Here is a 72089-nt window from a genome sequence, read left to right on the forward strand (position 1 = left end):
GTCTTCACTGAATGTTTTATAGATTGAGTTAAGTTGAAATTCACAAAAGCAACACAAAACTGTAAAATTTGGGTGTATGTTGAAATACCTAATGCAAAAATATTGCTTAATATGCAGGTAACCAATCTTTCAATAGAGTCGGTCAAAGGACCAAATCCACCCATTATTGCATGTTTTTATCCTAAAGGCTCCCTGAAAAACCTGATGCTCTCACACCTGTCCCAGAGGATAATGGCCCTCCATCGCTTACTGTGGTAAAGTGATCCTTTGTGAAATTCATTTTCTTATGAATGTTGTTAAAATGCAGCAGTAGTTTCCCTACCTCAGTTTTGTATGAAAATTTGGCCAGAGAAAAATATTTTGTTGGTGTGAACCATCACTTGATAACTTGTAAGTGAGCAATAAGTCCTTGTAGGTAGTGGTGACCCAATAAAGGAATGGACTAGAAAGACAGTGATAAGAAGACAAAGGTCAGTCCTCATGGATTAGATGTTTCATGTTTGACCAAGGATGTTGTGCAGAAATAAATACACCTTAGAGTGATTTTAAAACACGACTGTGGTAACACACCTGCATACATTTTAATGGGTCCAGTTGTTTCAGTGATCTAGGAATCGTCCAGGTGCTTTTACCTTTGGCATAAAGGCAGGTAGCTTCTATCTTCCCATGGACACTCCTACTTCAGGATCACATATGAGAGCCTCTCCTCTCTTTCTCTCTTTGCTTCTGTATTGACACTAGCAGGAAATAGTGCAAATTTAGCCACGTGTAATTGGCTCATCAAAACTTTTCATTATGAAGAGATTACAGCATGTTTTCTATTTGAATCCCTACGAGTATGTTGACAACTTCCCCTAGTTACATAATAGGAATCCTTGCCCCACTTACCAGCAGTTGTAGAAGGGAAGATTCAATTACCATATCGTACCACTTTAACTTCCGGATTTTTTGTTCTGTGTTTTAAAATAACATAACCTTACATTCTTTGTGCCACATGCAAACATTTAAAATACTGGAGGGTTGTAATTAGATACTTATCTATTCATATTAGAGCGACATCACCGTGAGCTGCTGGAGGTTAGGAAACCTGTTTGCTTGTACCAGGAGCACTAGAGTGAGGGTTTGTGTGAATCAGAAGTTGCATATTTATGGCTTTTGAATGTCAATCAATGGACAAAAGCAGTTTCATAGGTACTATGATATGGAAGACACTAATAATTACATCAGAGTTTATTTCTAAATGTAAAATAACATGTACTTTTGCCTTCCCACCATGATAGAGAAACACTGAGGGAAGAGGCCAAATTAAAATTAATAATCATGTCATATAAGATCAGAAACTCTAAAACCAAGGGAATTCAGTTTCATCTCAGCAACAGGGCAAGGCCAAGTTTCTCAGTTCATGATTTTCTCTTACTCTAGGCTAGCATAATTACGTTTTGGTGTTTGGTTTTTTTTTTTTTCTTTTTCTTCTTGGTTTTTCTGAGACAGGGTTTCTCTGTGTAGCTTATCACCTTTCCTGGAACTTACTTGGTAGCCCAGGCTGACCTGGAACTCACTTGGTAGCCCAGGCTGACCTCGACCTCACAGATATCGGACTGGCTCCGTCTCCCAATTGCTGGGATTAAAGGTGTGGGCCACCACTGCCCGGCTACCTTTTAGTTCTTGAAGAGGTTGTAGTAATTTGTAAAAACATGAGCATATTTGGAGATATTTCACTTTTAAGTGAGAGTTTCTACTTTCCATGTTTCAATTTTAGTACCTGCTAAGGAATAAAGTAGTTTCAAAATTGCGCACCCCAAAACAAAAGAATTAATTTCAGAACCATACCAAGAAAGTTAATCCTCTACCTTTCCATTGCAGAAAACAGAAAAACATCTTTCTGATGATAGCAAGACCTGGGCATTAAAAAAAAATTAAAACCGAAGTCAACCTCCTTTCTCTGGGAGAGGTAATAACTGATAGCTTCAATATAAAAAAAATACTTAGTGGTAATTCCCACTAATTTGAAAACTAACATATATACTTGTGAGAGGAATGATGCTTCTGTGTTCCTATGTCTACATTATTGCAAATAGTGTCAGAGAAGATGAACCCAGCCTGGAATATGTCCTTCACCTCCTTTATAACCTCACTTCTGAGAACACCCAACCTAATGACCTTCTAAGGCAGTAGTTCTCACCCTTCCTAATGCTGTGACCATTTGATGCAGTTCCTCATGTTGTGGTGACCCTCACCATAAAATTATTTTCATAGCTCCTTCATAACTGTAATTTTGCTAAGGTTATGTCTCATAAGGTCAATATCTGTATTTTCAGAAGGTCTTAGGTGACCTCTGTACATAAGAGTCCCATGATTACCAAATGGGTCATGACCCACAGGTTGAAAATCACTGTTTTAAGGGGTAAGTGATAGTAAATTAGACTATGGAGAAAAAAATCAAAAGTTGAGCAACTTGCAACACCGAGAGAAGATCTCATAGAAATGAAGAGTATAAATAATGGAGACTTGGGTAGCTCATGTCAACATGAATGTACCCCACATACCTGTATATTTTAAATTGATTTATTTTATGTGTTTAAAAGTTTTGCATGCATTCTCTCTGTGCACCTTGTGTGTGTGTGCTGCCCACAGACATCCAAGAGGGCATTTGATCCCCGGGAATTGCAGTTCTGCATGGTTGTCAGACAAGAAGTGGGTGCTGTGAATCAAACCTAGGCCCTCTGCAAGAGTAACAAGGGTTTTATAAGAATAAAACAAGAGCAATAAGTGTTTATACTACTGAGCCATCTTTCCAGACCCCAGAATGAATATGATTGTAATGCAGATGATGAGAGTGTAAGCCAAGATATCATAAGTTGTTATAAGTAGCCAGCATCAACATGTCTGCTACTCCCTAGACAACAGTCCTCATCAGCCTGCCAGTTTGACACATTGAAACCCAGAGAACATATAGGCAGGAAGAACATCAATAGCAGGCTGGGCATGGTGATGCCCACCTTTAATCCCTGCACTCATGAAGCAGAGGCAAGCTGGTCTTTGTCAATTCGAGGACACCCTGGTCCTGAGTTATTTGGTGGATGAGGGAAGGCAAGAAACCTGTGTGCCATAGCAGAAGTGTGGAGGTCAAAGGATAATTTATAGCAGTGAGTTCTCTCCTCTCACCATTTCAGTCTCAGGGATCAAATTCCAATTGTCAGTCATCCTGGCAAGTGCCTTTATCACCTTAGCCCTCTCACTGGCCCTCTGATTTATACATTCACTGTAAATATTTTAGTATTCACACACACACACACAAACACACAAACACACACACTCACACATACTCGAGTGTCAGCAGTGCATTCTCCTTGCAAGAATAGTGACCAGTGATCATCCCAGGAAACACAACAATTGACAGGAAACCGCTTGACTACAATGCAGATATTGAAGCCAAAACCAAGGTAAACAGCATTCAATGACATCCCCAGTATAAACCAGCAATGACACTAAGGTCCACCCATCACATACCAAAGATCAAGCAGTCTCATTGAATCTGTTCAGAGTGAAACATTTTTCTCCAAATATGTTTTTTATATTTTTATACATAGTTAAAAGTAGCACAGCACACAGCCTACTTGGTTTCAGAATTGGGCTTAATTTTAAAATTAAACTAAGGAAAAAGACCCACACACAATTCCCATACATACACAATAAAAATGAATTAGTTTTAAAGATAAATATCTGTAGAATAAACAGAAGTCTGTTGCAATTACGAAGTTACTGATGGGGCTTGATTCTCAGAGACAAGGCTGGAGTGGAAAATGAGAAAGGTCAGCTGGCACACAGGCAAGTTTGGAAATTGATCATTGTAGAAGACAAACCAAGAAGACATTTTTTATTTAATTTGTTCAAATTTTCTATGTGTATAGGAAATGCTGTTCAGGTTGGGAGATAATAATTCACAGTTTAGGGAAGACATAGTTTGGAAAAATAGGTTAACAAACTGCTCCAGAGAGGCCACTTGAACTCTCCTATTGAACAAAGGCACACCAAACCTAGATGCCACATAATGGGGTTGGGGCAATGGAGTCACATCTCCATGGAGCTAAGAAGCTTGGAACCAGTGAGTGTTTGTGGAGAGTTCTGTTGAGGAGGGGTGCTCACAGGCAATGTTTGACAGGGCAATGGTGTGTCCAAAGGAAGGGTCCAGCTGTGTGTGTGTGAACTTGCAGCAAGGGATGAAGGAAAATCTGTCCTTTATGACTGATTCTTTACAGAACCTCCGATAAATTTTCAGTTGAGAAGCATGTTGATTTATAAAGTGTAATTTTTTTCTTTACAGTGTGGGTTGACAGCAATTAAAATGGCTTCTTCTAAAGGAAAACAAGAGATGGCCCAGTTTTCAATGGAGGACCAGGTTGAGTCAAATAGGTAATGTGTCCTGTTTTTTACAATCTTAGTCCTGTTCTTGAGAGTGACAATTCTTTAAGTAAGGAATACTAAAGTGACAGGAGGAAGATTGGCTTCAACTCAGAGGCACATAGCCTGAGCTGGGAAAGGGACTGTTCCAGCCAAGACAAAACAAAACAAAACAAAACAAAACAAAACAAAACAAAACAAAACAAAACAAAACAAAACAAAACAAAACAAAACAAAACAAGAGAACAGTGTGCGTAGGGCTCAGCTCCCATTTAAAAACAACAGTTCATCATTCGAAATCTGATTTGATTGGTGATTTTCTACTAGTTAGGGAAACAACATTAATGTTGTTTACTTTGAAAAATTTCAACTTAATTTATCACAGTGAAATTTGTGATCATTTTAGTATTTTTTAGTGAAGGTTAAATGCTATTACCAGACAGTATTCCTTTTTTTTTTCGCTACTTCTTTTCTTTTTTTTTGGGGGGGGTTGTGGATTCTGTCTGAAATGTCTCAATGCTGTGTTGGTCAGATGTGAATCTGTGCACCCACACTCCTGAAACAGCAGTCATGGTTAGGAACAGTTATCCACAATGAGTATAAAGAACTAAGACTCAAGGTTTTTGGCTCTGCTGGGGATCCCATCAGCAGTAGCCTTCAGACATGGTTCTGTAGAGAAGGTTCACTCAACTGGGTGAAGCCCAACATGGAAGCAAGAAAAATACAGCTATTGAATCAGAGTTCTCCAACTACAAACCCCAGGCACCTAGAGCTTAGACATAGCCAGGAAGGACAGGAGACAGAGAGACTGTGCTCCCCTCCCATGAGTTTTGAAACAGGCTGAGACTTCACATTAAACGGCAACATTTGGTGATGGTCTGGCATCTACTAGCAAACAGGTAACAACAACAACAAATACAAGGCCACCTATAACCTGTCAACCATATGTTGGCTTGTGAGAGTAAAGGCAAGAGTTGCTCTCCTGTTCCACCAAATCTATCTCTTAGAGAACAGAGAAGGGACTTTGTGCTATAGGCTCAGGACAGGAGGGATGAACCAGGAGTAATAAAGGAACTGTTCATGTACATATACAACTATAAAATATACCTACTGCAGCAAATAGAACAAAGGATGTAGAAGAACCCCACTTCCTTGTCCCGGTGTGCCTGCCTGTGTGGGGGTGGGGATGGTGGAAAAAGCAGCTTCAAAGCACCAAAAAAGGAGTGACTTCTGAGATTGTTGGCAGCTTGTTGCTTAGAGATAGAGCGTATTTCATTTTCTACCAAACTATGCTGGGAGAGATGATGAGAATCAATGAAATGCCTAAAAGTTTCTTGACAGAAAAGAGGCCTTGGTACTTTAGAGAAGAATGAAAAGGGAGCATTCAGTGCTAGAGCACACAACCACAAAGCCATCAGTTAGTTACTGCAACCATCAGAACAAAGTCTGTGCAAAAACCACCATCCTGTCTCTAGTGTGCATAGATGTGTGTTGCCTGGTTTGCCTATGTCTGTGTGCGACATGAAGAGAAGAGGAGGATATTGGTTTCTTGTGTCATTCTCTCACTTACCCACTTGACATAAGGTCTCTGACTGAACCTGGAGCAGCTCTAGCAGCCAACAAGCCCAAATGATACCCTGTCTCTTCCACCCAAAGACTGGGTTACAAGTGCATGTGTCCATGCCCAGCTTTTTATGTGGTTGATGATCATTCAATCTCAGTTTGTTGTGTGTGGGCATCAAGCACTCTTATTGACTGAGGCCTCTACCAGGCCACTGACTGTTTTGATTTTGATTTTTAAATAGAACTAAGAGTGAGTCTTCACTGAATGTTTTATAGATTGAGTTAAGTTGAAATTCACAAAAGCAACACAAAACTGTAAAATTTGGGTGTATGTTGAAATACCTAATGCAAAAATGCTGCTTAATATGCAGGTAACCAATCTTTCAATAGAGTCGGTCAAAGGACCAAATCCACCCATTATTGCATGTTTTTTTTCCTAAAGGCTCCCTGAAAAACCTGATGCTCTCACACCTGTCTCAGAGGATAATGGCCCTCCATCGCTTCCTGTGGTAAAGTGATCCTTTGTGAAATTCATTTTCTTATGAATGTTGTTAAAATGCAGCAGTAGTCTACCTACCTCAGTTTTGTATGAAAATTTGGCCAGAGAAAAATATTTTGTTGGTGTGAACCATCACTTGATAACTTGTAAGTGAGCAATAAGTCCTTGTAGGTAGTGGTGACCCAATAAAGGAATGGACTGGAAAGACAGTGATAACTAGAGCTGAGGAGCTTCTTCCCTCAGAGCAACGAGGAGATTAAGGATGTTGTCCTCACTCATGATGTTCTGTGAAGATCTTTGTCCATCTTCTGTTTCTTTCTGTGAGGTTTCATTATGATACAAAGGACAGTAGCTAACATCTAGACCCAGTGGTAGGAATTTGTATCCTAACGTGAACAATTCCAACTAAAAAGCTGAACAAGATACTTTGTTTTCCCGAAGAAAAAGTATGTATAGGCTCTTGGTTTTTTTTTCCTTTTTGGCTCTCTATTTTGTTTGTTGTTTTATTTTTGAGACACAGTCTCACTGTTACATTCTGGCTGTCCTGGAAGTCATAAGGATCCACCTGCCTTTGCCTCTCCAATGCTGGGATTAAAGTTGGGTGCCACCACACCCAGTCTAGACATTTTTTCTTGTATCATCAGCCCAAAGTCAAACAAGAACCCCAAGAAGCTATTTTGTGACACTGTCAATTGGTGATACTTTTACTGGTAAGGATGCTGCTACCCATCAGTCTGAGAGAGCTCATTAATATCATCACAGTTGTGTATGGGTGTTTATTTTAGGCATTTTGCTTGATGAATATATGTCTTCTTTGATGTGAAATATACAGAATATGGAAGAATTCTAACTGAAGTAACTGCCTACAGATGAATATTTTCTCTAGAATAATCTCTAGATTGGTCTTGAAGAAATTGATGCTAACAATGAGTCTAATCATTTTTATAGGCTATATTTTTCTAGATTTGTAATGTAATGCATTTTGTTTTTATTTTTAGAAATACATTACAGTACTGACCCAAGGCCTCTCTGCAGGTAAGGTTTAACAATACCCTAATCCTAGGGAAATTCAAAAATAACTAATTTATTTCTTGGAGGTATTCTCAGATAGACACAATTTTTTTTTTTTTTTTCGAGACAGGGTTTCTCTGTATAGCTTTGCGCCTTTCCTGGAACTCACTTGGTAGCCCAGGCTGGCCTCGGACTCACAGAGATCCGCCTACCTCTGCCTCCCGAGTGCTGGGATTAAAGGCATGCGCCACCATCTCCTGGCACACAATTTTATATACTGAATTTTTGCTTTATGTTACAGTACCCACAGTATTATCACTATATTTTAGACTAAAAAGTTGTTCTTTTTAGTTCATATGGACATGAGGTTTATACTCAACCAGCATTTCCCAAGTAGCAACTCTGTGTATTAGAAAATGAGGCTCCTTGTGTTAACCATACACACTGATGTCCATTTGACTCGCCTTACCTTTTCAAAACTCTTCTGAAATCAGCTTTTGAACTATACCTTCATTAGGAGTTCTAGTTTGAGATGTTTATCTTTTCTGAGAGCTTACAGAATTGGGGATCATTCTGAGTTTTCAGAAAGTATTACAGGGAGCCCACAAATTACTTTCCTCTTTGGAGGAAATGGCATGTATGTACCTGAAATCACACATACATACAAATACACTGCACATGCCATGCCATGCACATATGTGTAACAATATTAGTTGGCAGGACATTAACTTGGTTCACTGTTACATTTGGGTGAGCTGTCTGCTGGAGAGAGTGTGAGTAAATGGGCAAGGTTCAAGACTCTCCCAGGCTTTGCTGAAGATCGCCTCAGAGTGGGCTTATGGATATGCTTCTGTACAGAAGGTTAATAGTTCCCTCAATGAGTTCCACAACTGAGGTGAAGCCCCAGGAAGGTGGCAGGTAGGAAAACAAAGTGTTTGGCCCAGAACTTATAAACCATAAGCGCTGAAATATGGAGATCTTCAGTGTAGTTTGGATGGAGTAGAGCTGAGGGGACATTGTTACTCTCAACTGCCTCATAAAGACTAAGCAATAAAGAAACACCTGTAGAGTATAAAAATAGTCCTGTGACAGTTTCATCATATGCTTGTGAACAGACTATCAAAAAGCAATTCAAAGCACTAAAAAAGTGGTGACTTCTGAACTGGTTGTCCGCTTGATGCTTCAAGATAGAGTATACTTCACATTCTACCAAACCAATTTCTTGGGAGAGAGCATGACACACAATGATATGCTTAAAATGCCTATAAAGTTTCTTGACAGAGAAGGGGCCATGGTGCTTTAGGAGTAGAGGAAGAAGAATGAAATAAGAGCTTTAAGTGCTTTGAGCAACAACAAGAAAGTCATCAGTTACTGTAACCATCAGAAAAAAGTGTGTGGAAAAACCACCATCCTCCCTCTAGTGTTTCTAGATGTGTGTGTGTGTGTGTGTGTGTGTGTGTGTGTGTGTGTTTGTGTGTGTTTGTGTATTGTATGTTGTACATTTTGCATATGTCTGTGTGCAGACATGAAGGGAAGAGGAGGATATTGGTTTCTTGTGTCATTCTCTCACTTACCCACTTGACATAAGGTCTCTGACTGAACCTGGAGCACCTCTAGCAGCCAACAAGGCCAAATGATACCCTGTCTCCACCCACAGACTGGGTTACAAGTGCATGTGTCCATGCCCAGCTTTTTATGTGGTTGATGATAATTCAAACTCAGTTTGTTGTGTGTGGGCATCAAGCACTCTTACTGACTGAGGCCTCTATCAAGCCACTGACTGGTCCCCTTGGAGCCCCCTTTCAAATGCTTGAAGCAATCTTAGGACCTGGTCAGCCTTGTCCTACACTTGTCTCCGAGAAGCAGCAGCTAAATGTTGTTATCAATGACACCTGGTTAGGATATGGGATGTGTGGAACATTTCCAGTGGAACTGGGGAAAGACAGCATGGTGGCTCAGGGTATAATACAGCTGTAAATGAGTTGTCAGGTTAAGGGAGGGAAAGTGCTTGATAGATTTTTATTTTTAAATAGAACTAAGAGTGAGTATTCACTGAATGTTTTATAGATTGAGTTAAGTTGAAACTCACAAAAGCAACACAAAATTGTAAAATTCAGGTTTATGTTGAACTACTTAATGCAAAAATGCTGCTTAATATACAGGTAACCAATCTTTCAATAGAGTCAGTCAAAGGACCAAATCCACCCATTATTGCATGTTTTTATCCTAAAGGCTCTCTGAAAAACCTGTTGCTTGCACACCGTCCCAGAGGGTAATGGCACTCCATCTGTTCCTATGGTAAAGTGATCCTTTGTGAAATTCATTTTCTTATGAATGTTGTTAAAATGCAGCAGTAGTCTACCTACCTCAGTTTTGTATGAAAATTTGGCCAGAGAAAAATATTTTGTTGGTGTGAACCATTACTTCTATAAATTGTAAATGAGCAATAAGTCCTTGTAGGTAGTGGTGGCCCAATACAAGAAAGGACTGGAAAGACAGTGGTAAGAAGACAAAGGCTGACCTCCACAGCTCAGGGCAACTGAAAACCCAGGTACTGGATTTCATTACAGTTTATGCTTCTGAGGCCTCTGAGACCTCAGGCTGGAAGGCAATGGTGGGCGCATATCCCTATTTAGTGGCTGAAGCATACCATTCCTTGGCTTCTGCTCATCTCCCTTTCTTGGAGCCCCCTTTCAAATGCTTGAAGCAATCTTAGGACCTGGTCAGCCTTGTCCTACACTTGTCTCCGAGAAGCAGCAGCTAAATGTTGTTATCAATGACACCTGGTTAGGATATGGGATGTGTGGAACATTTCCAGTGGAACTGGGGAAAGACAGCATGGTGGCTCAGGGTATAATACAGCTGTAAATGAGTTGTCAGGTTAAGGGAGGGGAAGTGCTGAACTATGTTGTGCACTATGCTGTTACTGTCCTGGCTTGATTTTTGTCAATGAGTTGGAAACTGGAATTCATTTTAGTTGCTGACCCCAAGCACATTACAACAGCATTTCTTTGGAGAAACCTGTCTGGATTGGACTGAGCAGAACTTATGGTCAAGGACTCTGGAAAGGAGAAAATAAACATGAATGTTTGCTTACAAGAGAAGTGGAAGAGAATGAAGACATTTTTTCTCCTAACTCAGTGTGTGGGACTAAAGAGATGAGTAAGTTGCAAAAGCAATTTTTGCTCTTGCAGAGGACCCTTGTTCAGTCCTCCTCTTGTCTCCATGGTCACATCCATCTCTGTAAACAATATCTACCCAAATAAAATACCAAATGAATAAAAATGTTAAAATCAGTTTGTGGATTCCAGTGTTGTTTTTGTTTGAAGAATCCCATATTAGTCCATCCAGCTCTGTTCATCTGTGGAAGTTTATGCAGGGTCTTACTGCCACACTCATAAAAAAAAACTATGAGACAATACCTACAGAAAGACTGTTTCACTCAGAGATTGGGTCTAGTCCAATGGACATCAGTTATGCTTTCTCTAGCAGCTGATGGTACCAGACACTGAGATCCACAACCAAACATTAGGCAGAGCTCAGGGAATCTCAAGGAACAGGGTAAGGCAGGATTATAGGAGGGTTCAAAGACACTAGGTGAATAGAGCACACAGATTCATCTGAATAGAGCTCATTTTGTCTCTGAGAGCCCGAAGAGGCAATCACACAGCCTGCATGGGTCTGTATTAAGTCCTCTGCATACAGTCTCTGGTTGTTTTGCTCATTGGTTAGTGGGACTCCTAAGAAGGGAAGTATGAGGAGTCTCTGACCTTTTTGTCTGATCTTGGGAATTTTTCTTCCTTGTAGGTTGGCTTCTCTAGCTTTGATATGAGGGTTTGTGACTACTATTGTTACATCTTAGTATGTTGTGTTCAGTTGATATCCCCAAGAAACCTGTGTTTTTCTGAAGGGAAATAGGGTAGTAGTACATCTCTGTGGAGGGAAGGAGGGGAGACTATGGAGAGATGGCATTGTATGAGAGAAGAAAACATAAAAACAAATAAGCAAATAAGGACAAATTAGAAAGACATTTGGGGGAGAAGTATTTGGACAGATCTGCAAAGAAGCAAAGAATGTGAAGATCCGTTGTCCTCTGTAAACTGCCATGAAAGGTGGTTTAGGCAGAGGAGCAGGTCAATAATTAATTAGACATGATAACCCATACCATGGACTGTCAGACTCTTTCCCAAGTCACTTTTGGTATTGCCCCATTGCCCATGATCATAGTAGCTGTTCTACCTGAGATGGGGGTTATGCTTGAGATCAACAACATAGATATCCACTCATCAAGACTGACCTGGGTACACCTGCTGCTGAATGTCAGATCTGCCAACAGGAAAGACCAACACAGAGACCCAGAGCAACATCATGACAGGATGACTACATTGGACCTCTTTCTCTGTGGAATGGACAATCCTTACTTGAGCAGATTCTTAGTCTAGATATAGATTTGCATTTCCCACCTGTAATGATTTTTACCAAAACTACCACACAGGAACTAACAGAATGTCTTTTTAACCATCATGTTATTCCACATGGTATAGCTTCTGACCAAGATTAAATCCACAGACACATAGGTGAACCTGTGGCCCACAGTCATGGAATCCACTGGTTGGTGCAGGTTCACCAAAACCCTGAACCAATGAAGTACCATCAACCAGGAGACCTGAAGTAGTATTCTCTGGGAGGCAGATTCCTCCTAGGTGTTAGAAAAGGGAATAGTACCACTCACTGTCACACCTAGTGACCTCTTGGGGGAAAAGTTTACTTTCTGTTTACATGACCTTAAGTTTTTTGCTTGGAAATTTTGATTCCAGTGTGATTGATGGTGTAGGGCAGTGCTCCTGATTGGAGCTACAACAAACAGATCATTGAACTGGAACCTCACACTTCTCCTAAGCCACTTTGAGCTTCGGATGTCCTTAATCCAACAGGCCAAGAAGGAAATAACAGTGTTAAGAGGGTTGAATGACCAAGATAAACATTAGGAAATTGCATGGCTTCTCCACAATGGAGGTAAGAAAGATTATGCCTTTCAGACAAGAAATCCTTTAGGGCTCCTCATGGTGCCACATTTTCCTATGATTAAATATGATGGGAGACTGTCACAACCTAATGCAGACAGATGACAAAAAGTACAAACACACCAGGGATGAGGAAATATAGCACAAATCCATAAAAGGGTTCAAGATGTGTAGTGATATTCCCACTGAAAGAAAGTAAACCACCAATCAATTTATTTTGAATCAAATTAAATAAGCTTTATTTTCTGCCATAATAGGTTTTCTCCCCAATCTCAGGTTTGAGAGGATAGCCAGGAATATAAGAGATGTAGGGTTTTTATACCCCCCCAAAAAATGCAGTAGTAAGAGTTTTCTAATGGTTGGGGGTCCCAAAGAAATTTTGGTGATGTAGGAAATTGGTTGAACTTTCTCACCAGGAACCAATGACAAATAGAAATGTTGTTTGAGAGGACCTGACCAGTGTGGTGGTATTGTGTTCCCCGAAATTCAGTGCACTCTAATAAACTTATCTGGGCTCAGAGAATAAGACAGCCACAATATTAAACATAGAGGATACAGAAGTGGTGGCACATGCCTTTAATCCTTGCATTCCAGAGGCAGAAATCCATCTGAGATCTCTGTGAGTTCAAGGCTACACTGGAACCAACCAGGCATGGTGACTCATGCCTTGAACCCCAGAGAGTGAGCCTTTAATCCCAGGGAGTGTTGGCAGAAGACAGAAAGATATATAAGACTTGAAGACCAGAAACTAGAAGCATTCAGCTGGTAAGCTTTTGTTTTTTGAGCAGCACAGTTCAGCTGAGAGGCATCCAGTCCAAGGGAAAAGAATCAGCTGAGGAACTAGCAAGGTGAGTTTGGCTGTGGCTTGTTCTGTGTCTCTGACCTTCCAGCACTCACCCCAATTACTGGCCTCAGGTTTGATTCATTAATAAGACTATTTAAGATTCATGCTACAGACCAGGTCCATGAAGAAAGCAAAGATTACTGGTCAGCTTATTTAGTGTTGTTCAGCTGTCCAAAGATCCAAGTTTGAACATTTACTCTGGCTTCAGTGGAGCCATTTTTATATTCAATAAGTATGGGGAGAACAGACAGCTTTGTCTTGTTCCTGATTTTAGTGGAATCGCTTTGAGTTTCTCTCCATTTTCTTTGATGTTGGCTGTTGCCTTGCTGTAAATTGCCTTTGTTATGTTTAGGTATGTTCCCTGTATTCTTGATCTCTCCAAGACCTTTTTCATGAGGGGTGTTGGATTTTGTCAAAGGCCTTTTCAGCATCTAGTGAGATGATCATGCGGTTTTTTTCTTTCAGTTTGTTTATATGGTGTTTCACATTGACAGACTTCCGTTAAGTTCAACCACCCTTGCATCTCTGGGATGAAGCCTACTTGAACATGGTGGATAAATGTTTTGATGTGTTCTTGGAGTCTGTTTGCCAATATTTTATTGAATATTTTTGCATCAATGTTCATGAGGGAGATTGGTCTGTAGTTCTCTTTGTTTGTAGTGAATGTTTGGTTGGCTTGGGAATCCGGGTAATTGTAACCTTATAGAAGGAGTTTGGTAACATTCCTTCTGTTTCTATTATGTGGAACAATTTAAAGAGTATCGGTATTATCTCTTCTTTGAAGATCTGTTAGCTACCAGATCTGGCTAGGAGAAGTCTTACCAATCCAAAGGTCTTAAGAAGCAAGCTGCTGTAGCTATCCTAATGTTCAGCAAAATAGATTTCAAACTAAAATCAATCAAAGATATCATTAAGGACATTACATACTTATCACAGGATAGATCCACCAAGATGAAGTTTCAGTTCTGAGCATTTTTGCCCCAAACACAAGGGCACCCATATATGTTTAAAAAAAAACATTACTAAAGTTTAAATTTCACATAAAAGCCCACACATTAATAGTGGGAGACTTCAACACCCCACTCTCACCACTGGAAAGATCTGCCAAATTGAAACGTAGTAGAAATATAAGGGACTTAACCAATGTTATGACTCAAATGGCTTTTTGTATTTTCATATGAAGCTGAGAATGGTCTTTAAAAAACGTGTTGAAATTTTGAAGCAGATTGTTTTGAATCTGTAGATTGCTGTTTTAGAATGGCTGTTTTTAGATATTAATCCTACTGACCAATGAGCATGGGAAATTTTTCCATTTTCTAATATCTTCTTCACTTTCTTCCTCAAAGACTTGAAGTTTTGATTATACAAGTCTTTCACTTGCTTTGTTATTGGTACCCATAAGATATTTTATACTATTTGAGGCTACTTTGAAATTTTTTTTCTGTGTTTCTTTCTTTGTCTGATTTCTTTCTGTTTCCTTTTAAGAAGTTTTGGTGGTGGCTAGCTAGTAATATCAGTGACTATTCTCTATATGGGTTTGGGGTCAGAGTTTCAGATACTGCTTCCCTCAAACTCTCTGGTCCTGGGATTTTTTTTTGGTGGGGAGCCTTTAAGTGATTATACTCTTTTATTGGGGTTTAATGATGTTTAAATTACATGTGTGATCCTGATTTCATTTTGGTCAGTGGGACCTATTCTTTCTGATGTGTTTATCTTAGTGTCCATAAAATGATCTGGAAGAGTGTTTCCAAGTAGGATTATCTGAGATGCAGGGAAAGACCACCACTAAAGTTTGTTGAAGTCATCCTGGAACTGTGGGTCTGGATGCAATCAAAAGCAGGGAAGAAGAGAGCCACTTTCAGAGGCTCCTGGTTCTGCTTCCCATTCAGCATGTATGAGCTCTTCACCTGCCATCCATCTTGTGAAAACTAAGACCTCTGACAAGTTAAGTAAAACACCCCTTCCTTGATGGTGTTTATAGCAGCAAGTATTGTAACAACATACAAGAGTAAATAGTAGCTGTGAAAATGTTGACATGATCCCTCTTTGATGGAAGACTAACCATAAGAAATAAAACACACTTGTGATGGCTAAACTTGGTTCTCAACTTGACTCTATCTGGAATTTACAAAACTACAAAATGGAGAGCACAACTGCGAGAAATCTACTTCAAATGGGGACTTTTGAGGAAGGAAGAAACACACCTTTATTCTAGACCTATAGGCTGAGGGGGGTGCACCTTTATTTGGGCCACTTAATTTTATTAATCATGATATATCATTCATCACTTATATATTCTCCTTAATGAAGATGTGTCTGCTCAACTTTTGTGTTAAAAATGATGGTCTTTTTTGGTTTTCTTTTGTTTTTTTTTTCATTTTATTTTTGTTTGGATTTAAAAATTAAATGAAAGAATAAAAACCACAAAAGTTGAGCATAATTTTTAAGAAAGGAGTGTTTTCCTTAACTTGTCAATGGACTTAGTTTTCACAAGATGGATGGCAGGTGAAGAGCTCCTACATGGTGAGCAGCTGGAAGCAGAGCAAGGAACTCCGAAATGTGGCCATCTTCTTTCCTGTCTTTTATTCCATCCAGACCCACAGTCCCAGATGATTCCAACAAATTTTACTGGAGATCTTCCCCTGCCCCTCAGATAATCCTACTTGGAAACAGTGTTTCAGGTCCATCTTAGGGTGTGGTTTATAAATATTCTAAATCCTTTGCAAGTCAGGATCTTAGATTGTCCAGGTTCAGCTTCTCATTAGCTCATATTCTTCTTCCTCCTTTGGTAGGTTCTGTTTTCTTCAACCTTAGAATTGTCATTATTATTCAGCTGGTTCTTAAAAGTGAGAGATTATTCTTGTTTCCATGAAATGTAGAATATATTCGGCCCAAAGCTAGAGGGAGTGGCCCTGGGATGAATCTCCCTTCATAGCATAATGATCAAAATGCTGGAACCAAAATGTCTAGGTCAACAGAACTTAAAGTCATGGGCATCTGTCTTCAGCCCACAGGCCTCGAGTCTCCCAGTTATTTTTCTCTGTGTCCTATAGAATGACTGGCAGTTTCCTCTGTGAAGCAGGAACATGAAGGACCATTTTCCCAAGCAAATATATATATAATAACCAAATTAGGTTTAAACTTGTATCAATAAACTAAAATCAATAGCAATGTAAAACATTTCTGAACAAGTTGTTACTCTTTAAAAGTAGGTTCATTAATCTACCCTTTCATCCTATCATATCTAAACTATCCCCTTTTCTTCTTTAGAAAGAGATTGCATTTATAACTGGCCTGCTTTAAATAAAAATATCGGTTTTACTCTGTCCCACACCAGAGGGCTCTTCTGATTTGGGAGAAAAGAATCTCTCAACCTTATTTTTTAGCAGTATGTTTGGGTTAGAGAAGGAATGAGCCAATTTCATCTCCAAAGCCAGCTTAGTATATTTGGGAATTTCATTGTAGCTTCTCTTGCTACTTCCTGCTAGAGAGGGGCACTGTATCTTACGCAGACACAAAAAAAATTTTAAGATTATGGAGTAGTCTGTGAGAGTGTATTATCTGAGCCAGTTTCCTTGAAACTATTCTGGATGTTGAATCATCTGGGCCATGGTGTCACTGGAGATGTTTCATGGGGTCTTGGCTGGTCAAACTTGATTTATCTTAATCTGGAACAAATCCATAGCCTCTTACTTTCTGTGGAAACAAAAGCAGAGCCTCCTTTCCAAAGCAACATATTCTATTCTTACATCCAAATTTTGAAGTCAAGGTACCTTTAAAAAGCACATAGTGGTTTAACTCAACATCTTTTACTATCAAGTGTTTTTCTGCATTTAAAAAATCGTGAAGACAACACAATCCAGATTCTCTGTGTAATATCCATGTTTACGTGACTTATTTTTTATACTACCTTTACTGTCTCTTTAAAAACTTTATTTTTAAAAACTATTTCTTTATCTAACTGTATATACCCTTTTTCTTTCTCTTTCAACCCTACATACATTTTTACACACCTTGTAAAGCATTTAAAGTCTTGTTTCATCTGAATCTGTCTTATTGTGAATCTATTGTTTTAAACTGCAGCATTACTAGGACTGAAATGGTAGCTTTGGCTGGAGGCTCTACCCACCTTAGCTTCCCAACATGGCGGTGGTATGTTTACCGCCATGTCTGGGAGCCATCAACTCTTAGAAACAGTGGTTCTATGCTTCTATCAAAGCACTGTGTTGTAGCTGAAGAGCTTTTCTCTCAGGGTCCCACCAAGTCCCGCCAGTCCCGGAGCTCACTTATAAAATAAGCACACAGATGCTTACATTATTGAAACTGCTTGGCCATTAGCTCAGGCCTATCATTGTCTAGCTCTTACTCTAATATTTAGCCCATTTCTATTAATCTATATTTTGCCACATGGCTCGTGGCTTACTGGTACCTTATATCTTGCTTGTCCTGGCTGGGGCTCCAGGCAGTCTCCCTCTCTGCCTTTCTGTTCCCTCAATTCTCCTCTCTGTTAGTCCCGCCTATACTTCCTGTCTGGCTACTGACCAATTAGTGTTTATTTATACAGAGCAATATCCACAGCACTGTGTAGCCCAGAAAGCTCTTTTTTTAACTAACAAAAACTATATCCAACACACAGCATAGTGCACAGCTTGGAGACACCGCTGTGTAACATAGCATAGGTCAAGCCTGCATGCCACGAACCCACCATAGAGAAGCTCAAACCCACAGGTTGCCACTAACTTGAGAGAGACCACTAGGAGGCTATTTTTAGCTCCATTTTAGAATCTTTTTTCTCAGGTTTTAGGTGGAAACTCTTGCCAACCTGTTGAGTACCATTATGTTCTAGGCCAGCCAGCCTCCCTGGCAGAACACTAGCATAAAGCAATCCTGATAAACAACATCTGCAGGCTCCAAATGTCCTTCTGATAAATGCTGTTGGAAAATTCCTCTGGACCCCAACCAGAGAGTTCAATGGTTATACACCCTCACCCAGGCCTATGACACAAAGTCTTTTACCACCGTGCTTGCAATATTTCCCTTTAAAAATCCCCATTCTGAGAGCTCATGGATGTCCTCCTTCTAGCCCCTGTGTCAGAGATTTGGACACAGACCAAGCCCAGGCTGCTTGTTAATTCATAAACCCCTGTGTGTTTCACATTGGATATAGGTTCTGTGGTTGTCTTGCTCTGGGGTCTCCAGATTCAGGCACAACACCTACATCTCATCTCTCTCCAGTTAGTCCTGTCTTCTGGAGACTCATTAAGCCTAGACAACACAATTAAGTACAGATTCAATCAGCTCAGCCATTCTCAGTCTGGCTTTCCTGTAGTCTGGCTCCAACACTACTTCACTGTCAATACAGGAAAAAAAATCAATCAATTTTTTTGGTCCCTTGATTTTGATTCATCTGGTAGACCCTGTGCCAATGGCTACATTGTAGCATGGGTGAGTCTTTATTAGGCAAGTTCAGGGTCAGGGTATTAGGTACCCCTCCCTCAAATCTGTCATTTGAAGGGTTTGTATGTGACCACTTCAACACCCATTGTTTCCAAAAATGGTGCTCTATATTGTGAGTGCTAGGCTCCAATGAGCATGCTCCTCCAGGGCAATTGTGACGTCACAGAGGAACTGACAACCCCTGGGGCAGTAAGCATAGTCTTGGCTCATAAAGTTTCCCATTAATGGAGAGGCACAGGTGGAGCTTTTACGTTTCCCATTGGTGGAAGCTTCATGAGGTGACCTGATTTAGACAAGAGTATTTTGTGGTGATATTGTGTTCCCCAAAAATATTGTGCACACTAATAAACTTATCTGGGGTCAGATCAGACAACAGCCACAATATTAAACACAGAGGATAGAATAAGCATAGTGGTAGCACACCCCTTTAATTCTAGCTTTCCAGAGGCAGAAATCCCTCTAGATCTCTGTGAGTTCAAGGCCACAGTGGAAACACCCTGGTATGGTGACTCATACCTTTAATCCCAAAAATGAGCCTTTAATCCCTGGGAGTGATGGCAGAAAGCAGAAAGATATTTAAGTCGTGAGGGCCAGAAACTAGAAGCATTTGGCTGGTTAAGCTTTCAGGCTTGGAGCAGCTCAATTCAGGTGGGATTCTTTCTGGATGAGGACTCAGAGGCTTCCAGTCTGAGGCAAAAGGATCAGCTGAGGAATAGCTGTCATTGTTTAGGATGGTTGGTTATAAGGTGTTATTGTTAATGGTCAGGAAAGAGGCTAAACAAAGTGGATTAGATTTTAGGTTCTTATTTTAAAAAAAAGAAAAATGAGGATATAAATAAGAGGTACATTATTGAATCTACTCTGAAAAAAATATAGAAATGATAGAATAAATGGTAGATTATTGAATCTACTCTGAAAAGAAAAAAAAGAGATGATATAGATATGATATAGACAAAAAGGTATATTATTGAATCTACTTTTAAAAGACAACTACTAGGTTAAATACATTACATTGGATTGGATTTTATATTATATAGTTAGTTAGTTAGTTAGAAAATGCTGTACATATAGTTCTAATCTTGTCATGATATTGTAGCTATACAGTTCATTTAACAATATAATGCAGTTTTCTAATCCTTGCATGTTATTATTACCAACTATTAGGATATAAAGAAATGAAAGTTAGTACTTAGACATTATAATCAAACTTGTATTCATATTAGGTATGCTTTCAAGGTCAAGCAGTGATAAATTTTAGATAGACAGGTCATCTTCAAACCCTTTGGACATCTACAGAATATGGCATTTAAAATATTTTAGTAACACAGATTTTATTTCTTTTATAATGACTCTGAGACATTTCTGCTCCTGGCAGCACCAGTCTACTTCAGAGAAGGTATGGCCATTGAAGAAAATGCATACAGAGTTAACTTTCATTGTTGCAAAAGTTAGCCACAGTGCAGGAAAGTGCTCTTGCATTGACTGCTGACAGTATGCTATCCAAAATGGACAAAAAGTAAACAAAACAAAGGATTACCAATCCTTGACAAGACAAGAATGGTTGCAGATTTGGCACTAGGTGTCCCCTGAGGCCAGGAAAATATGGCACCATCACTGAAGTGGCTTTGCAATCTGGAAAAGGTACAGTGCCCCTTTCTTTGAAGGCATCTGAACAGGCAGTGGACCGATGGCTTCTGGTGTGTAGTGGAGCAGTACCTGAAACATTTATTCTTGAAAGAGGAACTAGGCTGATGGAGTCTAACCTCTCAATGGTAGACTGGCATGTAATAAAGGAGATGAAGTCACCCACAAGTCAAGAAGAATGGGAAGCTGAATTCCAAATACACCAGCAATTTCCTGAATTTAAAATTCTAAATCATGACAGGACACTGGTGGAATTCAGGTTTATCTGTTACACGGAATTCTCACACCAAATGTGGGTCAAGCTTTAGACCTTGTGTACATCCCACTTCACAAAAGCATCTGTCAAATATGTTAAACCTATAGGCCAAAGATGATGCCCCAAGGTGCAGAGAAACCTTGGGCGACTGTCCAGGCAGTTGGTTGTTTTTGTCATAACTCATTTTTTAAAAGTCGCTTGTTTGCACTTCCTATTTTACTAGTTAATATTATTTCCTTCTTGGGTCTCTGAGGGAGTTGAAGATGAGATAGTTATGGTTACAGTTTTCCTTGTTAAGAAATTTCAGCGGGCGTTGGTGGCGCACGCCTTTAATCCTAGCACTCGGGAGGCAGAGCCAGGCGGATCTCTGTGAGTTCGAGGCCAGCCTGAGCTACCAAGTGAGCTCCAGGAAAGGTGCAAAGCTACGCAGAGAAACCCTGTCTCGAAAAACCAAAAAAAAAAAAAAAAAAAGACTAGCATTTCTTCTGGGCTGGAGAGATGGCTCAGAGGTTAAGAGCACCGACTGCACTTCCAGAGGTCCTGAGTTCAATTCCCAGCAACCACATGGTGGCTCACAACCATCTGTAATGAGATCTGGCGCCCTCTTCTGTATACATAATAAATAAATAAATCTTTAAAAAAAAAAAAAAGAAATTTCAGAAAAGAATTTCACTAAGGAGGTGTAAGTTTATAGATTTCAAAGACACCATAAAATACTTTTCTGTTGGTAATACAAGATAGGATGGAAAGTGAATTAGGTACATTTTGGACTCAACAAAATAAGATAGATAAAGAAGCCATTTCTATGTATTTGTCGAATGCAGATGGACTAGACATTGTTGATGTATATTTTGCTTGTATATATTATATATAGTTATTGTACTAATGTATATAGTCTTTCTCATATTAGTTATAATTTTTTTAGACAAAAAAGGGGAAATGGGGTGACATTTTATTTATGCTTTAATAAAGTTTGCCTGGAGATCAGAGGAAAGCCGGCCACTATAGTAAACACAAAAGTCAGAGAGTGCACATCCTTAATCCTATCACTTCTCAGGCAGGGTCTCTGTGTGTTCAAGGTAGGGAACAGAGCCAAGCATGGTGAAACATGCCTTTATTCCCAGTACCAACCAGAGAAGCCTGGAGGTCTGTACAGACAGACAGAAAGTGACTGAGCTGTGTAGGTATTGGAGGTGAGGTAGCTGGGCTAAGAGAGCCAAGGAAAGGGCAGAAAAGCAACACAATAAAGGCATGGGCAGACAGGAAGTAACTCGCATTTGGAATCTGCAGAGTTGGTAAGGTATGGTTGCCTGGTGGCTTTTCCTGATATAAAGCTTTCACCCCTATATTTGGCTGGGTGGTTTCATATAATAAAACCATTTTTGAAATTCATCTACACAGACACATAGGGAGAGACAGAGAAAGATATGGAGAGACAGTGGGACTGAGGAAGAATGAGAATGAGAGACAGAGACTGAGCAAAACTGAGAGACACAGAGAGGGAGACACTATAAAGTGAACCAGAGGTGGTTACCACACATTCACACACCAGAACAGTCAAAGGGAATGAGACTCTCTCTGAATGTGTGTGTGTGTGTGTGTGTGTGTGTGTGTGTGTGTGTGTGTGTGATTAATAGAATGACGCACAGCCTGTAGTCCTGCTAATACAACAATGGGTGGCTATCAAAAGAAATTCCATAAATCTAAAAGATGCTCAGTCCATGAGGCTGGATGACTCACCTGGTCTTTAGTAGATGGGGAATCGAAAGGAGTAGGCTCTAATGCCAGTGAAGGCGAACGAGCAGGCAAACATGCTAGGAAGTCAAGAGCAAGAAGGCAAAGCACAAAGCACTGCACTTTATCTGCAGTGTCTCTTTACAGGCTTTCAGCAGAAAGTATGGCCCAATTGAAAGTGTGTCTTCCTGCCTCAACACCCAGAATAAAGGAGTGAGTCTTCTTGCCTCAAGAACCAGATTAGAAGTGATTCTTCCTACTTAAAATTAATTAAAAACAATCCCTAACTGGTATGCATTTCATTTTCAGATTTTCGTTCATCTCAAATATAGTCAAGTTGATAACCAAGAACAGCCTTTATGAGTCTACCTCTTGTCAACCTGTCACTCAAGCATATATCCTTATGCGGTGATTAATTTCTAAATGAAAACAATAACTAGCTTATAACTAAACATAATTTATTTATCACACATGTAATTGCAAATGAAATATATATTTAACCAGGTTACAATTTTACCAAACATGCTAAAACTGTCCCCATAAAGCCACAAAGTCATTACTAATTTAGAAGAGGTAGCAAGATTCCTTGAGAGATATTCTTTCAGTATCTCAAACTGAAATATAATAATCATTAGTATTCTCTTGATTGATGTTACATCCTATGATAAAGAAATAAGAAGAAAACACAAATATCTGTATGAGCACATTCTTAAAAAAATACAACAGAATAACTCATGTCAACTCTAATCCACCTTTCTGAAATTGTTCACATGCCTTAGTTAGTATTTGTAATTACCTTCTCCTATGATTGATGGACCAGCCTGACTCCATCTTAATATCAGAAACCATCTTTTCATGGTGTCAAAAGAAGTTTGTTTCTATTTACTGTAAAACTTAAGATTCTGGAACTGAACATGTTCCATGCCCTAACCCTAGACCTCTACCCTCAGAAGCTAAGTTGTTCTACCAAGTACCTACATCATCAAAGTTCCTCTGGAACTCCTAAGCCCTGGAAAGCCTTTCCCCTATTTTGGGAGGATATAAAAACCCCATTGCCCCCTTTTTTCCTTGGTCTTTTCTCAAACCTGCTTTTAGGGAGGAACCTATTATGGCAGAAATTAAAACTTACATAATTTGACTAAATTTTGAATACATGGCTTTTACTCTCATTCAGTGAGAATGAAACTACACATCCTTGGCTCTTTTCATGGAGCTGTGACCTATATGTTCATTCTGGTGAGTCTGTGTCTTTTGTTATCTGCCTGTATTAACATGTTGCAGTCTCCCATTGTCTTTAATTATAAAACAAGGTGGAATCTAGAGTAGTCCTAAAGGATTTCCTGCCCAACAGCCATAACCTTTCTTACTTCCATTGTGGAGCACCAATCCAATTTCACCTTGGTAATCTTGATCAATCACCTCTCCTATCCTGTGGCATTGGTTGTGTCTGCACATAAGAAGGAGCCTCTATCCTGTCTATGTGTCTTTGTGACACAGAGACCCAGCTGAGCATCCGGTCTGCCCTGTGTCCTCAGTGCTCTGGGAAGGTAAGATTTACTCTCTGAAGGAAAAGGACAGTCTTTGAGGACTGCAAAGGGACTAGCTAAGTGATGACTAGGGATGAAGATAAATCCTGTATCACTAATGCCACCAGTCAATTGCCTGATCCAGGAGAATGTTCCAGGAGCCATGGTGTGAGGAGTTCCATGTACTCAGTGTTGGGGTAGAGGCGATCTGTGTGTTCTTGAAAAGTCTGTTAGCTCCTTCTATCTGTGGAGGGCTTCAAAGTAACCTTCAGCATTATGTGTTGGCTGAGCTGTGTGTTCAGTGAGCACATATCCCCCCGATCTTCCTGGGTCACCTTTGCCCTTTGCCTAGGTCATTCCCTGGTAGTAATCCTGTATTGCCCTATGAGAGATGCCAAGAGAGGCGACTTTAGTGTTCCCCATGTGTTCTCAGAAAAAAGGAAGGAGCCAGTAGGTCTGAACAGAATCTAGGGAGGAAGCTCTGGATTAGTGGAGACAAAAATAGAAATGAGTTGGCTAGGCAAGGTCATGGCTCAGGAAAACAATTTTCTGATTTTTAATGGTGTGTCCTGATATCACCCCATGGAGATCACTGGGAGAATGACAATCTCACGTCTAGGGCTACAGTAGGCATGGTCAACAAGTCAACAGTGAACTGCCCTGAGACCCTCAGCACAGGTGGGATGTAGGGCCTGTCATCAGGTTCACTGTGCTCTTCAGAACTCCTAATTCCTTCTAGTGTAGGTTGGATCTACACAAGGTTTCAGATTTTTCTAAGGAAGTCCATGACAAGAATTGAAATAGTGTACATCCAGAGGATAGGCACCTTCAGAAGGAGCCCTGTGCTTAGAAAATTTCAGAGGAAAGTCCAAGAACATTTCTCTTGAGAGTCTAATACAGGGGCTGCACATGCACTTTCTGGCCCATCATTGGTGTCTAAAGCCTTCCTTTTCTTTGTCCACAGGTTGTTGAAGGTCTGTTCTCTAGTACAAAGAACACTGATTCAAATTGACATGTCTTCTGCTCCTCCCAATACACTGTTGTATTCTTTTCTCCTGAGCATAGCAGTTTAGGAAAGAGTAAATGGTCCATTTCCTTCTGGGGCTGTATCATAGTGTAGCACTGAAGGAAGTCAAGGTAGAAAACATGCTGCTTGCTGGCTCATTCACAGGCTCACACTCTGGCTCATGTTTAGCTTTCTATCTCATACATTCAAGGACCATCTGCATATGGATGGTGCTGCCCAAAGAGGCTTGGTCCCTCCTGAGCCAATTAAGACACTCCATCAAGACATGTCCACAGCCTAACTTGATAAAGATTGGCCATAGACATGAAGTTGCAGTTACTCAGTTGGGACACTTTTTCCACCAATATGACTTTGGGCTGTGTCAAGGTGACTGTTAATGCTAACTAGTACACTGTTTCAAACTGTTAAGTTCTTCTCCTCCACAAGGATGCTACTTGGAAGTTCCCCATTATCCAAGTAAGTGTCTCTCTCAGTTCCCAACAGTCCTCACGTATGCTGATGTTCACAGAATCTCCAAACTGGACACTCAGAGCCAGGACACAGCTTAGGGTCATCTACCCCAGCTTTCACTTTTCCCACTTCCTGGATCCTCAGTCCAGAGATGCTCTAATATCCACTACAGACATTGTAAAGAGTTAATGAAACCTAAGTTCCATCCTGACTCAGAACAGGCCTCCTTTCATAGTCAACACCTGCCTCTGGAATCAGAGCAGAAGCCAATCACCAGGTGAGAAAGGACAGGAGCTGGGAGCATTGGGGGTAAAAGAACATGAGTATGGTTCAAAGCTCTGGATGTTCTTTCTGGGTCATGGTGATCAGGAAAGCAAATGGTGGGGGCATGAAGGCATGAGTTAGTGATAGGAAGAAAAATATACTTGGCCTAAAGTACAGTCTCTTTACATGGGAGAAAGCCCCAGCCACATCCTAGATATGGCTCTAGGAGCTAGGCCCTGAGATAGAACCAGTCCCTGGAAACCCTGAATCATCTCTACCCCAGTTGCCAGCCAGCAGCGAAGACTCCTGACAACAGGCTCCCTCACCTATACCCCCCATTCAACCTTGAATCAACAAGACCCATGCCCTACCTCAAAACCTATCCCCCTATGACCCTAGTGGCTTCCTCAGACACAGAATCCATCAGCTTTGATTGGACCAATAGGTGAATGACTCATCTCTCACCTAGAGGGTCCTGCCTCTAGGACCTAGGCCCTGGGACACATACAGTCTCTGGGAACCCCATACACATCACTGCCCCAGTTGCCGAGGAGCAGGGAAGACTCCTGTGGGCAAACTCATCCATCAAAGCCCCCCCTTTGGACCCTGCAATCTACAAGACATACACCCTATTGCAAACATACCCATTCCGCTGCTATCCCAGTGACTTCCTGAGACATAGAAACTGCCAGCTCTCATTGGACCAAGAACCCAGACAAGACCAAGAGCAGCTCCCTGGATACAGAAACTGGCAGCTCCAATGTAACTAAAGCTAAGATGGGACCCAGAGTGGCCTTCTGAGACATAGATACAGCAAGCACAAATTGGACCAATAGCAGCTCGCTCAGACACAGGCACCTTTTGTACCTATTGGAGGAAGAGATGGATAGATGCCAGTGCCTAAATACGTACAACGACATAAAAAGCAATATGGCCTGACAAGAACCTAGCCCTTCTACAAAAGCAAGACCTGAACATCACAATGTTGAAGAAACATAAGAAAGTGAAGTTAAAAATAACTTCATGAAGACACTAGTGGTCTTTAAAAAAGAAATGAATTTTTCTCTTAAAGAAATTGAGGACAAGACAAAAAGTTAGAAGAAATCAATAAATTTCTTAAAGAAAGCCAAGAAAACCATGAAAAGGCAATTAAACATGTGAAGGAAACAGCTCAAGATTTGAAAAGTGAAATAGAAACCATGAAGAAGACACAAACTGAGGGAATGCTGAAAATAGAAAATCTGAATAAATGAACAAAAATACAGGTGCAAGTATAATCGACAGAATACAAGAGATGGAAGAGACAGAGAGAATCTCCAGTGTAGGAGATACAATAGAGAATATAGATTCAACAGTCAAAGAAAACATACTGTCCAGGAAATCTGGGATACCATGAAAAGGCCAAAACTAAAAATAATAGGGATAGAAGGAGAGGAATACCAACTCAAAGGTACAGAAAATACATTCAACAAAATCATGGAAGAAAACTATCCCAACATAGAGAAGGAAATACCTATGAAGATACAAGAAGCTCACAGAATACCAAATAGACCAGACCCCCAAAAAAGTCCCCTCGCCACATAATAATTAAACCACTAAAAGTACAAAAAGAAGAAAAAATATTAACAGCAGCTAAGGAAAAAGGGCAAGTGACTTATAAAGGCAGACCCATCAGAATAACATCCCATTTCTCAATGGAGACTTTGAAAGCCAGAAAGACCTGGACAGATGTAATACAGACACTAAGAGATCATGGATGTCAGCCTCGACTAATATGCCCAACAAAATTTTCAGTCACTATAGATGGAGTGAACAAGACATTCCAAGACAAAATCTGAATTAAACAACACCTATCCAGCCCTACAGAAAGCACTGGAAGGAAAATTTCAACCTAAGGATTTCAGATAAACCCACAAAATACATGCAATAGATAACCCCACAGCAGTAAACCTGAAAGAAGAGAAGTACACACATGCTACCACCAAAAAATAACAGGAATCAACAATCACTGGTCATTAATATCCCTTAATATCAATGGATTTAATTCACCTATTAAAAGACAGAGTCTATCAGAATGGATATGAAAGCAGGATCCATCTTTCTGCTGCATACAAGAAATACACCTCAACTTCAAAGATAGACACTACGTCAGAGTAAAAGGCTGGGAAAAGTCTTTCCAATCAAATGGACTAAAGAAGAATGCTGGTGTAGCTGTCCTAATATCTAACAAAATAGACTTCAAAATAAAATCAATCAAAAGAGATCAAGAAGGATATTACATACTTATCACAGGAAAGATCCACCAAGATGAAGTTTCAATTCTGAACATTATGTCCCAAATAAAAGGGTACCCACATATGTAAAAGAAATATTACTAAAGCTTAAATCACATATAAAACCCCACATATTAATAGTGGGAGACTTCAACACCCCACTCTCACCACTGGACAGATCTGCCAGATCAAAATTTAACAGAGAAATAAGGGACCTAACTGATGTAATGACTTAAATGGATTTAATTAATATCTATAGAGCATTCCATCCTAACAAACAGGAATATACCTTCTTCTCAGCACCCCAAATGCAGATCTCAAGGCAGTAACTGAAGTAGAAAGCATGGAGTAATGATGATTTCTCCATTGACTGATCAGCTTGCTTTTTTATACAACCCAGGACCTCCTGACAACTCTTGGCAATGTTAAGTGGACAATTCTTCAGTTGCGGTCTCTTCTCTTCAGTTCACTCCAGTTTGTGTGAAGTTGTCAGAAACCAAAAGCACAGTCATAGACTAAAAGGATACCTCCAATTGTTAGCATGTTTTTAGAATAATTGCCTGATTTCATTATTTTTTCATGGTAAGACATGTCATAACAAGTGGGAGCAATGATTTCTCCCAAGTTACAATCTTACTGTTAAAGGGATTAGGTCACACATACTGGTGATGGTGTAGAGGAAGAGGAATCCCTTATACAGCTGCTAGTGCTATAGATTATTAAAATCATCACTAAGAACCATGCATGTTCATGACAGCTAGTCCACTTCTCTGGATATCAAAGGAAATGATATTGATATAATAGATTCTGTCTCCTGACCAGTAGAATACATACAACTGCCATTGAAACACAGCACTCTGGATAGACTAGCAATGTCTACATAGGAGGGACTGTGAAGACTGGAGGGGTAAACTTAGGCTGGAGAGTTGTGATGCAAGCACAATTTGAGTGAACAACAATATCTAAAGACCTGCATTGTACATCATCCACTTTATTACATATAGTGGATAACCAATACAGGTGAGGACCTCAAATCTCCAAACACAAAGCAATGATGTGGATGTTGACAAATCAACCAGACTTGAGCATTATATTTAAATCCTGCTTAGAAAATATCATATGTCATAAATATATACAACTGTGAAATAAATGAAGATTTTATTTTAAAAGGAAATATTTATTAAGTGCCATTATTTGATCATTGAATATTCCATAATCTGCTGGATTATCAACAGACATAACCAAAATAAAAATATCTTTCTCTGGGTATCCTGGAACTTGCTCTGTAGACCAGCCTGGCCTCAAACTCAAAGAAACTTGCTTACCTCTGGCTACAGAGTTCTGGGATTAAAGGCCGGTACCATCACCCCTGGCATATATTTTTATTTATTCTTCTCATACAATGCATCCTGATCACAGTTTCCCATCTGCTTACTCCTCCCAGCCCCCAGCCCCCCTCTCCACCAGATCCATTGCTCCTCTGATTTTCTTGAGAAAAGAGCCTCCCAGGGATATCACCTGAGCATGGCATGAAAACATTCAATAAGACTAGGCACAAACCCTCATAGCAAGGCTGGGTGAGATAACCCAGTGAAAGGAAAAAGATCCCAAGAGCAGACAATAGGGTCAAAGACATCCCCACTCCCAGTGTTAGGAGTCTCACAAAAAATACTAAGCTAACAAGCAAAACTAATATGCAGAGGACCTAATGAAGGGACATGCAGACCTCATTATTGCTGCTTCAGGCTCTCTGAGCCCCTATGAGTCATTCTTAGTTTTTTTTGGGCCAAGTTATCCTCCTAGTATTCTCGGCCCATCTGATTCCTACATTCCCTCCTCTCCCTATTCTTCAGGGTTCCCTGAGCTCCAACGGGAGGATCCCAATGGAGGTGTCCAGTTTAGGCTTTGCCTAATGTTTGGCTGTGGGGCTGGTGGACATGTGAGAGGAACATCAGGTGGCCATTAAGTTTCAAGAGATTAGACCACCAGGAAGGAAGGCACTGATGGGCGAATCTTACATAGGCAAGGCCCTGAGGGCTTTGGCTCTGGACTGTCTCTTGCTATTGCTGTGCCTTTACATGGTTGCTGCATTTCTCTGGTCTTACATTTTTCTCTGGTATCTGGCATGATGTAAATGGGGGTAGGGAGATCTCCACTGCCTTTAATGTAGTGGGATTGGAAATATTCTGCTCTACTTGGCATGTTTCCTATGGATTATTATGAAGATGATTTCCTCTTAAGGTGTACTCTTTAACTGAAGCAGTGATTTTATACTATAATAGTGTTAGTGTAAATGGGATTTGATGACTAAGAGTTTTTGATAAATATAGTGAGGGACTGTGACAGAGGTCATCTGAGTGGGAAATTAACATAGGTAAAGGTAGGATTAGTGTTGCCCAGCCTTGACAAAGCAGGGGCTGCAAAGGATAGAAAATAAGAACAAGGAAGAGTCACACAGCTAAGACTCATGAGTTTACCTTGAAGAGCTATATAGATTGTGGGTTTGGTTAGGGATTAAGAAAAACAATTGGGTCTCAGGAGCCAGGCTGGCTCAAGTTCATTTAATCTTGATGAATGTGTTCATGAGTTTCAGTGGGCATCATATCTGAAACAACAGTTTCAATAAGGACTTCATGTAACTACAAAACAAAGAATTGAGTGCCTAGTAAAGATAATTGCACAGGACTCTAAAAAATATGAAAAGTGAAACTAGTAACCTGTTTTCCTGGCAATCAAAAAAACCACTCCCTATGCAAACAGCCATGGATGAAAGGATCTTGGTTTTGTTTTGTTTTTTTATTTTTTCAAGACAGGGTTTCTCTGTATAATTTTGGTGCCTGTCCTGGATCTTGCTCTGTAGTCCAGGCTGGCCTGGAACTCACAGAGATCCTCCTGTCTCTGCCTCCCTAGTGCTGCGATTAAAGGCATGTGCTACCACTGCCCAGCAAGGATCTTGGTTTTGTGAGAAGTCTAAAAAATGAATGTTTAACTGAATGTGGGTTTCTCAGAAAGTACATAAATATGCGACTAAGAAATGTACTGAGATTGACTTGTTCCAGAAAAATATGGTTTTATGATGATCATATAGTAACTGTGTACCATTTGATTATGGGGAAAATCCTCCTATTTGTAATCAACTTGGTGTGGTGACTATAAACAGGGTGGCTAAAAATAAAGAGCAGATGAGAAGCACTTATTCCTCAGGAAAGTAGTCTGTGTGTTTTTTTCTCACTGACTCTGCATCTCATTGCCAATGTCTTTGATGTGCAAAAGGCGGGTCCCTCTGCAGTGGGTCTCTGCATCTGCTCCCATTAGCCACTGGAGGAAGCCTCTCTGATGATTTATATCAGCACCTTTCTTACTTGTCATTTGATGAGATGGGAATCTCTAGAAAGCCACTGCTATGTATTGACTGAACCCAAAACAGGGCTCCCACCTCTTCCTACCTGCAGATGGAGTCACAGATGCTGTAATTTGAGCCCAGCAATGTGCCTCTCTAGTGGGGCCAGTGCAGTCCTAAAATGAGAGGAAGAACAAGAATAAACCAACATTGTTTCTGACACCTAGTGCTTGTATACTCTAAGTGCTTACTCTGAGTGAGACAGCTATTAAAATCATAAACACTTATAAATTGTAATGGATGCTGGGAAGGGAAAAACTAGCAGGAGGGAGGACAATAAATTAGGTTGAAGATCCTTCTTTGGGTGTTCCAGGGAAGCTTCAGATTGGTGTCTCATCAACTAAGACATAGGATAAGCAAGGACTGAACAAAGCAATGGGGAAAAGAACTTACATCAGGTCACCAGATCTCTCCAGAGCTGGGTAAGTGGTTGAGGGAAGATGCAGCAGGTCATACAGATCTTTGAAGGTCAGAGTCACTGGTCCTAGATCACTGACCCAGGCAAACAGGGAAGGAGACACCATTGTTAGAAAACGGGGAACCTGACCTAAGAGGAAGCCCTTGGGCTTCAGATATTCACAAGTCTGGCCCACTAAGTGGCAATGGTGGTCACTGTGTCCAGAATGGTGAAGGCTGATGGCTGTGACCAAGCAGGCTGGTGAAGAGGGAGAGCATCACTAAAAGGGTTCCCTGTAGAAATCTGGCCTGGCCTATCTCCTAGCCATGTAAGAGAAGCTGTGCCAGACAAGCCAGGGAGGGAGGTGATGGAGGGAGTGGACAAGGCTAGAAGCCAGTGGGCCCATGGCTGCTCAAGCTGGGTAGTGGATGGAGCTGAGGGAACATGCATTTCTAGTCTTCCCCTATACCTGTGCTCAGGCAAGGACACCAGGTGCAGAGAGTTGGGGGGTGGGAGTGGTGCTCCAAGCTTCCAACTTGCCTGATACTGTTGGGAGCCAGTTTGAATGGGAATGTGGGCATCAGTAGTGCTGAGCAGATGCAGGATTGTGGAGCCCTTTAACTAGAAGTGGGGAAGCCTGTGGTCTGATCTGTCCTTGAAGCTCAGCTGGAGGGAACAGAGGCAATCTATGAGGCTCACTCCTAGAAAGGGACAAGCTTATGCTTGACCTGACCCAGACCCCTAAGAGTTTCTTTTTCTGTCCAGCTAGAGATTCTGCAGAGGGGCAAGGGAGGCCAATTAGACACTTCCGTGGTACAGTTGCCTCAGGAGGGCACAGGGGCTGAGGAACTGCAAACATAGTCACTGTTCTCATCACTCTAAATTTCTTTAGATTTTCAAGTAAGGGTTCAAGTGCAAAATGCTTTGTCAGTATCAGAGTACAGAGTAGAGCATTAGCGCCCCGGAGCAGAATCTTTTGCTCTAAAAGCTCCTCACCTGCAGTTTCTGTGCTCCTTGACGGTTGGGGCAGATTTCATTTTTCTGCTCTTTACTCCTGTCCAACTTGGAAGGGCCTCTCAACTCCTCTTATGGAATACTGTCCAATGCCTGTTAATACATATGCACAGCCACATTATTCCACTTGTCCAACAGTCCCTTCCATTTCAAACTTGTGACAGTTTTGGAGATCAACTGCTGAATTATCCCTCCAAATCACTCCCACTACATCTCATATTACACTTCTCCTATATAAAGTTTGAGAAACACAAAAGGATACCCACATCCTAAGTCTTAGAAGTCAACTCCCAAAGGAAAAAATTTCCCATTTGAATAGATACTATTGAAGATGAGGGACAGAGGCTGAGCAATTTCTGACTAAAAGGCAAAAGTCTCCACCTCCTCTTCTGTCAAATAAGAATGAAGGATCATGTATTACCATGATATTACCATGACCACAATGCCTTTGCATTTTAAAATCTGAAAGTGCATCTCTTACAATGAAGTCATATTTAGAGGTACAGTTCACACTGATTTGAAGATCCAAGTGAGAAGAACTACCATTAAAAAAAAAAAAAAAGACCTTGCAGCTACAGTAAGAAGAAAAATCAAGAGTGGAAAAATTCACAAAAGATGGTTTTTAAATAAATGGACAGTCAGAATTTCTGAACGATATATTAGAGTTCAGCTATGTGGGTTGGAAGCTGATACACCTTGGAAAAAATCCTGAATGAGATTTAAACAGATTAAGAACCCCCATGGGACCCCCTGGTTCACTTACAAATCAGAAATTCATTAATTAGAAATTTTTCTTTTGGGGCCAGCACTCCGGAGGCAGAGGCAGGCAGATCTTTGTGAGTTCGAGGCCAGCCTGGGCTACCAAGTGAGTTCCAGGAAAGGCGCAAAGCTACACAGAGAAACCCTGTCTCGAAAAACCAAAAAAAAAAAAAAAATTTCTTTTGGGTGAAGAACAAACTTTAACAGAAATAGCGTTTTTGTGTGCTGCTCCACGTGAACATCAGCCGTGTGAAAGAGTTTGCTCTTCCCTCCAGCAGGACACACCCAAGGGCACAGTAGTGCAGGTGTTCAAGGAGCAACTAAATCAGCACAAAGAGTCTATGAGGTAAAAGCTCCTCCATGATTGTTTCTTTGCGAACTTGCAGAGGCCTGAACACAAGTAAATGGTGGCCCCAGCCACCCTAGTCACTGCAGAGTATGCATGGGGAGCAGCCACACGGGGAGAGCACCCCACTCTACACCCTCCCACTGCTATGTGTCTGGGCAAAACAACCTGAGCTCTCTGGTGGGGAGGAGCCTATGAATCTTTCTGGGCCCACCCCTCTCAGTTTTTCCTCCTTTTCCACTGGGAGAGGCGGAGAAAAGATCTATAAAAGGAAAGCGAAGTGGGCTCAAGGAACCCTGCCAACCCATGGACAGCTCCACCAAACCAAGCTCCTTAGGAAAGGCTTCCAGGACAGATGGTAGGGCCAGACTCTCTGGCTGTACTGAGTCACCCACAAAGCAATCCGCCACCTTGCAGACACTTGGGACCCTGCAACAGTGTATGAAAGTCGAAGGTCAAAATGTCTACCTTCAGGGTTCGTGGCTCCCACATGTGGCTGCCAATCACCAGTCTAACCACTGCCTTGCTGGCTGCGGATCCAGACGGGGGCAGACTTGCAGCAGGTTCACTCCAAGGTCAGCCAGGAGTAGATCCTTCTGTTTTGTTATTTTTGTTTGTCGTTTTGTTTTTGTTCTTTTGTTTTTCAAGAAAGAGTTTCTCTGTGTAGTTTTGGTGCCTGTCCTGGATCTCACTCAGTAGACCAGGCTGGCCTCAAATTCACAGAGATCTGCCTGGGACCCTTCTGTTTTAAAGGAATGGGATCTCAGAGTTGCCACTGCCATGGCCCACCCCCTTGAGAAGGAGGCCTGCTGGGTTGGAGAAGGGGCCTGGACTGGCAGAATCTCTGGCCGTTTCAGGCTGAAAGAGAAGCCAATGCCATATTTCAATTTCTTCCAGCAGTTTCCCCATCAGGGCCTGGTGCCAAGGTAAGGAAGAAACCCGGTCTCAGTCTTTTTCTGCACAGGGATATGGGAGGACAGCCGGGAGCTAGGGGTGGTGCTGGCCAGTTTGGCAGTTTGTTCCAGGAACTGTGGACAGAGTTGTGGGGGAGGGGTGCGGAGGGGGAGGGAATAAACAGCGAAGAGGAAACTCCATTGCCAGTACTTGGAAATTAGAAAGGGGCTGGAGTGTAGCTCGGGTTAGCTTAGTGCTTGTTTAGCACTCACAGTGTCCTGGATTTGATCTCCAGATCCAGGACATGGAGGTGCATACCTGCAATACCAGCATGTGATAGGTGAAGATAACAAGAGCCGTTCAAGGTCATCTTTAGGGACATATGAAATGCGAGGTCACTGTGGGCTACATCTTGTCTTAAAAAAAAGTGAGCAAAAAAGAAAAAAATGGCCTTTCTAAATCAGAGCAACACTGGTTGTCTTGGCTCTAGGCCTGTCCTTTAACTTCAGCCCTTCTGAGGCCGAAGGGTTCCTTCTCCCTCTTATACCCAGGTCCACACTAGGGCCATGTTCAACCCCTAGACCCAGTCTGCCAGCCTCCTAGCCTGTCCAAGGGGTTAAGCATTGGGAGGTCACAGGGAGCTGGGGAGGGGGAAAAGTTTGTTTAATCAGAGAGCCTCCAAAGGCGTCTAGTTTCCGTCACAGAGAACAGGCATTCAAGAAGGAAGGGAGAAGGAACATCATCAGATCATATACACCAGTCAGGCCTGCCACCTCCACCCCCCCCACGCCCCCCACCCCCGGTCCTTGTGATAGGCAGAGAGACAGCTCTCTCTCAGCCTAGGAGCTTCTTGTGCTTGGCTTAAGCAGAGATCAGTCAGAGCTGTGCACCCTTGCCACTCTGACCCCCCATTGACAAGTCCATCTGCAGGGGCTCCCTCCCTGGGACCCAGATATCTGAGCCCAGCACAGACCGGAAGAATGCAGAAGTCAGCTAGAAAAGCAAACTTTTGGACCTCTGTTCATTGACCCCAGCAGAGAAGGCAATGAGCTGGAAGCAGGCAGACAGTACCGTCCTGTCGCCATATGGTCACAAAACTGCCCTTAATAAGAATATTGTTCCCCTAGCCAGGCCTAGAAACAGAAAGAAGGCCGTGATGACTCCCACCACCTGAGAGCTATTTTCTTTAAGAACTCCAAGTATAATTTGGCAAGCTCTCCTCTCTGTAGAAATATTGACAAGACCTGGTATCACTTGGGTGTTTGGATTTTTTTCCTGTGGTATGACATTGTCCATAACACACATAACACGGTTGTAGATTTGTAGGTTTGTGCTTTTTAAACGTTGATGTGAAATGTGAACAAGAGTTCTGGTCTTTGTTCCAGAGACAGAAACTCGGAGAAGATCAACAAGAAGAATGGCTGTGTCTCCTGTAAATGAGCAGCAGGTCAGTGTTGTGTCCGGATATTTCCTTGAAAATTATTTGATATTGAAGTCAGGAAGGCCTTTTGTACTCTGCCTTGGACAATTTCATCAGATGTGTTTATTTCCTGTGACTTTTTTTCTTTTTTCTTCACTGGTTATCAAAAATGTCCTTAAATCATGTGACCTTCATAGCACAGCCTTGTTCTATTTTATATTCTCCCCATTACTACTGTGAAGCAACTATTTTTCATAGACTTAAGACCTGCAGTTGTGAAAGAGAGTCCATTGTGAATGACGATCAATGACATATATTGCTGCCCTACAGTTCCTACTGAGGATGGATCTGTGTCCCTATATATTAGTGATGAAGGAAAGTCTGATGTGCTGCAAAGGTAACATTTCAGGGATGGTCAGGATTCCAGAACCAGGATTATGAATGTGGCCATGCAAATACATGAAACTATTTCCTTGTATCACAGAAAAGACTCACTGTCTAAATCCTAATACTAAATGTTTCAGCAGTGTAGAGTGGGCAGATGAGAGATGGAATGCTCTGCCTTGCTCTTGCCATGAAACTGATGTTTCTGTGAAGAGATGCAGATTGCAGTATACTGGTTTTTCTCATTGGCATTTGATATCATTCAGTGATGATGTGCCTCTAGGTGTTTGTTTGTTTTTCTTTTTCAGCCTTTTAATTCTGATTTATATTTTTCTCACATACAACACATCCCAACCAACTGTGGTTCCCCTCCTGCCGCTCCTCCCAGTTTCTTCCCACACTTCCCCACCTCCCACTCTGTACTCCTCTGGTTCCTTTCAGAAATGAACAGGCCTTGTGCTCTGAGGGGAGGGACCTCATGGGGATCTCCAATTTGGACTCTCTCTATGTAATGTTTGGCTGTGGATCTCTTTATGCTCCCATAAGCTGCCAGAAGAAGCTATTCTGATGACAATTAGGCTAGGCACTGATACATGAGTATAGCAGAATATCATTTGGATCATGTGGAACACATGTTTTGTTTTGTTTTGTTTTGTTTGTTTGTTTGTTTGTTTGTTTGTTTTCTATTACAGGTCTCTGGGCTTTCCAGCCTCTCCTTCCTGGTCTTCCTGGCAGTGTTGTGCGTGGACTCCTTTTGTACCATGGGCCTCAATTTAGACCAATCACTGGTTGTCCACTCCCAAAAGTTCTACACTTCCATTGTCCCTGCATATCTTGCAGTCAGGATAGATTGTAGGTTGAAGGTTTTGTGGCTGGGTTGGTGTCCCAGTCTCAACACTGGGAGGTGTCTGGTTAAAGAATATGGCCAGTTCAGACTCTATTTCCTCCATTACTAGGAGTCTTCCCTGTGGTTACTCTCATAGTATTGTGGAAGTTTCCACTGTACTAGGGTTCCATGTAGCCCTCCAAATGTTCTCCAATTCATTAGCCTCTCTCCCCCGTACTTTCTTTCTCCACCCCTCCCCTACCACTTGATCCCTCCTAATCCTTCTGGAAAATCAATTTCCCCTTCCAAGGGAGATCCATTAATCCAGCTTTGAGCCCAATTTGTTAGTTATCCTCTCTGGGTCTGTGGTTTGTAGCATACTTAACCTTTATTAACAGCTAACTTCTAAGTGAGTACATACCATGTTTGCTATAATGGGTTACCTCACTCAGGATAATTTCTTGTAGTTGCATCCATTTACCTGTAGATTTCATGATGTGATTATTTTCAACAGCTGAGTAATACTCTGCCCCGGCCATTGGGGTCTGATCAAGCTCCAAAATCTTACTTTCCTCTTAAGGCATATATAGGGAGGGGCAAAAGGGGATTCAAGCAGAGAGGGGACTTTAATTATGGGTTTTTCAGCCAGCAGGGAATGTTGCTATGGGGATTATCTATTCTTGCTTAACTGCCTAACTGTAACGTGGTCACCTGATTTCTGAGAAGAGGTTCTGATATTTATGAGAAGAGGTTCTGGTGCTATGGAGACTTAAGCAAGGCCTAGATCTAGGAAAAGAGGAGAGAAGCCTAAATGTGGTGGCATGTGTGTCAAGGATCACTTAGGCTTTTGGCTCCCGTCAACACTCCATTGTGTAAACACCCCACATTTCCTTTATACATTCTTTGACTGCAGGACATGAGTTACCAGTTTCTGGCTATTGTGAATAATGCAGCTATGAGCCTAGTTGGACAAGTGTCCTTGTGGTAGGATGGAGCATCCTTTGGGTATATACACAAAAGTATTAAAGCTGGGTCTTGAAGTAGATCATTTCTCAGTTACCACCTGCCCCTAGTCCACTGGCCAAAGCTATTCTATTTCCCCTTCCCAGGGCAATCCCTGCATGGGAATTCTTTCATCCATGTGTTGGAGACTCCTGGTGATGCTTGCATCTTTTGTTCCTGTTTACTTACCTCCTTTTTTTTTATTTCCAGAATTCCTTCAGTTGGTGTTTTCTTTATTGTTTCTATTTCCATTTTTAGGTTTGAAAAGTTTTATTCATTTCCTTTAACTGTTTATTCTTGTCTTTCTTTAAGAGATTTATTAATTTTCTCTGTTTTTGTTTGTGTTTTTCTTGATTTTTTTTAAGGGATTTATTTATGTCCTCTTTAAGGACATCTATCACCTCCATAAACCTGGTTTTAATTTCTTTATTTTTTTGTGCTTCAGTTGTTTTGGGATATTCAGGACTTGTTGTAGTAAGATAGCTAGGCTCTGGTGGTGATGTGGCCTTGGCTGTTGTTGATTGTGTTCTTGGGCTGGCATCTAGGCATCTGGGTTTGTGGTAGTTATAGTTACAGGTGTCAGTTTCTGACTTTATCTTTGTTGGAGGGGTGTTTATTGGTTTTTTTTTTTTTTTGGTTTTAGGTTTTCTTTTTTTTTTTTTTTTTTTGATTGGTTGGTTTCTGTATTATCTCTGGTCTCCAGGTTGATGTGGCCTGTGGTTGAGTATGTGTCTTTCATTCATGTTGAGGGCTGGATTTCTGGTGGCTGGGGAGACATCTGGTCAAGCAGGGTTTCGCATGAGTTGGAGGTTTGGACATAGTGATGAGGTGTTGTGGGTGAATTGAGAATGGAGAGTGCACTGAGTGTATGAGGGCAGTATTGTTGGCATGTGCCCTACTTGATCTTATGGTAAACAGCATGGCTTCTGATAAGCAGGGGGTCTCTGCCTGAGTCAGGAGCTGGGACAAAGTAATGAGGATGGTAAAGAATGTTGGGGGTAGGTTGGGCAGGCACTGAGAGAGTGGAGGTGGTCTGTGGTGGGTGAACTATCTAGATTTCTGGTGGCCAGCATAACATCTCGTCAAGTAGGTGGTCTCTGTCTGAGTTGTGGGCGTGGACATGACACCATGGTGAAGATGGGAGGGGCTTGAGAGTAGAGTGGTCAGGAAACTACAGAGTGAGTGAATGTCCTCTGGCAGATGGCATACCTGCAGTTTTGGTGGCCTGCATGGCCTCTGGTCAGGCAGGGGGTCTCTGTTTTGTTGGGGACTGGGAACACAGGATTTGAATACCTGAAATATATTTGTTTCAGGATATCTCTTGCTCTTATCATTCTCTCAATTCCAATGGTCAGTGGTACATTTTCAATAGATTAGTAATTTCTCTTTGTCCTTCATTTTGTTTTTCAGACATTGTACCACAGAGCATTTTATAAGCAAAGCAGGCCCCATATTGATATTGCATCAGGGGAAATATAAAGTAAGACTTTTCTAGAAACAGTTGTCTTGGAGCTGTGCATAAACCATCAATTTTCTAGCCTCAGTGAATGCCTCTGTTAATGATTTTGCTCTCTTTTCTTTTGGGGAGAGGAAAGCTCCCCCATCCTACGGTTTTGCTTCCCCAAAGTTACTGTATGACCTAGGTGGAGATTCTGAAGTGAGGCTGCAATGGACAGGTTTCCATTTCTTTCTTTTAAATACAATGTATTTACATATGTGAATGTTTTTAGCATGTTTTTATATGTACCGCATGCCTGCTGGTGAATATGGAGTCCTGAGGTTGGCACAAAACACTTGGCACTAGAATCTGTTACTGTAGTAAGCTCCCACACGTGTAGATAGATTTGAACTGGGTTTCCCTGCAAGAACAGCAAGTTCTTTTTACCACTGATGTCTTTCTCTAACCTTCAGCTTTACATTTCTCATGGACATTTTTCAAGGAGTGGGGATAATAACCTTGTGTCTTCTCTCTGAAATATGAAAGAACAATAATAAATGACAATTTTGCAAGCAATCTAAAATTCTCTTAGATGAGTGAGCTCAAATATTGAATTAAAGAACAGAGTTAGAATTACAAGATTCAAGTTTTAAATTGAGCTGATCTTATAGGCAGCAAAATACTTAATATTAATGAAGAATCAATATAATTCTGACAAACATTGTACATTCTTATTGATCACAGAAGATTTTTCTACTTCATCTGAATTCATTGTCATATAGGCTATTAATTTATCCAAATTTCTCTAACTATTCTGTACTAAAACCGTATATTGAATTTCTGAAATTGTTATTCATCTGTATTGGCTTGTGGGATAACAGTATCTAATACTGATTTTTCTATTTCATGGTAGTCAAAGTAGTGTCATAACTTAACATCACATATTATTTGACTTTTAGAGCATGGGATATATACACTCTTACTGATCTTCCTTATCGGAAAAAACAATAGACCTCACTAACTTTGAATTGATCCCTGAATTCTGCCTTCCACATTGTTCTACAGAGGGTGCAGCATGGAACCTGGGCTTCAGTATCCCAACTGAGCATTTTAGAACAGCATCTTGTGAGGACAAGATTCAGATTGAGCCAGCATCCATACGAGAGCAGGACGATAGGTGAAACATTTGGAAGCAGTTTTGCTTATCATAACTTTTCCATGTGAGATTAGACACGGTGATGATGTTTGATTTCAAAATGCCCCTCATAAAGGTGCATCTCGACATCTATACCTCATATAATTATTTCATATTCCCTAAAAGTTTAATTGCAAAATCTTTGTCATCCTGTTTTTACAGAGATTTTAAAAAAAGTATGAATATTCTAGAAAGTATCTTCAAAATTAACTTTCATTTTTCCTTTAAAATATCTGCATGACTGCTATCTACCTCCTGCCTGCAGAGATCAGAAGTGAGCATTGGATCCCATGGAACTGGAGTTAAACTCAGTTGTGTAGTAGGAATTGAATGTGAATCCTCTGAAAGAGCAGCTAAAAGTGCTTAAAATTGCTAACCTATCTCTGTACAACCTCTAGAAAACTTTAGTCTTTAATTATTGTCATGCCTCATCTGCATCACAAAAGTGGCTGTCATTCCTTATATTTCTTTTCATAGGAAAGTATTTTGCCCAAAGCATATGGTAAAGGGGTAATTTTCTATTACAGGGTCTGTTGGCATTCAGTGATTTGGATGAAGACTTCTCCCATGAGGAGTGGGAATGTCTGAATCCTGCTTGGAGGACTTTATATATTGATGTGATGTTGGAGAATTACAGAAATCTAGTTTTTGTAGGTAAGCATGTTCTTCTTGTAGAATTCCTGACTCATTGTTTATATTTACCTATTATTTGTGTATTATTTTTAAGTAAACTGCATGAACATTCTATGACTACCAGAAATGAGGGAAGTTCTGGTAATAAACATAATTTTACCTGGTGCTTCTTTTACATTTTTCTGCAAAAGCAACAAGTGTTATATATTGTGATCTCTCAAGGCCCCTTAACTAGTTTTTAACTGAAAACTTCAAAGAATATTGAATATTCAGAGCATGGAAATGTAGTGAAATACTGTTAGTTATTGGAATATTTTTTTTACTATTGAATTAAATGATTCACCTCTTTCTGATTTAAAAAATGGAGAAGTTTTAAAATAGAGAAAATACTATGGTAGCTATGTTGTTGTTTTTGTTTGTTTTATTAGTCAGTTTTTCAAATCTGGTCTGTATCTTTAGTCTTGGTGAACATGATTTTAATCCTAGCACTAGGGAGGCTGAACCAAGAGGAACTGGTGAGTTTCAGGCTAGCTTAAGTTACCTAGTGAGTTCCTAGTAAGCCAAGGCTGCACAGTATGACTATGTATAGAAATAATCCACATATGATGCTTTCTCAATCACCCATTTTTTTCCTGTCTCTTCAAAATATCCATTTCATGTGAGGATGGAAGCCCCTTCAGTGATCCTTGTGTTTAACGGAGACTAGAGTGTTTTTTATTACTGTTCAGTTAATGATAGTAAAACACAGAAGGCCTATGCTGAGAGCTCTGCTTTTAGTAAATGCTTGTTACCTTGAGGGAACTTCAAGTATTGAAGCTCTTACTCATTCAGCAGTTCCTATTAGCTGTGTTTGTTCTGACTTTCCAGAGAAACATCGCATATGTGGTAAATATGAAAACATCATGGATCAAGGATCAAATAGTACTATCAGCATGTGAATATCCAAAAGAAGTTTTATAAAGATAATGATCTTGGCAAAATGCTTTATGAATCATCTCGGTGTATACCTTATAACACCAGCAATACTACAGAAACCATCAGAGAATTCATACAGGAGAGGAGCCTTACAAATATGGTGAATGTGAAAAATCTTATGGATTTAGCTCAAATCTTGGAACACATCAGAAATCTCACAAAGGACAGAAACCTTACAAATGTAGTGAGTGTAAGAAGTCATTTACATGCAATTCAACTCTTAAAAATCATCAGAGGATTCATGCAGGAGGGAAATCTTACAAATGTAGTGAATTCAAGAAATCATTTACATATAGTTCTACTCTTAAATATCATCAGAAGATTCATACAGGAGAGAACCCTTACAAATGTAGTGAATGTGAGAAGCCATTTACAAATAGTTCAACCCTTACAAATCATCAAAGAATTCATACAGGAGAAAAACCTTACAAATGTAGGGAATGTGAGAAATCCTTTGCATGTGGCTCAACTCATATAAAACAGAGAACTCACACAGGTGAGAAACCTTACAAATGTACTGAATGTGTAAAGTCCTTTTGCATTTTAGCACAAATCTTGAGTCATATGAGAAAAGTCATAAGGAAAGAAACATTACAAATGTGGTGAATGTGAGAAATTATTTAACTAAAGATCAGGTCTTCGAAAACATGAGAGAATTCATACAGGAGAAAAACCTTACAAATGTTGGGAATGTGAGAACTCCTTTTCAAGTGCTTCAGAGCTTAGAATTCATCAGCAAGTTCATATAGGAGAGAAACCTTACAAATGTAGTAAATGTATGAAATCATGCATATGTGCCTCAACTCTTAAAAAAAAATCAGAGAGTTCATACAAGAGAGAATCCTTGTAGCTAATGCCACTACTGCTTTAGCTAGCAGACACAGCTAAGGATCCATCACAAAATTCATCCTGGGGAGAAAAGTTTCTGTTGTAAGTGATTTTGTACATGATTTTTCCAAGCTCTGTCCTTAAAGGACACTAGAAAATATGAACATTAGATAGCCTTTTGTAATGTTCCACTCTTAGAAACTATCTATAATTTTCACTAAGCAAACATTCTAAATGTAGAAAAAAATTCATTAAAACATTTTACTCTTAATCTCAAAGACTGCATAATTTATGCAAAGTGGTAAAAATAGGAAGGTACTGTTGATTAAATATTTTCTGGAGACTGTAACATTTTTTCATGAAGGGAAGGTAATAACACACAAAAAATAACCTCTTTATATATCATTGGCAAGTTTGCAAAACTGATAGGATTTCTTATACTTAAGTCTCCCGAAGAAACTCGGACCAGAAATCATGCTTAGAAAAAGCTCTGATGAAATGATACCCTCCAACATGTAGATAGGCCTACACATGTGCAGTGGGCTCAGGGTGTCCAATGTTCATAATTTGTATACCAAGGTGTTTCATGGTAGCAACTCTCTGAGCCCCTTTTAGTATTGTAAGCAACTCTTTTCACATATTCCTGTAACTGAGTAAAACTCACTCATTCAACAAAATGACTTCAGTGACATCCATACTTTATTCTTTTACAGTTCGTCTCTTTTTATAAGTAAATACATATGCATGTTTCATCTCTTGAATAAACATATTATAAAACATGTAATGAACCCACAATTTTTCCCTCAAAACTTTTGTGCACTAGAAAATTGGTATTAAGTAGAAAACACTTTGTTCACAGTTTTGTTAAATTAATGCCCCGTTATTAATGCACCCTATAAAGCCCATTCTAGAAAACCCCCAAAATGCATTGCATCTGTCAAAACTAATGCTAAAAGTATAGATCCATCTGAAAATTGATCCTAAAGGAACCCATACACACACCAATGCTAATACTCAATTATTATCCACCTTTAAAATACTGATTCGCCAGTGAAAACCTACAAATAGAAATAATTCAATATGCATGGTCATATACAACTAGAAAACCCCAAAAGTGTGAAGAAAATTAGTTTAGCAGTACTCAGTGCAGTAGGAAAAATACTAATCAAAATAATTACAAATCAATTATAGAAGATTCATATAGAAATACAAACACAGATTTGTAGACATTATACAAGCTAGCATAATCCAATTAAGAAATAAAAGGAACTTATGAACTTCTCATGCATTTTTTGGGTGAGAATTCTTGTTTCTGAATGACTTTGAAAATGTTTTTTGGAATCATTGTTACATTGCCAGCATTGGAGTTCCTACATGTCAACAGAGTTGCACACTTAACCTCCAGTATGATCCTGCTGACTTGATTACAAATTATTACAGGATAATGTTTATTTTCCTGCACCATGCTGATATACCCTGAAAATATTAGTAGAAAGGCATTTTCTGTCAGCTCCCTTTCATGCCAACCAAGCTCTAAACAAGTTTTCACAAAGGTTAAATACTACTACAGAAAGAGAATAAGATGATTCTATCTGAGCAAATAGACAAGCACCAATATGCCATGCATTTCTGCAGAGGATGCAGTCTTATTTCAAACTTCCCTTGAACAACAGGGTAAATGTCAGAGGGCCAGCACTGAGTTGCTATTGCTTTCTCTTACTGGTTTCTGCTCTTCCTTCATAGGAGGAACCATAGTGGACATACTTGCTTTTCAACCTACTTTCAGGGTTTGCCCCAGCTGCAGGTAATATCCTAGTCCAAGGACTTTGTAGAGAAGGTAAGCCAGATTATAGTTGGCCTGGGAAAGGAAGCTGTGATTGTGTGTTTTACATATAGTCAACATTGATATATGGTCCTCTGGAGGGCTTTTGCTTTTCTTCAAGACTGAATAGGGGAAGGCTTTGCCATTCCCATGGGTATGACATTGAAATCCTTGGTATGATCATGACTGTGTCAACTATATACATTAAACGAGAACTTCATCTGCTTCCCACATGTACCCCAAGGGGAGTAAGCTTATCTGGCATTAAAGAAAGCTCAAAATGTATTAGACATAGTTGCTAGCATTCTAGAGAACTCATGTTACCTGTTTTAACAGAAATGCTTCTGCTGAGGAGATCTGAGATGAGGGTAAAAGCTGCTGGTGAGACAAGTGACTATGTAAATTACAATCCTTTGAAGGAACACAATATTTTCCTGCCCTTATTCTGCCTCTGTGCTTAAAGGAAGTACATCAGTTAGAACCCCCAGTGAGTCTCTGTTCTCTGTTCTCAATAGACTGCTGGCAATGGTCAAGAGACAGCCGGAACTGACCTACTCTGGTGATGGGATGGCCAAACACTCTAATAGTCATGCCAGAAACCCCATCCAACGGCTGAGGGATCTGGATGCAGAGATCCACGGCTAGGCCCCGGGTGGAGCGTCAGGAGTCTAATTAGCAAGAAAGAGGAGGGTTTATATGAGCAAGAATTGTTGAAACCAAGGTTGGATAAAGCACAGGGACAAATAGCCAAATGAATGGAAACACATGAACTATGAACCAAAGGCTGAGGCGCCCCCAACTGGATCAGGCCCTCTGAATAGGTGAGACAGTTGATTGGCTTGATCTATTTGGGAGGCATCTAGGCAGTGGTACCAGGTCCTGTGCTCATTGCATGAGTTGGCTGTTTGAAACCTGGGGCTTATGCAGGGATGCTTGGCTCAGTCTGGGAGGAGGGGACTGGACCTGCCTGGCCTGAGTCTATCAGGTCAATATCAGTCCTCTGGGGAAGATTTCCCCTGGAAGAGGTAGGAATGGGGGGTGGGCTGGGGGGAAGGGGAGGGGGCAGGAGGAGGGAGAACAAGGGAATCCATGGCTGATGTGTAGAACTGAATGGTATTGTAAAAGAAAATAAAAGGAAAAACAAACAAAAAACTACTCATACATATAAAATTAAAAAGAATAAGAAAAGTAAGAAAAAAACAACAACACAATTCTCAGGGGAAAAAAAGCTCTCTTAATTCTGATGACCAAACAATTGCAAAATTTTACTGAGGAAAATGAGCATAATATATCCTGTCCCATATTAGCCTTTATAATTGACACAAGGGGTAGTATAATAGTATTTTCCAAAAAACCAAAACAAATGAACCAAAAACGTTTCATCCCTAAGACAGTAGTTTATCAGAGGGAAAGTTGCCTGAGCATAGCAAACAAGATCATGTTGTCTCCTGTTACAGGTTTTTCTTTTATCCCCTTGATAAAAGGCATTGGATTCTGCATTGGTAGGCTGAGAATTAACATGTAATACAGTCAGTAAACATAACAACATCATTTTTGAGAAGTAGACATTATCGCACCCTTATTTTTTCACCAAAGAACTGGCATGATGATTTAAAATATTGACATCTCCCCAAGGCATCTCTTCCTCTTTCTCTAGGATGTCTGGTCTTTATGAGTTTGTCAACTATCTTTAGACTGGTGGTCTCTAGGATGCTGTCTGGATCAGATACATTGAGTGGGTGACACCTGTGACTTGGTTCAATTTCTGAAAAGAGTGAAGCATAAAATCATTCTTCCATTAAAGAACATCAAACCCTTACTAATGATTAGTTTCTGGATCTTGAACGTATATTTATCTTGTGTTTCCTTTAGTTCAAAATGCTTTTTTTGCAGGTGATGCAGCATTATCCTTTAAAGTGATATCGTGAGGTAGCTGCCAGGTGTAAGTCTTTTGCTTGTCTGCTACCTTTACCACCCACTCCTCACACTGTGAGAAACTGATTCAGCCAGAAAATTCCAAGCTCAAAAACTACTTCTCTGGAGTAGTGTTCAGGGAAGGCCTTTGAGTCAGGAACCTTTGAACAGAAACTTGAAAGAGACAAAGGATAAAATCTAAATTGGATTTTAGATTGCAAAGTTGGAATCTAAATCTCCATTATAAACAGGGTTAGAGAAAAGAAGGAGATCCAGACCATATGGGAGATAACAGAGTAAAACTAAAGTCATGGGGCATACAGGAAGGAGTAATCCCTGTGTAGAGATGGGGGCCATGAAGAGAACCAGCCAGCTTATGTAAGAAGTCTAGCTGGGCCTAGAAGACAGGTAGAGTTTAGAGCTGGCAAGGTTGGGTATGTACATTGGAAGAGTGGGTATGTTGGGGACTGCCATTCAACAGCCTGATCCTTGAAACATGAAAGTTTCAATAATATGGCTGGAAAGGTGGAACATTTAAGTTTCTTTCTTCTCAGATCTGAGGGTGGTGTTGGGAGGTTGTGTTTGAATAGTCTTGGGATTAGAGGAATTGTGTTGGCAGTGGTCCCTTGAGGCTGAAGGGTAGGGTGGTCCTTGAAGAAAATGACCAGTACATGGCCAACAACTGTCCTTGCCCTAGTCCACCCCAGGCCTTTTCTGTCTTCAAGTCACCACATTGCAGAAGAACCAACCATTTATAGAGTCACTGCTTCAGAATGTAGCCAGGATGCCACCTGGTCCACAACCTGACTCCTTCTGGTCCAGCCACAAGTCCCCTGACAATGTCAAATCTGTTGAAACTCCATCTCCAGGGCACAGGCTCAGTGTATGGCCTCTGAACTTCATAGCTGACATCCCTATTCCTATCCAGGAGGCCCAGTGGATGGACTGCACTGCACCTGGCTGTGGAAGCTCAGGAGCACCGCATGGTGCAGTTCCTGGTCCAAGCTGTCCCTAGGCAGATGACCCCATGCTCAATGAATGCACACCTGTGTACCTGGCAACTGACCGAGGCCTCAACAGCATCGCTTCCACTGTTTGGGAGGCTGCTGCTGACTCCCTGCTGCTGAATATGGAAAATGAGGCACCCCAGGACCAGGGTGAGAATGTAAGAGATATGTGCTCTGCACCGCATGGCCTCCCATCCATAACAGGGGCACTTTCACTAGGGAAACGACCCTGACCACTGTTAAGATGTGACTCAGTTGACAGGGTACTTCCCTTGCCTATAAGGGGCCTTGGGTTCCATTCCCAGCCCCACATAAGGTGGCATATACCTGCTATTCCATCACTGGGGAAATGGAGGCAGGAGGGTCAAAAAGTAAAGATTGTTTTCATCTGTGCAGAAAGGTCAAGGCCAGCCTAAGCTACATGAGATCACCTCTATAAAAAAAGAAAACAAAAGAAAACAAAACAAAAAACCTGCGGAGATAGAACAGAGCTGCTTCTTACCAACTGAGGCACCATGAGCTGATTTTGCCCCAGTCAGATTGTTTCTTTAACAGGTCAGGCCCCAGGAGCCCAAACATGAACTGCCAAACAGGAGTGAATCACTGAAGCTACCAGATAAAAGAAAGGGAATGGTGAGGCCTGTGAGAAACCTGAGAGCCATGCCTCAGCATGTATCCACAGTCAACTTCACCACATATGTGCAACTATACATGTATACCTCCCATTTCTAGGTGTTAGGTTTTTTTTGGGGGGGGGAGGGCCTATGTTTATATTCTGACCCTGCCCCTTGGGACCGTCCTGCATCCTGACATAGAAGTCTCTTATTAAGGGATAACTCCACCCATTTCTTTCTCTTCTCTCCCTGCCCTGCACCTCTCCATACCCTTCTCACTCTCTTTCCCTTCCTCTTCCCCCTCCTCCTTCCCTCTCTCCTCTGTCTCTCTGCATCTTTATAATAAACCATTTCCACACGGATGCAGCCTCTGGGTTGTGAATGTCCAAGGGCCACCCTGATGCCATGCCCGCCGGCCACCGCTGCGCTGCATCTGTCCAGCATGCCAGCATGGTTCCCTGTGCGCAGGATACCCATGGGGGGCCCCACCTCATAATAATTCATAACAGCATACATATTTGGTTTTGTTAAGAGGCAAAACTGGCTGGGCAGTGGTGGCGCACGCCTTTAATCCCAGCACTCAGGAAGAAGAACCAGGAGGATCTCTGTGAGTTCAAGGCCAACCTGGGCTACCAAGTGAGTTCCAGGAAAGGTGAAAAGCTACACAGAGAAACCCTGTCTCGAAAAAAAAAAAAAAGAGGCAAAACTGAAGTTTTCCATACATAAAAATATTAAGGGGGGGGGGTGGGGATTTAGCTCAGTGGTAGAGCACTTGGGTGGGGAGGAATTCAGTTGGGCCAAGATGCACATGACTTTAATCACAGCATCCGGGAGGTAAATGCCAGCAGGACTATGTGAGTCTGAGGTCAGCCTTGTCTACTCAGTGAATTTCCTGACAGGCAGAGCTACATAATGAGATCCTTTACACCTGTAAAACAGCCACAAAAAGTAGGAAAATGGATTTTTCCTCTAAGCCACTCCTAGCCTATGTACACTGCATGGTTTTTAGGAGAGCTTGTCTCAAACTTTGGAGCTTGGCCATCCTCAGACCACACACTGCCTGGGAAGTCTGACTGAGTCCCCTGCTGGTCTTCAGCTCTGGTGGGAAGAGTGCTGCCTGCCTAGCAGCTTTCCTGGGACCTTGCTGCAGCATCTCATGACACTATCTCAGTTTCTCTTCATTCTCTTTCTAAGCACCCTTCTTCTTTGCCTTTTGATAACCTGAAAATCTCAGGAAGCCACAGCAGTGTACTGCCTGAAGGCTGGACAGGCCTTCTACCTCTTCCTACCTGGAAGCTGGAGCCACAGCTGATACAACTGGGACTCAAACAACATGCTCCTCTGCTAGTGTAGTCCTAAGTTAGAGGAAGAACAAGAAAAAAATAAATTGTGATGGCAATACAGACTCCACCTTAGGGCAGGGCCACCATCTCAGACCACCTGCTATACTCAGTTCCAGGAAGGACCTCAGGAATGTGCCATGACAACTCTAACAGATACAGAGCAGTATCCTCCTGCAGACATCCTGTCTGTGGTTTATGGCCCTTGAAGATATCTAGATAATCCTGCTGAGCAGCCCAGATAATCCTGTTCAGCAGGTTGTGGTTCCCCAGCCAAAAGTCTAACCCAATGGTTTCAAATGTGGCTTTGCGCTGAAAATCTAGACCAATTGTTTACAAAATCACCTTGCCCCATATCCCTACTACCCAATCCCAAGATGCCAAAGCATGTAAGCCCTGACTTGCAGTTTTTCCCTATAAAAAACTCTCTGCACCTGGACTTGCCGGCGCAGCCACATTTCCCTCTATTGGCCTTTAATCCCAGCACTTGGGAGGCAGAGGCAGGTGGATCTTTGTGAGTTCAAGGCCAGCCTAATCTACAGAGCTAGATCCAGGAGAGGCACAAAGCTATACAGAGAAACCCTGTATCGAAAAACCAAAAAAAAAAAAAAAAACAACTCCTATAAGAAATTTTCCTTGATGATGAGGGACACGAGGTGAGTGAAATGCAAAGTTCTCCACCTCTTCCTCTGGCATCCATTAATGAAAAGGCCATGTAATACCATGAACCACAATGGCTACACCTTGTAAAATATTAATGTTCACCTGTTTCAATTAAGTGGCCTTATACAGAGGCAAAGTTAATACTGCTTTAAGTCCCAAGAGATGAGAATAGACATTTTTAAAAAGTCGTTGAAACTTCAGTGAGAAGGGAAATCAAGAGTGGAAAATATTCAAAGAATGGTTTTCAACCAATGGAAAGTCAGACTCTGAACTGTTTGTTAGAGCTCAGCTAGATGGCTCAGAACCCCAACACCTGCCGGTACATCTTGGGGGAAAAATCCAGCTAACTAGATTAAGAACTTTACACAGCACCCATGTACTTATAAGTGGGTAGATTGTTAAACAGACCTTTTTCATCATTTGGGGGAAGAAAAAACTAAGAGGAACAGCAGCCATTTCTCTGTGCTTTTCCCCAGGAGCATAAGTTGATGAAACAGTTGTACAGTGCCACCCAGAAGGGAACAGGAACCCCAGAGCACAGGAGTGGAGGTGTTCAGAGGGCAATTAAATCAGGACAAAGAGCCAGTGGGGTAAAAGCTCCAGCATGATGCTCTCTGTGAAGACTTGCATAGGCCCAACACAAGTGAAACAGTGATGGAAGCTCTCCAGCCAGCCCAGTCACTGCAGAGCATGCCTGGGCAGGAACCACAAGGGAGGAGGTGTTACTGTACACCTTTCCACCATCCAGCATCTAGTCACTGCTGTGGGGACCCAGTGTTAGTTATTTAGCTGCGTTGTGTTCTTACCCTGCAAGGAAATGTCACGAAACATGACAGAATCTGCTTATAAGAGTTTATTAGAGTTAAAGGAACAGAGTGCGCAGGCCTGTGGGAGAGACACGTGCGTGGAGAGAAGAGAAAGAACTGGGAATATGGCGCTCCGCTTTAAAAACCGGCTGGGGGCGTGGCCAGGTCACGTCACTATTCCATGCGTGTTCGTAGATCACATGGTCACGTTGCGCTGTTACATAGCCATGTAACGTCATGGATTCTGGTCACGCGAGATGCCTTGGCCAGAACTTGCTAGGCGGAGGTGTCTGGCCTGACCGGAATTGGCTAGGCGGAAGTGTTCGCCTGGTAAATGCGACCGTGTTGTGAACCCTTCACCCAGAAGCTTCCACAACAATCTTGAGCTCTTGGGAGAGGAGGAACCTAAGAATCTTTCTGTTCCTGCCCTTTCCCCATTTCTCCTCCTCCTCCCCTGGGAGCTCAGGAAAGATCTAGAAAGGAAAAGTGCGGTGGGTTCAAGCATCCCTGCCAACCTCTGTATCCCTCCCCCAAACAAGTACCTTGGGAAAGGTTTTCAGGACAGGTGACCCGGCCAGCCTTACTAGGCCAAGCTCAGGTACAGAGCAGATGACCAGTGAGCAGATGCTTAAGACCCAGATGCCACATCCAGAAGGGTGCTGCAGCCCGCGAAGCTGGAGCAGGAAATCTGGTGAGGAACTCCGAGGTTAAACAGCACTCTAGATACCCAGTTTCAGTTTGTCAGGGAAGCAGCTCCCTTTATTCGTACCAACATGGGTTTATATACCCCTCTAACAGCCAGAGTCAAGGAATGGCTACTCTGTATCCAGACGCAAGGTGGACAATGCTTTCCAAACAGGAAAAACCACAGGGGAACTGATCCCCAGCACCCTCCCGAACCCAACTGCACATTTTTCACACAAACAACTTAACTGGGATAGGACAAAAAAGGGCATTTAAAATGAAGGCAGCGAACTTACTGCTGCCGACAGAAGGGGACAGCAAAAATGGCTGTGTACAGTGTAGGCTCCCAGTGGGAGAGGCCACCTGGACAGGAAAGGCTGTGTCCCCACCCTGTGAACTGATGATCTAAACGCTCCAGGGAGTCTTACCACAAGCTTGCACCACAGACAGCCTTGAGCAGCTGGGGACTTTCCAGGTTCCTTGCATAGGTTGCCAGGATGATGGGAGCCTTTGAGACAACAGATAATCATATCACTGTGAGGCTCTTGAGAAGGAGTCTCAAGAGTGACCAGGGGCAGTCTGTCATGGCTTGACAGTAGGACAGAGTGTGTGGTGGACTGACTCTCACACAAAAACTTAGCTGCATGGGGAGTGACTGAAGAAAACTCTCCCACATGCACCAGGACCTCCATTTTAACTAGAGTCTCCTCTCTGGCCCTGCCTCAGATTCCTCTGCATTAAAAGAGTGGCATCCAGTGGACCAACTGCAGCTCTCCACCCCCGGACTTCTGAGGAGCAGCGGGAACCGGTGTGTGTGAGCTGGAAGCTTTTCTCTGGCTGTCTGTGAAGGAAGGAGCCACACTGGCACTACTGTGATTTCTTCCATCACTGTCGTGGCAGGGCCTGGTGCTAAGGTAAAGGAGAACAGGGACTCCAGCCTTTTTCTTCCTGGGATGGGGGAGTATGGCCAGGAGCGAGGTGTTGTGTGGGCCAGTTTGGCAGAATTCATTCCCCGAGCTGAAAACAGCATTTGTTGGGGAGGGGAATGAAACAGTGAGTACAAGGGAAAGATCCAAAACTGATTTCATTTCCAGTATTTTCAAATAAGTAAGAAAAGCTGCCTGGCAGTGGTGGCTTACGCCTTTAATCTGAGCACTCAGGAGGCAGAGACAGGCAGATCTCTGTGAGTTCGAGGCCAGCCTGGTCTACAGCGCGAGATCCAGGAGAGGCACCAAAACTACACAGAGAAACCCTGTCTCAAGCCAAAAAGAAAAAAGAAAAGCTGGGATGTGGTTCAGTTACCTGAGTGCTTGCCTAGCATGCACAGAGCACTGGATTTGATACCTGGGTCTAGGACATGATGGTATTACCTAAGGAGTGTAATGCTGGTTTAATTTTTGTGTATATCTTTGCAATCTATTTTATATATATTGACAAGAGACCATGAAATATTTAGCCATGCAGAATATGTGACCAGACCAGAGCATGTGTTGGAAGATTTTGGTGATCATTAACTCTACCCTGAACTGATAGACTATAAGTTGTAATGTGTGTTAGCTACACTTCAGTCAGTAATATTAGCAAGTCTCCAAATGTTAGCAACATAGTTCATTTCCCTTGTACATTCAATATTCTTGATACTAAAATGCTGGAACTGGGTGGTCCTTTTTAAACTAAACATTATTTGCAAACAAAGGGTATTATTTGTTTTTAAAGCTTTTGTAAATAAAGGCTTCAGAAATGTTATAAAAAAAGAAGTGAAGTTCAGGAGAACAGTTTAAGGTCATACCCAAGTACATCTTGTCTCATAAAACAAAAAATGGGCAGGAAAAAAAATAGCCTTTATATATCAGGGTCACAATCTGGATGTCTTTACTCCAAGCCTGTCCCTCCTGTGTGGTCCCAGCAGGGGGCACTGCAGCTCCTCTCTGAACAAAAGGCTCCATTCTCCTGAAGAGACCCCACCCCACCCCACATAGTAGGGGCTTCCACCTGGACCCTGGATTAGGCAAAAACCACATCCAAACACTGTTTTCACAGGGAGATGCTTTATTAAGCAGGGAAGTAAAGCTAAAGTGGCTGCTTTCTGGCTCAGGCAGAAAAACAGCAGCAAATGACCTTGCATGTGTAATTTCTTAAGAAAAAAATGGGGAAAAAAAAAGATAAAGCCAGGCGGTGGTAGCACATGCCTTTAATCCCAGCACTTGGGAGGCAGAGCCAGGCAGATCTCTGAGAGTTTGAGGCCAGCCTGGGCTACAGAGTGAGTTCCAGGAAAGATGAAAAGCTACACAGAGAAACCCTGTCTCGAAAAACCAAAAAAGAAAAAAAAGAAAAGAAAAAGAAAAAAAAAGGCAGGTCAAGATCTAGGATGTGCATTTTAATAGGGCATGTTAATTAGATGAACCGAAGGGGGCTTTTGACCACTGGGTTTTAGAAAGCTGGGCATTGATAGTCACCTCAGTAGGAGTGCCAAGTAGGGTAATAGTGGCTAGCTTTAGGAGTGTAATCTAGTCGTTTTTAGCAAGGCAGAGGGAATTGGGGAGAAGGGCAAGGCTGCCAGAGCCACATGCTCGAGTGGGCTAGTGTCCCTTCACTCCCCATATGTCCAGGCCCACACTAGGGTCATGATCAACTTCTAGACCCAGGGTGCCAGCCTTCTGTCCAGTCTAGGAATTAGGCCAAGGACCGCACATGGAACTGGGGAGAGGAAAGAGTGTTTGTTTAATCAGAGGGCCTTTGAAGGGACCTGGTTTATGTCAGTATAAAAAAAGGCAGTAAACTGACAAGGAACAGAGACACAGAGACCAGTTACAGAAGAAAGGACAGAGAGTGAACATCAGATCACATGATACAGCAGTCAGGCCTTAAGCCTCACCCCATCTTTATTTTAGGCAGGCAGACAAATATCACAGGGAAGCCCTTTCACTGACTGCCCCTGAAACCCACAGCCTATGCATTGTGCCCCTCACTAGAAGCTTGCAGCTTGGAGGCTAAATGGCTCCCATATTGTCATCTCTCATTATACTTAGGGACACCCCTGGGTCTCTTCATTAAATGCTGCCTGATGTCATGATTCCCTTAGTTGGTGTCTAAGACATGCAGTGGCCTGCAGGGGTTTGGAGTATTCAAAGAGGGACATGAAGATGATGAGCCAGGAGTCATGCTTAAAGACCAAAGACAGGTAGTAGCATTCTCCTGCGTTTTACAGCAATATCAGGGAAAGAGGCACAAGGCTGTCAGCCTGGAAACTTGGCAGTCAGCAGCTATCCTTGTCAGGCCCAAGAATGGCCCAGCTCAGCTTGGTCCTCAGAGACCCTTGGAAACTGGAAACAACTTCTGGGCCTGGTTACCTTTGAGGGTGCTGATAGCCAGGGGTGCAGTGGTGGTGCCTCTAAGATACTTAATTTTTTTTCCTTCTTTTTTTTGAGACAAATTTTCCTGTATCTCATGCTGGCTTCAAACTCACTACTTTCAAGAATGACCTTGAACTTCTGATTTTCCTGTTTTCACCCCAAGTGCTGGGATTATAGCTGTGTACTACCATACTTGACATAGGAGATGCCCTGGATCAAACTCAGGGTTTCTTGAGGCAAGCAGTGCTAACAACTGAGGTGCATCCCAACTCCCAAATATTGGAATAGAACTTTTCTTCTGTGTAGATATGTGTGCATGTACATGTACTCACACCCCTGCCTGATAACACAAATCAGAACTGTACACATGGCCTGGAGAGATGTTTCAGTTATCTAGAATGAGTACTGCCCTTGCAGAAGACCGAGGTTCAGGTCCCAACATCCACACCAAGCAGCTCACAGCTACCTGTAACTCAAGCTCCAGGGCATCTGATGTCCTTTGGGCATTAGTGCCATCTGTGGACACTTGCTCTCACATGCACACACTCGCACACACATTTATACACAATTTAAAAATAACTTTAAAAATCTTAGCTGGACATGGTGGCACAGGCATATGAGGAGCAGAGGCAGGTGGATCTCAGTGAACTCGAAACCAGCCTGTTCTACAAAATGAATTCCAAGACAGCCAGAGCTTTATAGTGAGACCCTGTCCACTGAAATAAAAGCAATAAAGTACTAATTTTTATGTCTAAAAATAAAATATTATATTTAAGGTTACACATAAGTTGTGTCAAGATTTGAAAAGGATAGTATCCTTAGTACTTTTTGTATGTTTGTTTGTTTTTCTCCTTCTTACCCTGCTAGAGATAGAACTCAGGTGTGACATGTCAGGTGTCTACTGTCCCGGCCAGCGGGGTCTTCAACGGGGACCTAAAGGGAGGGCTGGTGAATGAGAGGGAGAAGAGACACAAAGATTGAGAGCAAGACAGGACGTCTGATCAAGCTCCAAAATTTTATTTTTCTCATAAGGCATATATAGGTAGGCAAAGGGGGTTGAGAGCAGGAAGGGACTTAATTATGGGGATTGCAAGCAGGAAGGGACTTAATTATGGGGGTTGCAAGCAGGAAGGGACTTGATTATGGGCTGTTCGGCCAGCAGGAAATGTTGTTCTGAGGGTTATCTATCTAGTCTCGTCTAACTGCCTAGTTGCCTAACTGCAGCTCATTCACCTGATAGCTGAGAAGAGGTTCTGGTATCTGTGACAAGAGGTTCTGGTGCAATGGAGACTTAAGCAAGGCCTAGATCTAAGAAAAGAGGAGAGAAGCCTAAATATGGCAGCTTGTGTGTCAAGGGTCGCTTAGGCTTATGGCTCATGGCTCCTGTCACTCTACCACAGCCTCCTACCCAGCCCCGCCAGTATACTTTCTTGGTGTTCCTCTTAGACCTGTTTGATACCACAGGTCTGTACCCTCTCCCCTACTATTCCACATGAAAACCTCTGGGAGGCTCAGTCCTAGCTAAAGACATTGAAATTAAAAGATAAAAGGCGCAGGAATGACCTAGCTTCCTGCAAGAGAGAAGAGAGACTTAGACTTAACACGTGGTCCTCTCTGGGTCTTAGCTGCTCCACGGTAAAAGAGAAGTTTCCAGTCAAGGGCAGGGTAAATGGGGCCATGAAGATCCAGCTGGGCAGAAAGTTCCCTGTGTTCCTCACACTCCACTCTTGTTCCCACTCTAGACTGTGGCTGAATCAGTCCCTGGAAGCCTTAGCAGCCTGAATCCAGGTGCTGGTGCCTGCAATGCTGATTCAACTTCAGCCTTCACAGCAGGGACCCAGGCAATAGTGACTATGCTGGATTTTTGTGTCACACAAGCTTAAGTCATCTGAGAAGAGGGAACTTCAGTTAAGAAGATGCCTCCATAAGATCATGTTGTAGGCATGCTTGTAGAGCATTTTCTTAATTGGGGATTTATTTGGGAGGTTCTAGCTCCTTGTGGGTGGTACTGTACCAGGGATGGAAGTACTAGATTCTATAAGAAAGCAGATTGAGCAAGACTTGGGTACCAAACCAGTCAGCAGCATTCCTCCCTGGAAATGGTGCTCAACTTCTCTAATACTGGGGCCCAGTAATACAGTGGCTCAAGTTGTGGTGACCCCAACCAGAAAATTACTTCTGTCACTACTCATAACTTTAATTTTGATACTGATATGAATTGTAATGTAAATATCCAATATGCATGATATCTGACGTGTCACCCTATGAAAGGGGACCTCAACAGCACCCCAGAAGGTTCATGACTCACAGGTTGTGAACCACCACTCTATGGCCTAGGGATCAGCTCCTGCCCCGTTTGAGTTGAGTTCCCGTCCTGACTTCCTTCACTGATGAGCAGTGATATGAAGTATAAGCCTGCAGTCTACTTTGTATCTTGATTATTTCTTGGAGTGCTTTTTTTTTTCCTCAGCTGGAATGTGAGCTCTTTAAAGCAGTTACCCATCAAGCTACAACCACTGTAATAACTCAACTTCCAGCACTGACCACAGTGAGCTCCAAGCAACAGACCCAGTTAGCTCTAAGCACTGTATCCACGGAAGCTGCAGGTGCTCTTGCTACAGAACTACAGACACTCTCCTCATTGAGACAAACATTCTCCGCCCACTGAGCTAGAAGCACAAAAATTACTCAGCTACAAGCACTGTACCCAGGGTGCTATAACCACTTTTCCAAGTAGGCCACAAACACCACCACCTCCCCCTTTTGTTTTCTCTCCACTTCTACCTTATTGTCTGAAAACCAGGTTAGGGCACAGAGATCCAGCCTATGTGACTTCATTTTGTTCAGTTCTTCACACTCCTCCTAAATACACTGGGTCTCTAGGTGCAGCATCAGATAGCCCTACTTCCGTTCCAGTCTGAAGACAAAACAGCAGTTAAGATCAGAGTTCGGCTCTCAAATGTAGGGATTGTGCTTGATCCTCCTGTGTAAGTATTGGGAACTCAGAAAAGTACACTTTACCTCAGTGAAACATCTATGGTCTACTTGGATAATGCTGGGAATGGCTCTAACTGGATTGACAGTAATATGGCCACATTAAGAAAAGCATGGTATTTATTTGCAAGATAGACTGCACCATGACATGATTACTCAGTTCTCTAAGAGGGTCTGAAAAAACATTGTAAATATATGTCCTGCATCTGCCATCTAGAATTAAAGGAAGTTTGGTCATACGCAGGGAGTAATTTCTACCAATATCAATATGCAATAGTGGAAACTTTTAGAGCCTCTACCTCCTTCTTTCAGGAAGTGACTGATCAGAGATTATAACTGTGTTCATGTTGGAAATAATTTCCTGTATTTATCCTGAGGATACACAGTCTTACCCTAGCCTTTATCAGGATGGTAGTCTTTTTTTCCTGAGCTATGAGTTTGAGACACTGTCATTAAACTGTGCACTCTTGCCTTCCATTAGCCATATGAAGAACACAGTGATGTCCTTCTGCTTCAAGGCCACAGCCTGGTTACCATGTGCTTCCTCTGTACACTTCACTCCTGAAGGTCAAATGTGTGTCCCCTGCCTTTGATGATGCAACCATTGCCAGTCCTCTAATACTCACTATTTTTAATTTTAATTCCATTGTGAGACCTTGTTCCCATCACATACTCTTCTGTATAGAGTCATGGACTATCACCACAAGCACATTGACAAAACGAAATATGGGATTTGTCCTAAGAAAACATGGAGGATTTCACTTTTTCATTGGTTATTCACTCAATGTCATTTTCACTATTTTGATTTGAATACTAGGTTCATGGTTGTCATTTTTACCTTGAAACTGTTCATTTTGATTCTGGGCTTTTTCTACTAACTGACTCTTGTGAATAATGTATCAGTAACCCTGTGTGTGTAAGTCTCTGTGTGAGAGACTTTAGGAGCTGTGAGTGAAAACTCAGTTGAACTGTGGTAGGTAACAAACAATGTGGTTTGAAACCTCCAAAATGAATTCACTCTTTTGCAGCAGTTGACATTCCCACCAGTAGTGAGTATGATTCCACATTTCCATTCCCTTGCCTGTTTGTGTTCCCATTCATTTTATTTTTGCTTGTATTTTTGAGAGAGGAACTCACTATGTAGATCTAGCTGACCTGGAACTGATTAGATAGTCAAGGCTGTCCTGGAAGCAATGAAATCCCTGTCTTCTGCCTCTAGCATGGTAGAACTGAAGGCATGCCTATCCATTTGACCCTTGGCCAGTCAAAGTTCAGCTTTAATACACAGCTGAATCTCTATGATATATTCTTGTGGCCCACAGAGTTCCCGTTTTATTGTATAGTAAAAAAGGGAAGTTGGGGTTGGAGATTTAGCTCAGTGGTAGAGTACTTAGCTAGCAAGCACATGGCCCTGGGTTCGGTCCTCAGCTCTGAATTAAAAAAAAGGGGGGGGGAATTTAATTCTCTCTAGGGCAATGAATGATGTGGAGGAATATTGATTTTGTATATGACTGGAATAAATAATAAGTAGCGGCCAGTAAATATTGATATATGATCAATATTTGTATCGTTAATATATACTTATAATCTATAAAATACATTTATAATCAATAATCTATATAAATGGCAAGCTGAGAATTAGTTTAACCATCTAATAGGTATATTTGTATATAATTAAAATAACTCTATCCCAATAAGGGGTGCAGAGGAATAACATAAAAATCTATCATTAGTTGGTATATCATAATAAGGTTAAATATGTCTAAATACTATGATTCTGACTTATCAAAAAGAAATGATTAGTCTTGAACATTGACTCTATCTATTAGTCTCAAGTATAAATTTGTTTAAACTGTATTTTAAGGAGGTATAGTTAGATAAAGTTACCTGAATCACCTATGGGACCAAGGCTGCTGCTGAAGTTTACCTAATTTAAATTTGTAATCAATTCAATATTAAACCATAAGCTATAAGAGGACAGTAGTAACCTGTGTCAGGGTATACATAGTAAGACATACATATAAAAGAATTGTGAAAGTACATGGGGAAATAAATATCTGGTAGCACATACATTTCAGGATCATGGGCAGAATTTATACAATTAGTAATATAATAGTAATATAATAGTAATAGAATATTGTTTAAGGGTAGTTCAGTCCCTGGGCTGGAGAGTTCAGCTCAGAAAAAGGGGTAACAAAGGGGCTATAGAAGTCTCTCATGGTTATTCCCTGCTGATATGGGGTGAAGCTGTGAGTCTTGAGGGCTAGAATGCAGTGGAAACCCAGGAAGCGCAGGCTGTTTCAGGCTCTGTGGCACATGTATAGCAGCATTTTCTGTCCTGTGGGCTGGAAGGCGGGGTGCAGGGCTGAGCTGGACAGCACATCCATGTGGGCTGGAGGATGGGGTGCAGACCTGCAGCTAGACAGAATGTCTTGGTCCAGAGGATGACAACCTGTAACTCTTTAGGTGATTAGAATTTCTGCTGGGAGTAAACATAAGTGTCAATGGTAAGACATGCAGTTGAGGAGTTTTAAAGAGGAAACTTTTTCTTGTAGGTATACCTATGGAATATTAAATGCATGGTTAGCAGATTCTAGGTCAGGGGAGGTGAGGTTACCCCCTCCCTATAGAAGAAAAAGAAAATTTATATAAGTCAGGTGACATTTTGCCTGGTCTGTCTTGGCTTATTAGTGGCCCTTCTTGGCTTGTGAGCATTGGTGAATTTTGATCTCCTGAAGCTTATAAGAACCTTCTTAAAAGACAAAAAATCTTTAGGCATATTAGGAACATAACAGTGGTAAATTTTGTCAGAGCAAAATTATGAATCCTTGGAACCTTAACAAAAACAGAAGTATAGTCTGAGAATTAAATCTGAAATTACACACACACACACACACACACACACACACACACACACACACACACACACACATACACACACACACACACACATTGGATCTTGTTTATTTTTGGATCAGAATTGATAAAATACATCTGGGATGGAATTACTATTTATAATTTTATTCCTATAAGTTTGATACCATCGATGAACAGAGCTCATCACCTAAAATTGTATTACTTTGTTCATAAAGTTAAAGCTCAATGTTAAGAATCTAAATAATTAACAGTCAGTAATTAAAGGTGCTATAGAGCACCTCTGTCCTGCAGAGGCCTAGTATATGGCATGGCTAGGCGATCCAGGATTCATAAAGGTGGGTCAGTGCTCTGTGAAACATGTAAGCATATTCTCTATTTGACATAATGAAAACATCAGGACCTGGAAAATATCACTAACATGATCCTAGAGGCTTAGATGCAAGTTTGTGACTTGGTCTAGGGGTAATAAGGAATGCCTTTAGTAGGAGATATGAGAAGATAAGCACCAATTCTTAGGAGCTCTTGGAGTATATGTAAGGCCTCTGTCCAAGTATGAGCTTTAGGCATGTCTAAGATTGAAAAGCAGTGAAAAAAATATTGTATTACCTTTGTAACATGGCCATAAATCATAAGGATGTAGGCCTTGTGGTTAAGATTCCACAGGGAGAGAATTTATAACTGTTAGTCAGGCATAAGAAAGTATAAGGATATCCTGTAGACCTATCTGTCAATCTATAGACTTATAAGTTCTATAGTTTGATATAAATATAATATCATCCATGCAATAAATGTATTGTGATATATATGTACATACAGAGATGGCCACAATAAATGTATTGTGATATTTATGTACATACAGAGATGGCCGGTAGAGATGGTAAGCCAGGCTATGAGATTCTCCTTGGTTTCAATGAACTTTATTTAATTTGTTGAGGTCTTGTAGTAGTCTATAAGTCTGATTTTCCTAAATAAAAAATAAAATAACATTGGGGTGATTTAAGGGCTGTTGGGGCTTTAAATCCCAATATTTCATTTTTTTCCTCTACAAGATAGGTAGCAGGTATAATTATTATTATTATTATTATTATTATTATTATTATTATTATTTTAACATTTAAAGGTCATTGCTTAACCCAGATAGGAGCATCAGATCTATAAGTAATGGGGTCAGCAGTGGACAGTGGATCCTAGGATAAAAGTGGGACTTCTTGACCCCTGCGAGCCCATCAAACCCGGTCACCTTTTTCACACTGTGTCAATTAGAAGACGGAAAAGAAGGACCACAGTGATATTTCTTAGAGAAACAGAAACAGGAGTTGTGGTCAAAACTGGGATGGAACCAGAGTGTTGGGTCTGGGTTGTAAACTTGAGGTCCCATAGATTCTTTGCCTCCTCCCAGGGCTCCACTCTCCACCTTTCACTGTGGCCATTGAGATTAAATAGAGAACAAAAATGCCCATGATGGTACAGATCACCAAACTAAATACTTGTTAAGAAGCTGTGAATGGTGATGTTTGATCTTTTCCTGGAAAGGGTTGTGAGAGGGCAGGGAGACAGTGTGAGGGCCTCAGAAAATAGGCTTGCCACACATACAAATTCTTTGCCTGATTTACTTTTTGCATAGGGAGGGTCTTTCAGACATCTCGTTATACTCTCATGCTCAGTTTGAAGCCAAGAAGAGGGAAAAATCAGCCTCTGGATAGATAAATGGGAGGAGGTGGTTAACAAGTGTGTGGGGGGCACACAGTAGTGGTGCACGCCTTTAATCCCAGCACTCAGGAGGCAGAGGCAGGCAGATCTCTGTGAGTTCGAAGCCAGCCTGGGCTATATTTCGAGGAAAGGCTTCAATGCTAAACAGAGAAACCCTTAAAAAAAAAAACAAAAACACCCTTGTGGACCAGAGGTGAGTATCCGGGCCCAGCCTGGACTCCATCCCTGGGCACCAGCCACTCCGGGGAAGACCTGCCCAACTTGGCCCCAGGTTCTGGCCACCGGGCAGGTCCCCTTCTAACCCCACAGGGAAGGATCCCCTTCTCCAAGCCCCCTGGCAGCCCCTGCAATTTCCATGCCCTGTCCCCACGCCCATCTGCCAGAGACCCCAGCCACTTCCTGAGACTTAGAGACCGGCCCCCAGCTCCCTTCCTGCCCTGGACTTCCCTTCTGCACCAGAGAGGGCTCCCATCCTGCCCAGGGCTTCCCTTCTGGACAAGAGCTCACATCCTGACCTGGACTTCCCTTCTGGACAAGAGCACACATCCTGCCCTGGACTTTCCTTCTGGACAAGAGCGCCCATCCTACCCTGGACTGCCTGTCTGGAAAAAAGCTCCCATCCTGCCCCAGACTTCCTGTCCAGATAAGAGCTTCCATCCTGCCCCAGAGTTCCCATTTGGACAAAAGAGCTCCCATCTGGACAAGAGAGAGAGACTTCCTGAATCTGTCAGCTCTGTCTGAACCAATTGCACTGATAAGACCAAGAACGAACCACAAGGAGATGGGCAGATGTCAAGGCAGAAGTACATACAACAAAATGAAGAGCAATAAAGCATCACCAGAACCTAGCCCGACTCCAACATCTAGACCTGAACATCAAAAATTGGAAGAAGCAGCAGAATACAGCCTTATGAATAACATCATGAAGAAGGTAGAGGCTTGTGTAGAGGAAAAGACAAAAAAATGGGAAGAATGCTGTAAACAACTAGAGGAAAGGGCAAACAAATTAGAAGAAAACAATAAAGTCCTAGAAGAAATCAATAAAGTCCTGGAAGAAAACAATAAAGTCCTGGAAGAAAACAATAAAGTCCTGGAAGAAAACAATAAAGTACTAAAAGAAAATCATGAAAAGGCAATGAAACAAATAAAGGAAACATTCCAAGACCTGAAAAGGGAAAAAGAAAAAATGAAGAAGACACAAACAGAGGGAATGCTGGAAATGGAAAATCTGAGTAAAAGATCGGGAACTTCAGATGCAAGTATAACCAACAGAATGCAAGTGATGGAAGAGAGGATCTCTGGCATTGAAGATACAGTAGAAGAAATAGGTTGATCAGTCAAAGAAAATACTAAAGCCAACAAAGTCATAAACCAAAATGTCCAAGAAATTTGGGACACCATGAAAAGACCAAACCTACGAATTATAGGGATAGAAGAAGGTGAAGAATACCAACTCAAAGGCCCAGAAAATATATTCAACAAAATTATAGAAGAAAACTTTCCCAACTTAAAGAAGGAAATGCTGAGGAAGTGATATGGCTGGGCAGAGAAAGGAGCTCAATTCTTTCAGCTGAGGAGTTGGTAAGGTAAGAGGTGGCTGTGGCTTGTTCCTTTGTCCCTCTGATCTTTCAGCACTTACCCTGATATCTGACTCCAGGTTTTTATTAATAAGACTAATTAAGATTCATGCAGATGGGCCTGGAGGTGGAGACAAGCAGACGCAGGTAGGCCCGCGGAGGCGGCCCGCAGAGGTAGATGGGCCTGGCAGCAGTGGCTGACAGGGACATACAGGCCCAGCGGTGGACTGCAGGGGTAGACAGGCCCAGGGACGGAGACAAGCAGACACAGCTTGGAACAGGGACGCCCCTAACCCCAACACCTGGGGAAGAAGCTATCTCCGAGGGTTGGAACCAGAACGAATCTGAACATTCCGTCTGAGGACAACCCAGGGCCCAGCTGCTAATCCTGTGAAACCCAACAACTTGTAGGTGTTGGTGAGACTACCATGCTCAGTTGAAACCCATCTGGGAGAGGATTCAGATGCCTACAGTTTAAAGTTTGAAGAAACAAGATCAGTTGAGGACTTGACAAATGAACAAAACGTGACCTGGGAACACAAAAGAAGGTGCTACCCAGCCACCAAACCAGATCACCAGAATCATAAGTATATAATTCACTGATTGAAATCTGCTGCCCCTGAAGAAATAGCCCAATAGCACCAATTTAACCAAGAACCCCTACTAAACCAAGACTAAAAATTAGAACAAGAGAGGCACTCTCAGACACAGACACCACCTGCACTGCACAGAGGAAGAGATGAGTAGATGCCAGTGCAAAAATACAGGAAACAACATAAAGACCTATATGGCAACATCAGAACCTAGTGATTCTACACCTGCAAGACCTAAACATACCATGACAGAAGAAACAGAAGAAATCAACCCTAAAAATGACTTTAAGAAGATGATAGAAGCCCTTAAAGAAGAAATAAAACATTCCCTCAAAGAGGAAATAAAAGCTTTCCTTAAAGAGGAAATGAAAAACTACCTTAAAGAGGAAATAAAAACTTCCCTTAAGGAGGAAATGAAAAACTCCATTAAAGAGGAAATAAAAAACTCCCTTAAAGAAATGGAAGAAAAAACGAACAAAAAATGTGAAGAAATCAAATCAAGTCAAGAAAAAGCAATTAAACAGATGAAAGAAACATTCCAAGATCTGAAAAATGAATTTGAGACAATAAAGAAAACACAGGGTGAGGGAACACTGGAAATAGAAATCCTAACTAAACGAACAGGAACTACAGAAACAAGCATAACCAACCGATTGCAAGAGATGGAACAGAGAATCTCTGACACTGAAGACACGATAGAGAAAATAGATTTGTCAGTCAAAGAAAACACTAAAGACAAAAAAGTCGTAACACAAAATGTCCAGGAAATTTGGGACACCATGAAAAGACCAAACCTAAGAATAATAGGGATAGAAGAAGGAGAAGAATACCAACTCAAAGGCACAGAAAATATATTCAACAAAATCATAGAAGAAAACTTTCCTAACCTAAAGAAAGAAATACTTATGAAGATACAAGAAGCTTACAGAACACCGAATAGGCTGGATCCAAAAAAAAAGTCCCCTCGCCACATAATAATCAAAACACTAAACACACAGAACAAAGAAAAAATATTAAGAGCCACAAAGGAAAAAGACCAAGTAACATATAAAGGCAAACCCATCAGAATAACACCAGACTACTCAATAGAGACTATGAAAGCTAGATGATCATGGACAAACCTCATGCAGACACTAAGAGACCACGGATGCCAACCCAGACTATTATACCCAGCAAAACTCTCAATCACCATAGGCGGAGTAAACAAAATATTCCAGGATAAAACCAGATTTAATCAATACCTGTCCACAAACCCAGCCCTACAGAAAGCACTAGAAGGGAAAATTCAACCCAAAGAAGCTAAACACATCCATGAAAAATCAAGCAATAGATAATCCCACACCAACAAACACCACAGAAGGACAACACAACACAACCAAAAAAAATAACAGGCCGGGTGGTGGTGGCACACGCCTTTAATCCCAGCACTCGGGAGGCAGAGCCAGGCGGATCTCTGTGAGTTCGAGGCCAGCCTGGGCTACCAAGTGAGCTCCAGGAAAGGCGCAAAGCTACACAGAGAAACCCTGTCTCGAAAAACCAAAAAAAAAAAAAAAAAAAAACCAGGAATTAACAATCACTGGTCATTAATATCCATCAATATCAATGGTCTCAACTCACCTATAAAAAGACACAGGCTAACAGAATGGATAAGAAAACAGGACCCATCCATTTGCTGCATAAAAGAAACATACCTTAATTCCAAAGACAGACACTACCTCCAAGTAAAGGGCTGGGAAAAGGTTTTCCAAGCAAATGGACCTAAGAAACAAGCTGGTGTAGCTATCCTAATATCTAATAAAATAGACTTCAAACTAAAATCAATCAAAAGAGACCAGGATGGACATTACATATTCATCACAGGAAAAATCCACCAAGATGAAGTCTTGATTCTAAACATTTATGCTCCAAATACAAAAGCACCCACATTCATAAAAGAAACACTACTAAAGTTTAAAACGCACATCAAACCCCACACATTAGTAGTGGGAGATTTTAACACACCACTCTCACCAAAAGATAGATCTAGCAGACTGAAGCTTAACAAAGAAATAAAGGACCTAACAGATGTTATGACTCAAATGGACCTAATAGATATCTACAGAATATTCCATCCTAACACAAAAGAATATACCTTCTTCTCAGCACCCCATGGAACCTTCTCAAAAATTGACCACATGCTTGGACACAAAACAAATCTCAACAGATACAAAAAATTGGAATAACCTCCTGTATCTTATCAGACCACCATGCCTTAAAGTTAGACCTCAATAGCAACAAAAATGATAGAAAACCCACAAACTCATGGAAACTGAATAATGCCCACCTGAAACATCAATGGGTCAAGGAAGAAATAAAGACAGAAATTAAAGAGTTCCTAGAATTCAATGAAAATGAAAGTACAACATACCCAAACTTATGGGACACTATGAAAGCAGTGCTAAGAGGAAAATTCATAGCTCTAAATGCACACATAAAGAAGATGGAGCAATCCTATACCAATGAATTAACAGCACAACTGAAAGCTCTATAACAAAAAGAAACAAACTCACCCAGGAGAAATAGACGCCAGGAAATAATTAAATTGAGGGCTGAAATCAACGAAATAGAAAACAAGAGAACAATACAAAAAAAATCAATGAAACAAAGAGTTGGTTCTTTGAAAAAATCAACAAGATAGACAAACCCCTAGCCAAATTAACCAAAAGGCAAAGAGAGAGCACCCAAATTCACAAAATCAGAAATGAAAAGGGAGACATAACAACAGACAACGAGGAAATCCAGAGAATCATCAGATCATACTTCAAAAACCTGTACTCCACAAAAATGGAAAACCAGGAAAAATGGACAATTTTCTGGATAAATACCACATACCAAAATTAAATCAAGACCAGATAAACCATTCAAATAGACCAATAACCCCTAAAGAAATAGAAACAGTCATCAAAAGTCTCCCAACCAAAAAAAGCCCAGGACCAGATGGTTTCAGTGCAGAATTCTACCAGACTTTCAAAGAAGAACTAATACCAATCCCCTTCAAGTGTTCCACACAATAGAAACAGAAGGAACACTACCAAACTCTTTTTATGAGGCTACAATTACCCTGATACCCAAACCACACAAAGATGCAACAAAGAAATAGAACTACAGACCAATCTCCCTCATGAACATTGATGCAAAAATACTCAACAAAATATTGGTAAATCAAATCCAAGAATACATCAAAACAATCATCCATCACGACCAAGTAGGATTCATCCCAGGGATGCAAGAATGGTTCAACATACGAAAATCAGTCAATGTAATACACCATCTAAACAAACTGAAAGAAAAAACCACATGATCATCTCCTTAGATGCTGAAAAAGCCTTTGACAAAATCCAACACCCCTTCATGATAAAGGTCTTAGAAAGATTAGGAATACAAGGAACATTTCTAAACATAATAAAAGCAATTTATAGCAAGCCAACAGCAAACATCAAATTAAATGGAGAGAAACTCAAAGCGATACCACTAAATTCAGGAACAAGACAAGGCTGTCCACTCTCCCCATATTTATTCAATATAGTACTAGAAGTTCTAGCTGGAGCAATAAGACAACAAAAGGAGATCAAAGGGATACAAATTGGCAAGGAAGAAGTCAAACTTTCACTATTTGCAGATGATATGATAGTATACATAAGTGACCCCAAAAACTCTACCAGGGAACTCCTACAGCTGATAAACTCCTTCAGTAAAGTGGCAGGATACAAGATCAACTCAAAAAAATCCGTAGCCCTCCTATACACAAATGATAAAAGGGCTGAGAAAGAAGTCAGAGAAACATCACCCTTTACAATAGCCACAAATAATATAAAATACCTTGGGATAACACTAACTAAACAAGTGAAAGACCTTTTTGATAAGAACTTTAAATCTCTAAAGAAAGAAATTGAAGAAGATATCAGAAAATGGAAGGATCTCCCATGCTCATGGATAGGTAGGATTAACATAGTAAAAATGGCAATCTTACCAAAAGCAATCCACAGATTCAATGCAATCCCCATCAAAATCCCAACACAATTCTTCACTGACTTGGAAAGAAAAATACTCAACTTTATATGGAAAAACAAAAGACCCAGGATAGCTAAAAGAATCCAATACGATAAAGCAAATCTTGGAGGCATTACCATCCCTGACCTCATACTCTACTATAGAGCTATAGTAATAAAAACAGCTTGGTACTGGTATAAAAACCGACATACGGACCAATGGAATCGAATTGAAGACCGTGACATTAATCCGTGCACATATGAACACCTGGTTTTTGACAAAGGAGCCAAAACTATACAATGGAACAAAGAAAGTATCTTCAACAAATGGTGCTGTCATAACTGGATCTCAATATGCAAAAGATTACAAATAGATCCATATCTGTCACCATGCACAAAACTCAAGTCCAAGTGGATCAAAGACCTACACATAAATCCAGTTACTCTAAACTTAATAGAAAAGAAAATAGGAAGCACTCTTGAACGCATTGGCACCGGAGACCATTTCCTAAATAAAACACCAATAGCACAGACCCTGAACACAGCAATTAATAAATGGGACCTCTCAAAACTGAGAAGCTTTTGCAGGGCAAAAGACACAGTCAATAAGACAAAAAGACAGCCAACAGATTGGGAAAAGATCTTCACCAACCCCACATCTGACAGAGGATTGATCTCCACAATATATAAAGAACTCAAGAAACTAGACATCAAAGTACTGAACAGTCCAATTAAAAAATGGGCTAAAGAGCTAAACAGAGAATTCACAAAACAAGAACTACAAATGGCTGAAAGACATTTAAAGAAATGCTCAACATCCTTAATCATCAGAGAAATGCAAATCAAAACGACTCTGACATACCACCTTACACCTGTTAGAATGGCTACAATCAAAAACACCAATGACAACCAATGTTGGAGTGGATGTGGAGCAAAGGGAACACTCCTCCACTGTTGGTGGGAATGTAAACTTGTACAACCACTGTCGAAATCAGTATGGCGGTTTCTCAGAAAATTAGGAATCGAACTACCTCAAGACCCAGCCATCCCACTCTTGGGCATATACCCAAAGAATGCTGATACATACCATAAAGATACATGCTCAGCTATGTTCATAGCAGCACTATTTGTAATAGCCAGAACCTGGAAACAACCTAGATGCCCATCAACGGAAGAATGGATGGAAAAAAATGTGGTACATATACAAAATGGAGTACTACTCAGCAGAGAAAAACAATGAAAGCATGAAATTTGCAGGCAAATGGATGGAACTAGAAAAAATCATTCTGAGTGAGGTAACCCAAACCCAGAAAGACAGTTATGGTATGTACTCACTCATAGGTGGATTCTAGATATAAAATAAAGAACAATCAGACCACAACCCTTAGAACCATAGAGGCTATATATATATCATGGAGGTCCCTAGGATGACTGTGGCATATAATAAATTTCAGTTTTATTCAATTATTAAAAAAAATAGCCAAATGAATGGAAACACATAAACTCTGAACCAAAGGCTGAGGGGCCCCCAACTGGATCAGGCCCTCTGAATAGGTGAGACAGTTGATTGGCTTGATCTGTTTGGAAGGCAACTAGGTAGTGTGATAAAGTCCTGTGCTCACTCATTGCATGAGTTGGCTGTTTGAAACCTGGAACTTATGCAGGGACACTTGGCTCAGTCTGGGAGGAAGGGGCTGGACCTCCCTGGACTGAGTCTACCAAATTGATCGCAATCCTCGGGGGAGGACTTGTCCTGGAGGAGGTGGGAATGGAGGGTGGGCTGGGGGTAAGGGGAGGGGGTGGGGGGGGAAATAGGGGAACCCATGGCTGATATGTAGAACTGAATGGTATTGTAAAATAAAAAATATATATATAAAGAAGGAAATGCCGATGAAGATACAAGGAGCCTATAGAACACCAAACAGACTAGACCCCAGAAAAAGTCCCCTCAACACATAATAATTAAACAACTAAATGTACAGAATAAAGAAAGAATATTAAGAGCAGCAAAGGAAAAAGGCCAAGTGACCTATAAAGGTAAACCCATCAGAATGACACCCGATTTCTCAATGGAGACTTTGAAAGCCAGAAGGACCTGGACAGATGTAATGCAGACACTAAGAGCCCATAGATGTCAGCCCAGACTAATATACCCAGCAAAACTTTCAATCATCATAGATGGAATGAACAAAACATTTCCAGTCAAAGCCAGATTTAAACAATACTTATCCACAAACCCAGCCCTACAGAAAGCACTAGAAGGAAAATTCCAACCTAAGGAAGTCATATACACACTCGAAAACCCAGGCAATAGATAAAGCCATAGCAGTAAACCCCAAAGAAGAGGAGTACACATAAACTACCACCAAAAATAACAGGGATGAACAATCACTGGTCATTAATATCTCTTAATATCAACAGACTTAATTCACCTATAAAAAGACACAGGCTTACAGAATGGATACGAAAGCAGGACCCATTTTTCTGCTGCATACAAGAAACACATCTCAAATTCAAAGATAGACACTACCTAAGTATAAAAGGCTGGGAAAAGACTTTCCAATCAAATGGTCTTAAGAAACGAGTGTAGCCATCCTGATATCCAACAAAATAGACTTCAAAC

At 41.3% G+C, this 72089-nt stretch overlaps 3 long non-coding RNA genes across 4 annotated transcripts; 2 read left to right on the forward strand and 1 right to left on the reverse strand.

Annotated features, from left to right (window-relative positions):
• The first annotated feature begins 6340 nt into the window (after positions 1-6340).
• LOC143272618 (uncharacterized) lies at positions 6341-10770 on the forward strand. The gene is made up of 4 exons (XR_013050269.1): positions 6341-6473; positions 7462-7498; positions 9707-9772; positions 10452-10770. It is a non-coding gene; the product is annotated as an uncharacterized LOC143272618 (long non-coding RNA).
• An 11802-nt stretch (positions 10771-22572) lies between these two features.
• LOC143272485 (uncharacterized) lies at positions 22573-34921 on the reverse strand. 2 transcript variants are annotated; one of them, XR_013050120.1, is made up of 5 exons: positions 34358-34882; positions 32767-32877; positions 31767-31865; positions 31420-31489; positions 22573-23092 (listed from the first exon to the last, which is right to left on the reverse strand). It is a non-coding gene; the product is annotated as an uncharacterized LOC143272485 (long non-coding RNA). The 2 variants fall into 2 exon arrangements; XR_013050108.1 differs by lacking the exon at positions 22573-23092 and having other exon boundaries at positions 27458-31489; positions 34358-34921.
• A 1235-nt stretch (positions 34922-36156) lies between these two features.
• Positions 36157-44279, forward strand: LOC143272589 (uncharacterized). Its single transcript, XR_013050268.1, has 3 exons — positions 36157-36230; positions 41576-41702; positions 42549-44279. It is a non-coding gene; the product is annotated as an uncharacterized LOC143272589 (long non-coding RNA).
• Positions 44280-72089: the final 27810 nt, after the last annotated feature.

This window comes from Peromyscus maniculatus, chromosome 1 (assembly GCF_049852395.1).
Source record: "Peromyscus maniculatus bairdii isolate BWxNUB_F1_BW_parent chromosome 1, HU_Pman_BW_mat_3.1, whole genome shotgun sequence".
NCBI lineage: Eukaryota > Metazoa > Chordata > Mammalia > Rodentia > Cricetidae > Peromyscus > Peromyscus maniculatus.